Below are 72,089 nucleotides of genomic sequence, written 5' to 3'. Positions count from 1 at the left end.
TATACTAGGATATGATAGTATATATATCACCTAATCAATTATTTATTCATGAATTGAGTATGTAAGACATGATTTGGGGTTTTACTATGATTTATGATACCAATTGGAGATTTATTCCCAATGCCACTTAAACATGCAATTGAATGTACCTATATGCAATTGAGTATTATTATTAAGTGTATGTATGAACAAACCCAGAAAAGAATGTAGGTACCCTAGAGAACTAAGATTGGGCAAACCATTTTACCTAGGGCATACCTTTGGTTGTTTTTATTTTATGACCTTTATGAGCTAAGCATATAGTAGGTTAGGTTGCTAGCTTGTGTGAAGTTGTATGTGGTTAAATGATGCTTTGAGGTTGTTTGTATATGATATTGTATTGCTTGACTTTGTGAAATCTTATGAGACATGAGTACTACATGAATGTATTCATGTATGAGTAATAATGCAATTAGTGATATGCTTTGGAAAGTTAAATGCTATGCATCAGGTACGCTTACTTAACTCTCTATATGGTGATGATTAATAATGGGAAATGATTGAATTGAATTCAATTATCATGCTTGAGTTGTTTATCAAATTGAAATGAGATTGATACTTATATACTTTGTGTGTCCCATTAATGTATAGCACAACTTAAGAGGGGGAGTGAATTGGGTTTTCTAAAAATTTAACTCTCAAAAACAAAATCAGAAGTCTGTTACAGCGGAATTAGAAAGCGTTCGTGAGAGTTAGTTATCAAGTTTAGAGCTTTCTCACAAAACTTATTGCAAGTCTAGAAACTCTATGAAGAACAGTTATTGTGTTTAGAATTGCTTCACAAAGCTTAATCAAATTTAGAAAGACTCCGTGAAGAATAGTTATTAAGTTTAGAACTACTTCACAAAGCTTTAGCAAATTTAGAAGACTCTATGAAGAATCAGTTATTGCATTTAGAACTAATTCACAAAGCTTATTCCAAGTTTAGAAAGATTCTGTGAAGAACAGTTATTGCGTTTAGAACTACTTTACAAAGCTTTAAGCAAAATTAGAAAACTGATTATAATTCAGATTGTAATTTACACTGAATGTAGAAGGACAGATTAGAACTTAGTATGATTACAATACAGAAATCCAGAGTTCTAATGTTCCATAAAGATAAAGTTTATTCACATTTAGAAACATAAATTCATTAATAACATTGCATTTCTGAAAAGATTAAAAGTTGTGTAAACAGAATATAATCAAGCAGAACTTCAGAAAATAAAAGAAGATAAACACAGAGATTTATAGTGGTTTGGCACTAACTTGCCTACATCCACTCTCCAAGACTCATCTTGAGATCCTCCACTATATATGTTATCTCTTTTCAAAGGTGAGAGACAAACCAACTTTACAAGGAAATAGATCAACACCTAGTCTAACTTTTGTCCCACTAGATTTTCCAAAGGTTATAATCAACCTCAACTCTTTCTGTTTTTGCAGAGAACAAAAACTCACATCAGGACATTAGAATCTCACACAAGGAGAAGGTTGCTTGATAATCTATTAACCATAGCTTTTCACCTAAGCTATTAAACAAAAGTTTTATATTTAAAAATCTCTAGTCTACAACAGATTACAAAAATCTATATAGACAGAGAGAAATGCAATTATAAGCATATTAAGAATAGGAAACATATTTTGAAAACAGAAATAAAGTTCAAAACTGTTCTTCATAAAATGTTGTTATCAAATTTTCTTTTCTCTATGAAAAAAAAAAATATCTCTTGAAGCAAATAGATGAAAAGAAATAAGGGGGTTTGAAGAGAGAAATTTGAGAGATATGAAACTTTTAATCAATGGACTCTTACTCTTGCAAAAACCAAATTCTCAAAAGAAGAAGCAGCATTTTTATAAGAGGAATAAAAATCCCATTATAAAAGACATTGATCCTTTGCTTTAAAGAATATCTTTGACTTTCCCAAAATAAAAAGATATGTGAATCTTTTACAAATACTTGATTCTTTGTTGCCAAAAATAATTAAGCCAAAATCTTTTTCAATTAGGTAAGTGGAATTAAAAGAGCAAAGATTTGACTTTTCTTTTTAAGGCACTTTTCGAAAATATCTTAAAAATGATTTTGAGAGAGAGAAAAATAGATTTTGTGCTTATAAAAGAATATTCTCTCTATCCTACAATATATCCTAAGATACTAACCACTAGATAGATCTTCAATAATCTTCATGGTCTTCAATGAATCTTGGATTGTAGGAACTTGCCTTCTTTAGCAATTTCCATATTAAAAATCTGGATAAAAATAACTTTAGCACATACAAGAATATTTAATTTAATTGGTTTGCATAGTCATCAAAATTTCAAAATAAAATTGACCCTTGAGCCAACAATCTCTCCCTTTTTGATGATGACAAAACCAATAAATTTATCAAATACAAAAACAAGTGCTCCCCCTAAGTTTATGCATATCAACAAAATACAAGTTCTAAACATAACAGATTTATCATGAATCAAGATTAGAACTTATATAAAACTCTCCCTGAATAAGTGCAATATAATATCTGTGGGGATTAGAATAGAATAAATATTTAGAAACTGACATAGAACTAAAACTGAGTTCTAAGGTCTAACAATCAGAGCATATATTAGAATTAAAACTTAGTTAGAGCATACAAAGCATATTCTGTTCACATAGAAACGAAACATTAGAACAAAAATACCACAGATTAGAACATGATAAGCAAAGAGATTAAGTACTTAAATAAATATACTGTTGTGTTCTCCTCCAAGTACTCAAGCATCAAATGTACTGTGTTCTCCCCCTTCTTGTCATCATAAAAGAGGGTTAGTGAATCAGAGCAAAATAAAAAGAAAAAATAAATAGAGCTAGAAAATTTTAAATAGAATACAATAAAACAAACCTCAAACATAAATAGAAAACAGCGCAAATAAAAAAAATGTTCACAAAACAAAATAAAAACACAAAATTTGAATAGGTTGGGAAGGTGTCATCGGGCTTCTGATTCAGTTCTTGTCCTTTTAGAACTTCTGAGGTTCTGAGAAGGTGAGTTCTCAATTGGATTCTCAGATCTTTTAGAAGAAGGATGCAGAGGAGGTTTTCTTCCATGAACTCTATCCCTCCTAGCTATGTGCTTAACTCTTTTAGGCTTCTCAAAAGTAGGAATGTAGGGCGTAACATTAACTTTGAGAGTAACAAGTCTTCTCTCATTGACATTTTTCACTTTTTCCATAGACTCAATGAGAGACTAAGTGTGTGTTACCACAGCCTTGCCATGCTTGATGGCCTCATCAAGTTCCCTGTTGTGCTATTCAATGAGATCTCTTTCCATTTTGTTCAACATTGCCTCTCTACTTTTCTATGCTGAAATGTATTCTGGAGTTTTCTTGACTTCAGTTTCAGGCTCCTTTTCCTCTCCATCACTTATTTCTAATTTCTTAGTTTCAGCATCACCAGCATCTTCAACTACTACTTCTTCATCCTTTCTAGTTGTCTCAGGTTCATTGCTTCTAAGATCCACGAATTCCTTTTTATCTTAAGGCGCTTCAGTTTCAATCTCAGCTTCCTTTCCTTTCTCTTTTTCTTGTTCTTTTTATGGTTCTATTTCTGATTCATCTTCTTCCCCTTTTTCTTTTTCTATTTCTTCCCCTTTCTCTTTTTCTGCTTCTTCTAATTTCCCTTTTTCTTCTTACCCTCAGCTTCCTCTTTTTCTAAACTCAATTTCTTCTTTTCTGTTCTTTCTTTCTCAACTCTTTCTTTTTCAAAAAAATCTTCTTTTTCTTTTTCTTCCTCATCTTCTTCATCTTTCAATTTCAAAGAGTTGCTATCTAATTTTGAAACATTATGGCACTTCTTCTTTTCGAAATCTACTCCTAGAAACTCAAAAATAGGAGTCAACACCATACCATAGGGTAGGTTTTTGGGATCGCTCTGCATCTTATCACGGATAGCATGACATAAATTAAAAGGCTTCTTTCAACTATGTGCCACATTATGCACAATTCAACCTGATTAACATAAGTGAGAGAGTCGCTCTTAGGATAGACATAGTGCACAACTAATTTGTACAACCACTTCATATTTTCATTTAAGATTAGAGCATTCAATCACACTCTGTTTTTCTGCAGACCCCTTTCTAGTAATTTTTCTTATAAACTCATCCTTTTTGTACTCATCAACCCTACTGGTTTCCTTAATTTTAGTTACCCTAGACCCACTGTTTGGAATTTTATAAATGTCGCTTAGGTCTGTGTAGGATAACACTCTAGTTTCTCCATCAATTTTCATAAAGAACACTTTTGGACCAGTGGCTCAAAGAGAGCCATAGAATTCTTTCACCACACTCTCATAGCAAGGCTTATTCACAAATAACAACTCCATCCACCCTTAAACCTTAAACAACTCCCTAAAATTGAACTATGGTTTCCCAAAGAACTTCCAATCAATCACATAAGAGCGCATAAGAGGATTTAGGGAAAGGATAGATTTACCTTTGCCACGAGAAGCCGAAATCTTTTCTTTCGCTTTTTCTTTTCCTTTCGATTTCTCTGGTTTGCTTTTCAATTTTTCTTTTTCTGAACTCGATTCCATTATCAATTGCTCCATCTCTTGCTTTTTGTACTTCTTAGTTAACTTCTTGAGAAGTTTTAATTCTTTATCAATCATAGAATCAAAGGAGGAGGTGGTGGAACTGGATTTGGTCATGTTTCGGGTTTTGGAATAGAGATGGATTAGGGTTTCGTTGTTAGAGAGAGATAGAGAAGAGCAAATAGTGTTTTGATAGAAGAAAGGGAAAGTACTTAAGTGAAGTTATGATTTTAGGAGAGAGAGAAACAACTTAAAAGAGAAGTTATGACAGAGGCGTGGGAGAGACAAGAAAACAAAAAGAATATAACGATTTAAAAGAAAACTGAACCGACTAATGAAACATTTAAATAAAAGAACTAACACATAATAAAAAAATAATGTCGAAAAAAAATAAAACGAAGGTAAAATAAAATAAAATAAAATAAAGAAGCAGAACAAATAAAATAAATAAAATAGAATAAAAACTTATTATTTTCATTTGTCTAAAAAGAGAATCTGATGTAGATGGTGACATTAGAATTCCACATCAGAACCTTATATAGCTCTTTTAGACACAGAAACATTTTTCGAAGAAAATCACACAGAATAGAATTTTAAAACATAACACAGAACATGTTTTTCAATCTCAAATATCAAAAGCATTTAGAACGTACACATAGAGTTCTAAAGTTAAGAGTTTAGAACTAACATACCTAGTTCTCTTCTAATTAAATAGAATTGGCTTTCATTTAAAGGTTTAGTAAAAATATCTGCAATTGCTTTTCTGTAGGAATGAACTCAATCACTATATCACCTTTTTGAACATGATTACGTATGAAGTGATGTCTGAGTTCTATATGCTTGGTTCCAGAGTGCTGGACTGGATTCTTAGATAAGTTGATAGTGCTTGTATTGTCACATCTGATTAGAACTGTTTATAATTTTAGACCATATTCTACCAATTGTTGTTTAATCCATAGAACTTTTGCAACGCAGCTTCTAGCAGCAATATATTCTGCTTTTGTAGTAGAAAGAGCAACAGAAGTCTGTTTCTTACTACACTATGATAGAAGGGCGCTACCTAGAAACTGGCAAGTTCCAGACGTACTCTTTCTATCTATTCTGCTTCCTGCAAAATCAAAATCACTATACCTAACAAGATCAAATGTGTCATTTTAGAATACCACAGACCCAAATTAAAAGTTCCATAAAGATATCTTAGAATTATTTTTGTAATTAAATGAGATTCTTCAGGACATGATTGAAATTTAGCACATAAATAAACACTAAAGTGAATGTCAAGTCTGCTTGTAGTTAGATATAGTACAGAACCAATTATACTTCTAAACAATTTAATATCCACATCCTTTCCATTTTCATCTTTTTCTAATTTTGAGGATGGGCTCATTGGTGCACTATATACCTTGACATTCTCCATTTTGAACCTTTTTAACAATTCTCGAGTTTACTTTCCTTTGTTTATAAAGATTCCATTGTCACATTGTTTAATTTGAAGTCCAAGGAAGAAGTTTAATTCTCCCATTATAATCATTTCAAACTCACCCTGCATAATCTTAGAAAATTCCTTATAAAGAAGGTCATTAGTAGAACCAAAGATTACGTCATCAACATAGATTTGCACAACTAGAGTATTAGGTGCTTTGTTCTTAATAAATAGTGTAGTATCCACCTTTCCTCTAGAAAAACCATTTTCTAACAAAAACTTACTTAATCTTTCATATCAAGCTCTAGAAGCTTGTTTTAAACCATAATGTGCTTTAGTAAGTTTATAGACATTTTTTGATTTATTATAAACTTCAAAACCGGGTGGTTATTCTACATGCACTTCTTCATTTAGAAAACCATTTAGAAAAGGACTTTTCACATCCATTTGATACAATATGAAGTTTTTAAAGCATGCAAATGCACAAAGCATTCTAATGGCCTCAAGTCTAGCAATCGAAGCAAAGGTCTCATCAAAATCAATGCCCTCTTCTTGGCTGTAAACTTGAGCCACTTACCATGCTTTATTTCTCACAACATCACCATGTTCATCAAGCTTATTTCTGAACACCCATTTTGTTCTAATAATAGAATGGTTTTTAGGTCTAGAAACCAGTTTCCAAACTTGGTTTATCTCAAACTGATTTAGTTCTTCTTGCATAGCAAGAATCCAACTTTCATCATTTTGAGCATCTTCTAAATTCTTAGGTTCTAATTGAGAAATGAAAGCAACATTACCAAAATATCTCTTAAGTCGAGCTCTAGTCATCATCCTTTTTGAAGGGTTGTCCATGATATCCTCTTGAGGATGATATTTGTGGAAAGCCACTCTTTGGTAATTCAGAAATCTCATTTTCTATTTCTGGCATTTGATTTTCAGTTACGCTCTGATCTTCATGTTCATCTTTTGGTTCAGCCTGATTATCAATATTCTGCTCATTTTCTAGTTGTTCTAGTTATTCTGACTGTGCATTTTGCCTTTCTTGATTAAAATCTATAACATCATCATTTTCTAAAATTCTAGAAGTAGAATCAAATTGATCAAAAACAATAAGGATAAATTCTTCTACAACTAAAGTTTTCTTATTAAACACCATATTGCTTTACTATTACTAGAATATCCTAGAAAAATTTCATTCATAAGATTTAGCATCAAATTTAGCAAGGTGATTTTTCTTATTATCTAGAATAAAACATTTACACCCAAAAATGTGAAAATAACCAATGTTTGGCTTTCTACCTTTGTATAACTCATATGGAGTCTTTTTCAGTTTAGATCTTACCAAAGCCCTTTTTAGTATATAACAGCTAGTGTTAATAGCTTCTACCTAAAAATACTTTGGTAGCTTAGAATCACTCAGCATGGTTCTGGCCATCTCCTGAAGTGTTCTATTCTTACATTCAACTACTCCATTCTGCTGGAGTGTTCTAGGTGCTAAGAAGTTATGGAAGATTATTGATTCTTTGCAAAAAGCATCAAATTTTTTATTTTCAAATTCTCTTCCATGGTCACTTTTAATTGCAGAAATGCTGTATCCTTTCTCATTTTGTATTCTTTTGCAAAGATGAACAAACATGTCATATGACTCATCCTTATTTCTAAGGAAGAGTGTAAAGATGAATCTAGAATAATCATCAATAATAACAAGTGCATAAGATTTACCTCCAAGACTAGAAGGAGTAACAGGTCCAAATAAATCAAGGTGTAATAATTTTAAAGGTCTAAAAGCAAAAACCATGCCCTTAGATTTGAAAGATGTTCAGGTTTGTTTACCTAATTGACAAGCATCACAAATGTGATCCTTTTCAAACTTTAGCTTTGGCAAACCATGAACCAAGTCTTTCTTTGACAGTTTAGAAATAAGGTGCATGCTTGCATGTCCAAGTCTTCTATGCCATAACCAACTAGAATTGTCAATAGAAACTAAGCATATGTCTAGGTTATGCATATCAGAAAGATCTACTAGGTATATGTTCCTAAACCTTCTTCCAATAAATAAAGTTTTGTTATCATGCATGTTCTGAACTTCACAATAAAATGGTTCAAAGATCACTCTTCTATTTTTATCATAAATCTGACTTACACTTAACAAGTTATAATTAATCCTTCAACTAAGCATACATCTTCTATTGAAGGATTAGAACTTACCACACTAATACCAACAGTTTACCTTTTGCGTTATCTCCAAAGCTCACTGTACCTCCCTTTTTCTTTTCTAATTTGGTGAAGTTCTTTCTATCACCAGTCGTATGCCTAGATCAAGCGCTGTCCATGTACCACATTTCTATTTCAACTCACTTCTTAGGCATACTTGAAAAGATCACACAGATTTAGGTATCTAACTTGTATTGGGTCCTAGAGGGTTAGTGGTAACAGGTGTATATCCTTTTCCATTTGTCTTACTATGATTTTTCTTTTTGTTGACACTACTAGATTTTTCGAAGTGCTTTTGATGTTCTAAAGTCAGAACATTAGAAGTAGCTTTTTTCTTAATAGAAACATGATATTGTCTTGAAATGCTATCATAGCTAGAACTTGTCTTTTCTTTAGGAAATGATTTTGAAATTAACTTTAGAATTCTAATCTCAGTTTTCAAAGATTCATTCTCAGAATTCAGACTTTTGCATTTTTCTTCAAAGCGTTTCAGATTTTTAGAAAAATTTTTCATTACAATCTTTAAGATCTTTGATCTCTATAATAAGATCTTTGCATGTAACTTCTTGATAAAAAGCATCTTTCGAATGATTACATGTAGTTTTAACTTTCTATAATCCTTCTTTAGAGCTTTATGCTTTTTAGCAAGCTTTTCAAATTCTGTGCAAAGGTTGTTATAAGTATCTAGAAGATCACTTTCAGATTCAAGTTCAGAGATACTTACATTGCTTTCATCATGTTTTTGGCCTGTTGCATCTGCTTTACTACTTTCAGATTTCTGTGTTGAAGTTAGAGTGCTAATTTCTTTGGAGTCAGAATCGATAGTGGCCATCAGACAGATATTTGCAATTTTCTCCTGGTCACTTTGACTTTCAGAATTAGAATTGTTTGAGTCACTCCAAGTGGCTACAAATGCCTGCTTCAGCTTTTCTTTCTTTGACTTCTTTTTCAGCTTAGGACAATTAGGCTTGATATGACCGGACTTGTTGCACTCATAACAAACTGCTTCAGAAGGTTCTTTCTTAGGCAAGTTGCTATTTTTAGATGAAAAGTTCTTTTTGATAAACTTTTTCTGTGGCCTTCCACCTTTCTTATAGAACTTCTTGAATTTCTTAGCAACAAGTGCTAAATCATCATTATCAAGATCAGAAGAACTTTCTTCACTAGAAACTGCTTTCAAAGCCAGTCCTTTCTTTTTCTTATCTTCTCTAGTCAAAAAAGATTTCATCTCTTCTGAAATAAGATCTCCCATCAAATAATCATAGGTTGCTGGAGTCTCCTCGTGGTTCATGACAGTTCCTATAGAATCCCATTTTTTAGGTAGAATTCTAAGAATTTTCTTAATAAGCTCATCTTCTAAAATTTTCTTCCCAAGAGTTCTTAAAGGATTAACTATATTTGTGAATCTGGAATTTAGTTCAGCTATAGTCTCTCCTTCTTTCATACTAAACATTTCATATTCTCTCTGAAGGATATTGATTCTGAATTCCTTCACTCGATCAGTACCTTCATAGGTAACTCTGAGTTTTTCCCAGACTTTCATTGCAGATTTACATCCAGATACTTTGTTGTATTCTGTTGGATCTAATGCACAGTGAAGAATTTTGATGGCTTTTGCATTTATAGATATGTCATTCAAATCAGCATCAGTATATTCTTCTTCTGTCTTTCGGACTCTTACATTTTCTACAGTTTTCATAGGGATGCGAGGACCAGTAATAATGTCCTCCAATAGTTTATATCAACTGATTTTATGAAGTTTTCCATTCTGGTTTTCTAGTAAGAGCAATTAGAACCATTGAACAGAGGTGGTCTAGAAATAGATTGACCTTCTAAAGATGTAAAAGGAAGTGGGACTGCCATGTGATCTTTTCTCTTAAGTGATTAAGCCTCGGTAAGTCAAGAGCCAAAGCTCTGATACCAGAGTGTGGGTCCCGTTTATGTATGACACAACTCAAGAGGGGGGGTGATTAGGCTTTCTAAAAAATTTGACTTTCAAAAATAAAATCAGAATTCTATTGCAGTGGAATTAGAAAGCCTTTGTGAGAGTTAGTTATCAAGTTTAGAACTTCCTCACAAACCTTATTGCAAGTCTAGAAAAACTCTGTGAAGAACAGTTATTGTGTTTAGAATTGCTTCACAAAGCTTAAGTAAATTTAGAAAACTCTGTGAAGAATAGTTATTATGTTTAGAACTACTTCACAAAGCTTAAGCAAATTTAGAAAGACTCTGTAAAGAATCAGTTATTGCATTTAGAACTGCTTCACAAAGCTTATTGCAAGTTTAGAAAGACTCTGTGAAGAACAGTTATTGCGTTTAGAACCACTTCACAAAGCTTTAAGCAAAATTATAAAACTGATTATAATTCATATTGTGATTTACGCGAAATGTAGAAGGACAGATTAGAACTTTAGTATGATCACAATACAGAAATCTAGAGTTCTAATGTTCCACTGAGATAAAGCTTATTCACATTTAGAAATAGAAATTCATTAACAACTTTGCATTTCTGAAAAGATTAACAGTTGTGTAAACAGAATATAATCAAGCAAAACTTCAGAAAATAAAAAAAGATAAACACAGAGATTTATAGTGGCTCGGCACTAACTCGCCTACATCCACTCCCCAAGACTCATCTTGAGATCCTCCACTATGTTATCTCTTTTCAAGGGTAAGAAACAAACAACTTTACAAGGAAATAAATCAACACCTAGATCTAACCTTTTTCCCAATAGATTTTCCAAAGGTTCTAGTCAACCTCAACCCTTTCTGTTTTTGCAGAGAATAGAAACTCACATCAAGGCATTAGGATCTCATACAAGGAGAAGGTCGCTTGATAACCTATTACACCATAGTTTTTCACCTAAGCTATTATACAAAAGTTTTTCATTTAAAAACCTCTAGTCTACAATAGATTACAAAAATCTATATGGACAGAGAGAAACGCAATTATAAACACAGGAAGAATAGAAAACATATTTTGAAAACAGAAATAAAGTTCAGAACTGTTCTTCAGAAAATGTTGTGATCAAATTTTCTTTTCTCTTTGAAAAAAAAAATCTCTTGAATCAAATAGATGAAAAGAAATAAGGGGGTTTGAAAAGAGAGCTTTAAGAGAATTGAAACTTTTAATCAATGGATTCTTACTCTTGCAAAAAACCAAATTCTCAAAAGAAGAAGTAACGTTTTTATAAGAGGAAGAAAAATCTCATTATAAAAGACATTGATTCGTTGCTTTAAAGAATATCTTTGGCTTTCCAAAAATAAAAAGATATGTTAATCTTTTGCAAATACTTGATTATTTGTTGCCAAAAATAATTAAGCCAAAATCTTTTTATTTAGGTAAGTGGAAGTAAAAGAGCAAAGATTTGACTTTTCTTTTTAAGGAACTTTTCGAAAATATCTTAAAAATGTTTTTGAGAGAGAGAAAAATAGATTTTGTGCTTATAAAAGAATATTCTCTCTATCCTACAATATATCCTAAGATACTAACCACTAGATAGATCTTCAATAATTTTCATGGTCTTCAATGAATCTTGGATTGTAGGAACTTGCCTTCTTTAGCAATTTTCATATTAAAAATCTGGATAAAAATAACTTTAGCACATACAAGAATATTTAATTTATTTGGTTTACATAATCATCAAAATCTTAAGATAGAATTGACCCTTGAGCCAACATACTTATACGAATATGCATAATTGGGTTTATATGAGGCCTGTGAGCTTCTATAAATCATAAGCAGATACAACTAGGTACGCTTAATTATTTCAATATTGATTGATGTTGGATAATATGATTTAGAAATGTAAATAAACTAAATTGATTAAAATGTAACTACTAGGCTCTTACTGTGATCTTGGTCAAGTAGTTGCAAGAATAAGATTATCTATTTCTGAAAATAAAGCATGCTATAAAATTGGATTTGGATTGCACTATGATCATATGCCAGACACATGGGTGTCTTCAGGACGAGTGGACGCACTCCACTGACTCTTTATCTGAAAGACTTTTAAGTCTATTGTTAAAAGGCTAACTAGCCATTACTAGTGTAACTGTTATTAAACATTATTCTGTTACATGTTCTGCTTCTGTTTCTTCTGAGTCACTGTTAAGGCCCAAACTGTCTAGACTAATGGATAAGATATTGCTAATACAATTGAAATCACTGATTACTTGCAATACATGTTACCAACAAATTGTGATATATGATAACTTATTATGCAAGTTAATATTGGATTTTGATATATGATTTCTTGAGAAGCAAGTCACTTGTAACAATATTATTATATGCTTACTTGTACAACAAGTTACTAAATGGATACTATACTTGTATCGCTTGTGCTACACGTTGCCTTAATTAATACATATATGAGATTACTTTCATTGCAAGTTAATTGGATATAATATCTAAATGTGAGATTGCTTGAGTTGGATTCTTGGAATGTAAGCAGTGGTGGATATGATTTGTATTGAGTATGAAGATGTTGGTATGATGTATAAATATGGTATGTTAGTTTATTGTTAACTGGATGTGAATAGTATGGTTTGAATGGACTATATTTCTAGAGGAGGAGATGGGTATTGTTTCCCGCTTCAGGTAATGGCGTTGATTTCCTCAAGTACGTCATTCAGGTCTATGACGTAGCATGAGTTGTCTAGGACAGGGTGGATCAGAGAGACCAAGTCAAAATTTGGCTCTTGATGAATCATGTGCATATTATTTTAGTGATAAGGGAGAGCGTTGGTGTTTATGTTCGGTCGAGGTTGAATAGGAAGTATTTGGCCACTTTCTACCAAGTCTTGGATATTGTGCCTTAAAGTTTTGCACTCATCAGTCTTTTGTCCAGGCCCTTGATGGAAAGAGCAGAAGGAGTAGAGGTTGAGGTTCTTTGGAATCGAGTTAGGTAGGGGTCTTGGCACAAGGGGCTATATCAACTTATAATCCACAGCCTTTTGGAAAATGAAAGAAAGAGGAAGCCCAAAGTCTGTAAAGTTGTGCCTGTCTGCTCAATCAACAGGTCTTAGAGGTGGTGGAGGAGGAAGTTATCTTTGGCCGGTCAGGTTGGCCACCTCACAGCCTTTCTGAGTGACGGGAGGAACTATATGATAGCTGACTTAGAGCTTCTTATATCTGGAGGAAGAAGCTTGATCCTTTTTAATTTGGCTGACCGAATCAGGTCATCAATTTTTGTGGCAGTAGCAATGAGGGCTCGAAAGTCTAGGAGGTATGAGAGTACTTTTTGCAAGTGTACGAAACTGCAACAAGTAATATAGAGTGAAAGAGTATCGTATCCATAGGGATTGTATATCAAGTACCAAAATTGTGTTAACCTATTATTATTTAAACGAAAATAAAAGAGATTTGTTATAAGAAAAATAATTTTCAAAGGTAAAACAGAAAGAAATCAAGCAAACAAGATTTAGATGAAAAGAAATCAAGGATTTAAAACTACTAGAGATATTGATTTCACTTAATTCTATCCGATTTATTCTATTAGTTTGTTAATCAATTTTAATTGTTCAAGTAGGGGAAACAACCCTAAAATCACTAACAAGCTCTCCCGATGTATTGTTAGCTATTCTAATCCGGTCTAATTGCCTATCTTCCAATAGCACAATCAAACATGAATTAAATCATTAAGTTTTATGGTTTGTTTTGTGAATTCATAACCTAAGGTCATTAACTTATGAAAACCCCCCATGAGTCAAACCATATAGCTTCCGCATCAAGTTATTATTCTCATGTAATTTATTACCTTTTTCGTATCAAAAACCCTTCTTCCGATAGTGATTAATGACATAAATCAATCTAGGGGATAACTCTGCCTGGAAGGTTTAAGTTCAATAATAAATTATAGCAAGAATAAGGAAAAGCAAATCTAATATTATAAATTGGAATCGAATTAAGCTCCATCAAATCCATAGTATAAGAGTTTTAGCTCGACATAGTAATTAAACAAAACTCAGCAATACTTGAATAAAACTTCATAATCAATAATGAATAATGAAAAGAAAGACAAGATTAAGAGTTCAGAAATAAAAACTAGATAGCAGCTTATATGGATGGCTTCCTTGAATCTTGGCACAAATCTTGGACACTTGAAATCTTTGAGAGAGAGAGAATTATGTAGAAAATTACTACAATTCGAGATATCTTAACAATGAAAAGCTCCCCTCTTTATATAGACCTCCTGGAGGAAAATCTGACTCCGTTTAGGAAATAGAATCCTTATTAAGTACAAAATCTTCTTTAGGAGATCATTACTGTTTAGGCCTTGAATTTCTTTCTTAGTTAGGACTCTTTTCTCTTCCTAAATAGGTTTAGATCTTGTTTAGCACGTTTAGGAAAATATCCAAGGCGGGCCCATATGAGAAAAAGATTGGCTTGCGCTTTTAGTTCAAATCAGCTCTGCCTTCGAAGCACGGGCGTGCCATTTAGCACGGCTTGGGCATGCTAGAGTTTGGAACTATGAATGGTTGAGCACGGGTCGTGCTATGCAACATGCTCAGAGGAGTATTTGTGGCACGGGCGTGCGCCTTAGCACGGCTAAGGTGTGCTAGGCTCTGTCCTTCCAAGATAGATTTCATCATGGGCGTGCTAAGCAAACACGCCCTGAGGTTCTTTTGGGCACGGGCGTGCCATGTAGCACGGGCTAGCCGTGCTAGCCCCTGACTCTCCACTTGATTTTCTTTGTTTTAGCACGGGCATGCTAAAGTGCACGAGCCGGGCGTGCTCGAGCCTGAGTATTTTGCTTTGTAATGCTCTTTTCTGTGCCAAAACCCTGCAAATTTCTTTCAGATCAAGTGGATTATGATTCAAGGAAGCTTTGAACAAAAATTATACTAAAAATGAAGTAAAAATAAATCAAAGTGATAAAATTTACTAAAATTCTAATTAAAAACTATACTAAAAGTACTGTAAAACTGACACCTATCAAAATTCCCCAAACTTAAACCATTGCTTGTCCTCAAGCAACAAAACAAAAAAATAAGAGACTGAAATAGACTAACAAACTAGTTTACTATGGTTGGAGATAATTATTCATAAACTCAAAATATATCACAATCATAAATATGTGAATAAATCAATTATTTTCCATGCTAATTATATTTAAGCGAAAATTAAAAATTTGTTTTTTGAAAAAGCATATTCCTTGATTTAAATATAAGTTCAAAAGATTTTCAACACTAATAAATATTTGACTTATGACAAATAGGATACTGTTGACGCGTGTTTTTATGCTCCCGCCTAACCTGATGAGGATACAAGGATGCGGAATAAGGAATTAGGGTCAACCAGAAGTCTTTAAACCAAGAATTGATTTAAACCAGTTCAAGGAAGTCTGATCTGCGCTAGGGTTGCGTCACGCAGCTATAAGTTGCGTGATGGCACTAATAGTTACGTCACGCAACTCTAACTAGGATGACGTTACCTTGAAAAACCCATATAACGATTTCTGCTTTTTATGTGGATACGTGGCAACGGTCCAAAAAGTGAGCTGTGTCACGTAGCTCTCGGGTCCATCACGCAACTGTTAGTTGCGTGATGCAGCTATGTTCTGTTGCCCTACCCATATAAATACTGCATTTTTATTTTTCAAACGGGACTTTTTGAGAAAACTTGAGAGGAATTTTTGAGAGAACACAGAAAACAACTGCGGCTAGCGTTTCTACAAGAACTCCTTTGAGTTTTCTTGAAGAAAAACAAGCCTTAGAGATTAACTAGGTTGAAAACAAAATCACAAAAAAGGGGAAAAGGAGAGAAAAGAAAAGAAAAAGAGTTTTTTTGTTAAAACTTGGTAAAAAGGACTTTTGGGATCTCGAAACTTTACCCCTAAGACATTCAAATCGTGTGCAATCCTCAAATCTGAGGGTTAGGTAATCATCTAAACTCTTCTTGGTATTTTCTTAGTCATTAATTTATTTATATCTATTTTGTTGATATTTGGGTAGTTTGATATTGGTTAAATAATATTCTGCCTATTATTGGACGTTTCTGAGGTATATTAAACAAATTTTGATAAAAAGAAAACGTAAAAAAGGTAGTTTGAATGGTTGTTGCGGACCAGAGCAGTTGCGTCACGCAGCTTGACGGAACTGTTCGTGTTTATATTTTTTATCTCGTTTTTATGTTTTTATTTAATATTATGATTTAAATAAACGATTGATGAATATCAAAGTTTTGCCAAAGTCACGAACAGCTGCGTCACGCAGCTATGAGCTCCGTCACGCAACTGTTTTTCCATAGAACAGCTGCGTGACGCGACTGTTCTAGGGTTCCAGAATAATTTCATATTTTGTTTTATTTTGTACAATTAAATAAATGTTCAATTTTTTTTATAATTCAAGAAACAACCAATAACGAGCAGATTATAGTTTAATCAAATCAAGTAGGTTAATTTATTATCATGTATGATTTTGGGTTGTTAGGGTTTATTGAATTTAAATTCAGTAGAATGTATTTTAAATCCGGTTTGTGGCCCGCCTTTAACCATAAGGCAAGAGCGGGTCTTTTAATTATTTTAATTGCTATGGGTTGAATGATTGATGTGGTTTGAACGACTATGAATGCAATGAATGGATTTATTTGGGACGATTAAATAATTTTCCACATAGGAATTCGGTTCGATTTATTCGGGTTGGGTTTAAATAAATAAATTGGCTTTTCTAAATTAAAATAAATTAGAAATTGTAGGTTAAAAGAGGCCGATTTTCCGGGCGTCGGCTTCCAACGAGCCGTCGTACCTAATTCCCTTATCCAGAATCATACTTGGTACGCCTGACCAGTCTTTTAAAATAATTGGCCTTAAATAAAATCGGGTTAAATGAAGTCACTTTTAATTGGAAACGGTCCCATTGCCGAAATAATGGGTGCCAACTCAAAATGTTTTATAAGACCGATTTATTGGCATCGTATCCAATAAAATGTTTTGTCACCACTTTTTAATAAAGACCACCTTTTCCAAAAATAAAATACTAAAATCGAGCGTTCTTCTTGTCACTCGGGGGTGGGGCGAAAACAGATTGGCGACTTCACTGGGGAATCTGCATCCACTAATCCCCGGTTGTTTTTAATGACTAGATGGTTGCAATTAGGAATTGACTCTAAAAGCCTACATTTTCTAAATAAAATTGATTAGAAAGCCAATGGAAAATTCTTTAATCGTCGATATGTGTTTATTTGCTTTCCTTTATCTTTTTAGGATCTTGCATTCATACCGCATTTCTCTCTTCTCATCACTTTCTACCCATATTACCCTTCGGTACTGTTGTTAACTTTGACGGTGGATCCAGCCTAAACCTCGCGTTTTAGGTACATCCATCCGAGTATTAGCAAAACTATCAACCGCAAGCCTAGTACCTTAAAGGTGCGTCAAAAGGAGTAGGCCCATAAAAAGCCCGAATCCTATTTGCGGAACCCAGACCTTGTAAAGCCCAATGGACTAAAGCCAATGCATATAGTCGAAAAACCTTAGTTACTTCCCCTGAGGAACACCTGATTCTATTTGCTGTTATTATGCCGCATTCATTTCCGAGAGTTTGTATCGTCAATCTCAAAACCCCCTGTTGGTTGTCGAGATTAGACCAAATCCTAGGAAACAGATGTCGGAATTTATACCAACGGAATCCGTGTGTGGGAGAAATAAGGTTGGAAGGCATACATGTCCTAACTCCCGTTCCCCTGTATGTTATAAACTGTACATATGTTGTGACATTCATGCATCACGTAATATTTTTCTTTTCAGCCATGCACTAATACGAGCTAATTTTCGGTATGGACGTTTGACCTTGGTTTTGAGACTGGACCTTAAATTCGCTTTGAATAAGATAATGCAATCACTTATAGCGAATTTATACCCAAAAGAAAAGGGAGATATAGGGGGTTACGATTCCTTTGTATTTTCACATTTCTCGCATTATCTAAAAATAAGTGAGAGATTACAGAATTTGTAACAAAACAAAATGAGATCCTGCTTGGGACCATATGTTCCAAGGTAAAAATTAAGGATACAAAAAAAAAAAATAAAAATAAACAAGTAAAATCCCGCTTGGAAATTCTTTCATTCCAAGGCAAAAATTAGGGACTTGAGAGAAATAGTCGACCATAAAATCCAAAAGGAACGGTCGACGACAGATAATGCCAGAAATGTTTGAATACAAAATAAGTTATTGCCATATTATTCACACCGAATTTTGGGTCCAGTCGTTGAAATCGAGATCTTATTTCCATACCGGTCATTAGCACATTAGAACTGCATTCCTCATCCTATATGTTGTTATTTCTCATGCATACATGCAGGACCTACTTTAACTCAGGTATTTCTATCTATCAGTCAGAATTGATCCTTCCCGGGAAATCGCTTCGAGAGCTTGGCACCGACGCCCTAGTCAACGTTTGGTCAGAGTGTCCCCAATCCTCGAGCCTACTCCAGTTAGTTCTGTGATTCGTTCAAGTTCATCGGATTCTGTTTTTGATTCAGGCTTGGTAGAAATGGCTGACAATACTGTGGATGAGACCGGGTTCTCTCCAGCCCAGATAAGGACCATCACCGAGATAATAGCTGCTGCCTTCGCCCAAGAGAGGGCACAAAATCAAACTCCTCCTGCATCAAGCAACCAGCCTGTGGTTGAGGAAAGGGAAATCCCGGAGCCCACTTCAGATAATCAAGCTTCCACTCGTAACGCTGTCCCAGTTGAGAATGATCTAATCAAGCAACTTGTTGAGCTGAAAGATAAAGTAGAGAAAATGTCTATTGCAAAGGAGAAGGACCCAGTCACCAACTTCCATGTAACTGAATATGTCTTGCATCCTTCAAGTTCCACTTCATTCAAGACTTTCAAGCATACTGTGTTTGAAGGAGACAACGACCCGCGATCCCACCTGTCCGAATTCCTTCGGTCTCCCAAATGAACCGATATAATGAGGAAGATGTTTGTTATCGGAGGTGGTATGATGGCTTGGACATGGAAACACAAAGGAATTGGGTTAAGCTACAGACCGCTTTTCTTAAGCACTTTAAGACGAATGACAGTGATGAGTTCGGCCTGCGTGACTTGGAGAGTTTGAGGCAGGAAGAGGATGAAAATTTCTCAGATTATTATAGGAGGTGGAGGACAAAGCTATTCATGGTCCAGACAAGGCCAAAGGACCAAGAACTGATCAAGATTTTCTGTAGAAGCCTGTTACCCATCTTCAAGGAGAGAATGCTGGCCCAACCTCTCACTGATTTTGCTTTAGTTCAAAGGGCTGGCTTGAATATCGAAGAGCTATATAAGGATGAGAAGAAGAAGAGTCGAGGGTTTGGCAACTATCAGACCACCTACACTGATAGAAATGCCGGAAGTAGTACCCCGAACCAGTCAGGGAATAGTAACACGGTCGGAGCTGTCAATGAGAAAGTAAGAAGGGAGTTCACTGACTTGGGCAGACCCTTGAGCACGGTAATGAGATCCTGCATTAAGAATGGAGTGTTTTCAAAGCTGCTAGTTAATCCAACTAAACCTGTTCGGGGTAGGTTTGTGGATCGAAACTGCGACTACCACCAGTGTAAGGGGCATTCTACTGACGATTGCTTCAAGTTATGGAACGACATTCAGGATCTGATAGACAGTGGAAAGATTACCAAACCTTTCGAGAGGAACAAGCCGAGCACAAAGAACAATCCATTGCCACAATACCAGTACAACTATCCACCCCACAAAGCTCAATCGGGTGCATCGGTTAATGCAATCGGGAGTGGTCTACCGGAAGAGCTAGTGTTGGCAGAGGTTGAATGGGAGGAAAGGATGTGTGCCATGCTGAACATCTGGGATGATTGCAGCAGTGAGGAGGAAGAAGAGAAGATGCCAGTAAAGATTAAAATTGAGAAAAGCATCACAGTTAAGGTGGGTGAAGTACTAGAAAGTGAAGACGAGCAGATTCAGCTTGCGATCCAAAAAAGTTTGGCTGATCAGGAAGATCAATGGTACTATAGCAGTGAGGAGGATGTGAATGAAGTGGGCATCCAGAGCTTAACCCGAAGTGGTCGTGTGTATAATCCCGATAGCAGTGCTCAGTCTAAAGGAAAAGGAGTTACCACTGATGGGATGGGAAAGAAAGCATCAAACAAGGGTGAAGAACAGCCTAAAGAAAGGAAGAAAGAAGATGAAGTGGGGAAAGTGCAAAAGAAGACTACTGAAGTGGGTGAGAGTAGTTAAAACAAAACACCTAGCGGTGTAACAGCAAATTCAGTATTGAGCCAGTTACAGAGGACCAAGGCTGATATCTCACTGTGGGATTTACTGATAGCTTCAAAGGAACATAGAGAGTCTTTGTTAGAAGCTATGACATTTGTTAGACTGCCTGCCAGAATCCAGAGTGTGGACATGATCAATGTATTATAGCGCAGAATTGGTGAGATCACCTTCTTTGACTCTGACCTCCCTTCGGAAGGAAGAAATCACTTCAAGCCTCTGTACATCCAGATTGCTGTTAATGGGCATGAAACCCGCAATGTGATGGTGGACAATGGGTCGGCCTTGTGTGTATGCCCACTAAAAATGTTGTCCAAATTCAAGATTGAGGAATCAGAACTTGAACCATCCAACATGGTGGTCAAAGCCTATGACAATACTATGCGTAATGCGAAAGGAACTTTCAGGGCAAAGATCTCAACGGGGACTATAGAGAGTTGGGTAGATGTAGTCGTCCTGGATATTCTGGCCAACTATGCTCTACTCTAGGTGCAATCCCTTCCACATTGTATAGGAAAGTTAAGGTTCCTTGGGGGACTGAGGTGGTAACCATCAATGCACAAGAAGATTTGAATGTGGCAGCTGTAGAAAGTTTGGAGGCGGCAGTCCCTTTATCTGGTTTTCAGGTGGCCATGATTAGTGATGCTGCAATTAAAAAAAACAAAAGTGCAGTCAATAGGATGAGCCCTTTTTCTCGTAAAATGATGAAAAAGATGCAATGGCAATATGGCAAAGGGCTAGGCCGGGAGTTACAAGGAATATTTGAACCTCTGTCGTCAGCACATGGACAGCAAGATCGACGTGGGCTAGGGTATTCAGAATGCAGAAAGAAGGAGAAATATGAAATCCAGTCTCCGGTTAGAGAGCCAGTCTGAATCAGATTTTCTTTGTCCTAGAGGCTTCAGGGGAATTTCAGAGTAGAGGAAAGACCTATCCTAGCCTAAAGATCTTCATGACAGACTTTGATGAGCAGTTGATCAAGTCTCCTGAACCTTCCTTCAAACAGTTATTTGAAGGCACACAGTTCATGGTCGGTATGGTCCAGACAGGCAGTGGCACTGAATGGGTACAGAAAATATCTGAGTTTGAAGATTTCCTGGGGATTGGGGATGAAGCTTCCAGAATGGTGCAAGAGCAAAAGGCTAAGGCAAGGATCCTCCAGTCAATTCTAGCAGCTGAAGATGTTGAAGAAGCAGAGAGGAAGGTGATGAAGATGACAGAGCATGGAGAGGCAAAAGGAGAAGCTACCCCAGAAGCAAAGGAAGCACCAGATGCTGATGAAGTGATTCAAGCTATAAAAGACAGTTGTGATGAATGTATCGAACAGGCTATTAATCTTGTCTTTTGTTTTTCTGATTATTGTTTTGAGAACAATTTGGATGATATCCCTTTATTATTTTAATCAATGGAAGTGAATTTTGACTACTTATTTTCTTGTTTTTCTGATTGTCACGTTCATGGCATTGATTATACCACGCGCATATTTGACATAAATGCATTGCATCATTTTGCATTTAACCTAAGCACCACCGAAGATCCTAAAATAATCGAAATCGGATTGGACTTCAAACCTGAACTTAGATAGGATCTCCAAGAATGTCTTAAGAGAAATTCAGAGGTATTTGCCTGGAGCTATGCTGACATGCCAGGAATCAACAGATCAATCGCAGAACACTTCATTCCTACTGACCCAGGTATTAAGCCAGTGAAGCAAAAGAGGAGACGAGTCAGACCAGAGTGGCAAGATAAGATTAAGGCTGAGGTCCAGAAACAGTTGGATGCAGGATTCTTAGAAGTAGTACACTATCCTGAGTGGCTGGCTAACATAGTCCATGTGCTGAAGAAAGATGGGAGGATAAGAGTTTGTGTTGACTACAGGGACCTAAACAAAGCCTCGCCTAAAGATGACTTTCTACTTCTGCACATAGAAGTTTTGATTGACAGTGCTGCCGGAATGGGGTGTTATTCCATCATGGACGGATTCTCTAGATACAACCAAATATTGATGGCCTTAGTTGACAAGCACAAGACTGCCTTCACCACGGACTTTGGGACTTTCTGCTATAGAGTGATGCCATTTGGACTAAAGAACGCCGGGGCGACATATCAGAGAATGGCTACAACATTATTCCATGATATGATCCATAAAAGGTTGGAAGTATATGTGGATGATATGGTGATCATGACAAGAACACAGGAAGAACACACGGAGATGCTAGAAAAGTTCTTTGCATGAGTTAAGCAGTACAACTAAAGATTCAATCCCAAAAAGTGCGTGTTCGGAGTAACAAAAGGGAAATTGTTAGGTTTTGTTGTAGGACCTAACGGGATTGAGGTTGACCCCGACAAAATAAAAGCCATTTAGGATATGGAACCGCCAAGAACAGAACGTCAGATGAGAAGCTTCTTGGGAAAAATTCAGTATATCAGCAGGTTTATTTCTAGGCTATCCATCACTTGTGCTCCGATTTTCAAGCTACTTAAGAAGAATCAGCCAGTTAAATGGAATGAGGACTACCAGAAAGCCTTTGATCACATAAAGAAGTATTTGATGAATCCACCAGTGCTGAGTTCGCCTAGACCAGGAGAACCTCTGATCCTGTATTTGTCTATAGAGGATGTAGGAGTTTGAGCTATCTTGGCACAGCCGGACGCTGCTGGAGTAGAAAAGGCCATCTATTACATCAATAAGAAACTACTGCCTATCGAGGAGAAGTACAATTTGGTAGAGAAAACGTGTATGGCAATGGTATGGTTGATAAAGAAATTGAGGCCTTACTTTGATTCCTTCAGGGTCACTTTCGTTTCAAAATTTGATCCTATGAAGTATCTGCAGAGAACGCCTACTCTAGAAGGGCGGCTGTCCAAACGGTCAAAGGTCGAGTTGTGGCAGAATTCCTGGCAGAGAATCCCATTGTAGATGACGAATCATGGGAATTGGAGTTTCCAGATGAACACTTGCTGTGTGTTGAAACAGGGGCTTAGAAATTATACTTTGATGGATCAGCCAATAAAAACGGAGCCGGTATTGTAATAGAAGCACCTAATGGCGATGTTACAATAATATGCAAAAGATTATTGTTTCTGGTTACCAACAATATGGCTGAATATGAAGCATGCATCATGGGAATGGAAGCTCTTCTTGCATCAGGCGCTAAGGAAGTCGAGGTGATAGGAGATTCGTTATTGGTTATCGAACATGCCAACAAGAGATGGAAAATGGAAGAAGAAAGGTTGAAGCCCTATGTCGAGAACTTGTTGAAGAAGGCAGCACTCTTTGATAAGATCACCTTCACTCACATAGGAAGAATCTATAACAGAATTTCGGATGCCTTGGCAAACTTAGCATCAGCTTGGCAGGATTTAAGTAAAGTCCCAAAGAAGCCATTTATCATTATTGCGGCAAATATCCCGTGCCATGAAGAACATTTTGTGAATCAGATGGAGTCAGAGGAAGAACCCTGGTTTACGGATATTCTGCGGTACATGAAAGACGGAACCTTTTCTGATGACGCGACAAAGGAAGACCATTCGGTCCTAAGAAAAATGGCTCTGCATTATGTCCTGGCTGATGGTGAGCTATATAGGAGAGCTTGGGATGAGATGCTGCTAAGATGCGTAAGTAAAAAGGAAGGGGAAGAAATAATGAAGAAAATTCATGAGGGAGTCTGCGGTACTCATTTGAGCGGCAGGAGCTTAGCCAGAAAAATCATGAGACAGGGTTATTTTTGGATGCAGATGGAAGGTGACTGTGTTAATTATGTACATCATTGTAAAGCCTGTCAATACCATGATAATAAAAGCCATTTGCCTGTTGTTGAACTCCATCCGACAGCTCCTTCTTGGCCTTTTTCCACAGGGGGTATAGATATTATCGGCAAGATCACGCCAGCAGCATCGAATGGTCATCAGTATATCTTGGTTGTAGTGGACTACTTTTCTCGGTGGATCGAGGCTCAATCCTACAAAACTTTGACCGCCAAACATGTGGCTAGATTCATTGAACAGAACATTTTTTGTCGCTATGGTGTTCCGCATCACATAGTTACAGACAACGGTTCTCATTTTCAAGCAGATGTTGGTTAGTTGCTATCTAGATATAAGGTTGAGCATCACCATTCTTCTCCTTATCGCCATCAGGCTAATGGTGCAGTAGAAGCCGCGAATAAGGAGATTAAAAGAATCCTGTCTAAGATGTGCGAAAAGTATAGAAGCTGGGCTGAGAAACTTCCTTTCGCGCTCTGGGGGCATCGCACTACCTTCAAGTTAGTGAATGGAGCTTCTCCCTTTGAACTTGTATATGGGATGGAGGCAGTGTTACCGGTAGAGCTCGAAAAGAAGTCTCTCAGGGTTCTTGTAGAAGCTGGTCTGACCGAGGAAGCATGGGTCAAGAAAAGGTATGAAGATCTGGCGCTTTTAGATGGAAGAAGATTGAACGCTCGATTCCAGGATCAGATGAGAAAGAGAAGGATTGCTCGTTTCTACAACAAACGGGTACATCTAAGGGCTTTAAAGAATGGAGATTTGGTATTGATCAGATTGTTGGATCATGAAGCCCAGAATCATCCTAGTGGGAAATTCAAACCCAACTGGCATGGACCATTCAGAATTCAGAAGCTATTAGCTAAAGGTGCCGCTGAATTAATTACCATGGAAGGGAAGCCTGTCAATCGGATTGTCAATCAGGACCAAATGAAAAGATTGTATGTCTGAAATGATGATTTCGATTAAAAAAAAAAGAAGCTAGGTCGAAAACCCGAAAGGGCGGCTTAGGCAAGAAATAAGCTCGCTAGGTTGAAAACCCGTAAAGGGCGGCCTAGGCAAAAGTTAGAGCATATAAAAAATAAAAAAATAATAAAAATAATAAAAACACAATTGGCGGGATTAACGCGTGGTGCTTAGTTTAAATGCGAAATCTATGCCATGCGTTCATGACAGATTTGTGATTAGTTGCTAAATGCCATCAACTTGACCAGAAGGAGAATAAGTAAGTGAATAGTTAGAATAAATGACCATTGTATTAAATAGTTTTCTTTACTTCTGTATAATGCTGAAAGAAGTAAGATTAATAAAGGGTTTGGATTTCAAAATTTTTCTTCCTTTTTTTTCGGGGGTATGGTTAAAGAATGCAAGACCTTCCTCTCTGCTTATCTGATCAAGATTGACTCATCTATTCCGAAAATGTTCTGGCTGCTGATCCTGCCTAAGTGATGAATTCTTTTTAAAAAAAAATTGATCAGGAGAATAAATGCCATTTTCTCAGTGATTTCCTTGGAAAGATCAATAAAAAACCATGGATAAAACCTTAGTACTCAGTAGGTTCATGCATACATAAAGGAGTTACATATGTTGTTTTTGTTTGATCTATGCAGGCAATAAAAATAGTCACCCCATCTTTTTTATTTCCAAATGTAAGCTTCTGTCTTTAAATCAAATAATTCTTTTTTATGAGCTTTTATTTATTGACCCAAGGGCAGGGGGCCCAAATAACTAACACAACAAAAAATTTCGAAGGAAAAGATTTGTTGTCTTTTGTTGTCCATGTGTGCAGAAAGCAGAAATTAATAAAGACAAAACCATCGGAGTCATTTACTAAAAAAAAGAGAACACATTAACTAGGAGCTCATGGCTCGGGAATACAAGGAACTGAAAAAAAAAAAAAGAAAAGCAAGGAACAACAACATTTATTCCAGTAGGGGCTATCATCAGACTCCAATCTTTGCAGAACCTAATATCATCATAAGGTATAAAACCAGTTGACGTACTCGAGTGTCACAGTGTCCTGCATCACTCCTTGACCCAGGTACCTGGTGTTTCGGTTTCGCCAGCGGTCAGCCAAATTGGTCAAAAGACTCGACGTCATGGGACCACTCTCGAAGTCATGAATTCTGGGAACGCGTTGTATCATTCCGTATTGACGGCTGATCCTGTCTGGGAAATATGCCATGGAACGGTCTAGACTGGCGTATAACATGTAGTTAAGATTCATGCTTCCAGCAGTGACCAGTCTGATCCTCCACCAAGGACAAGTCCATCGAATTGTCGGGTTATCCCCAAAATCGAAGTGTCCTCAGGACCGAGATCGAAAATGGGCAGGGTCATAGGTTGGAATCAAACGAGCTAGGACTAGAAGAATCAGGCTTAATTTGTCTAAAGCCCAGGCTTGCAATAACATCGGACAACCTCGATGGTGAACGTTGAAGTTGGTGATATGAAGGGCGATATCCCTGACCCAACACATCATTTCCCCCATGATCATCATGAAGACAATACGATGATACATTTGCATGTCACGAACAACTGACAGTAATCGAAAATCTCCAATTCCAGGTTGGCGGTTCTTCATGGCATATATATTCAATAGTAGAAAACAACAAGCTTGAATCCAAGAAGGATCTATATCCATGGACAGAACCCTATTCAGAAAAGGCTCTAAAGGAAGACCTTGATCCGTGTTTATGCTGTCAGGAAGGTAAACCGGGCACAGGGCTGCAATCTCGGCTCAATCATGCCTAGGGCCTGGGGGCAAAGCTGGAGTTTCATCTTGTTCAGGGTGATGACCCATCACGGCACACATTTCCTCATAGGTCGGAGTTACTTCAGAATCTTCAAACTGGAAAACCATGGTGTTGGGATTGAAGTACGTGACGAGCCAAGACAAGAAACTATGATCGGGTTTTAAGTCTTTGAAATATTTCAGCCAGGCGAGTTGGTTCATAGGGGGAATTTGCCATAGGTCGTCAGGAATGGATTGAACGAAGAACGAAATTTGGTTTCTGAAAGCCATGAAAAATGGTTATTCAAACAATGGAGTTGTTTTGAATGCTGGGAATGAAGGAGATGCAGAGGAAAGCCTCTAATTATAGAAGTGGAAATAAGTCAGTGAACGGGATGTCATCATCATAATATTTACTGTCGATGGTGATTGTATGAACATTTATGCATAGATCGCTCCGGTAGTTAGACATTTATGCCGGCGTTAATAAGAAGGACAGCTTTTACAGTAGGGAGGTTGAGCCTTTATGATCACATTAACCGAGAAAGGGTGGTTGAGCCTTTATCTCCGCATTAATCAAGTGGACCGCCCTGTCAGGTAAGTACTACGATCCATTTCTGTTTCCGATTGATTTTTAACATTATTTTATTTTAAGTTCCTTATTTCATTTCATTTCATTTACTTATTTATAATAAATTGGTTCGTTGATCACTAACGAGGCGGGCCACTCTCGCAAGTAAGTGGGACGCTTTTATGTTGCGTTTTTGTGTGTTTGTGTTTTTCTTATGCAGGAATCAAATTTTACACAGTGTAAGTAATAAACATGTAAATGACATTGTAATAAAAGCAAAAATACTGTAAAAAGTGTAAATAATGTTGTAAAATTAATAAAACTGTACATGTAATCCTAAAAACTACAAAAATGTTCCAAAAAGTGATCAAAAACAGAAGGCGGGCTAGCGTCGCCTCCGGCTGGGACCAGCTGCCGCCTGAGGGGGTGAAGATGGTGGTGCATCATCAGATGAGGAGCCATCGTCATCCTCCTCGTCCTCGGAGAAGTCCAACGGAATCCCCTCCACCTCTAGCCTCGTCCGGAGTTGATCCACCTCCATCTGGAGTCGGGCAACAGCGCCGGACTGGCAGGACTGGTGCCTCTACAGTCTCCCAATCTCCAAATCCTGTAAAAGCAGAAAGATGTAAGAGAGGTAAGCAGAAAAAAAAGAAGAAAAAAAATATATGAGACTCATACCCTCTCATGGCGCTCGGAGTAGAGTCGGGCGATGTAAGACCGGGCGAACCCAAATCTCCGGCACAGTTCCTGGTATCTCTGAGCTGGCACCTGCGAGCACAGCAAGATCTTCAATAAGGAATTATCCAGGTAAAGTATTCCTTCACTTAGTGAATTCATTTTATTACTCACATGTGTGGCATGCTCATGATCCAGCTACAGTGGTGGAGGAGCCTGCCTGAGGTCAGCAGGAATGATGATAGCCGACCCGAGACCCAGAGCAGGATCCAGTGCCACCTCCATACCCGGAGGGAATGGGACATCGCCCAGCACAGCTCCTACTGGTCCAGCCGGAGCAGTCGCCTCCGCCTCTGCCTCCGCCTCTGCTCTATATGTAACACCCACCGACCAATCCCGGAGAACCAGACGGTGGATGCCACAATCGGTGCCGAAGCACCATCTTATGTCACTATAAAAGCTAGATCACAAATTAGAAGTGGTTAAATTTTCATAAGGAGGCAAGTAATTAACATTTTGTTTTTTTTTTTTTCACAAAAATAATGTTTAAGGAAATTCTTACGAAAATTTCGCAAGAGTTTCCCCTAAAAATTAACTTGCCACACAAAGAAAATATACACACTTCCAATTTTCTCCAAACCCCCAAAACTCCAATTCAACACAACATACCACAAGCACTTCTAAATATCCATCAACATACGCATAATATTCGAAACACATTCTTTTCAAGGAATCTATAATCATCATACACCAAAAATATAATAAGATGTTATTTCTTAAATAATCATAACTCTTAATACATGACAAACTTATTATATCCAACCTTCACAACACAATATTTATATACATGCCAAATGTGTGGCTAAGATCACGTCCTAAATAATCTTATCCAATGGCTCTAAATATTCCTCAAATAATTCTCTTCTACTTATTATTTAACTCCACCAATTAATTAAATTAACTCCACTAAAATAATTTCTCTAGTATACCACACTAGAAATATTATGCATTTAATACATAAACTCTCCAAAAATATTCATTAAATATTTTCTACCCACCTAAATCATGCAAACATGCTCCAAAAATAGTAAATAAAATATTAACTATGCATAGTAATTTTTCCGGACTAAAATAATACCAAGTCCGGGACTGATGGTACTATTCAGAGACCGGTAAATCACTATTACCGACACTAAAAGAAAAATCAGTCTGTTACACTATAGTAGGCAGCCGTCCTATGCTTCTTCCTCTCCTGCAACAAGTCAAAGATGAATATATTTAGTCACTTGGCCAAACAGTTAAAAAAATCATCATAATTGAAGATAGAAGGGTTACATGGATATACTCCTAGACCTCTGGCAGCCTAGCCTGCAAACGGGTGGAGAAGTACGTGGCGTAATCACCAGCTGACAATGGAATATCAGCCAGAGAGCCAAAAAACTCCTCCTCCCAGTCCTCTGCAGTCATGCCCTCTAGCAAGCACATATGGTGAGTAGGAGCATGGGGCACTCGCCGATGTGTCGTGGCCACTTGGAGCTCGTAGATCCTCTCCCCTAGGAAGTACCGGTCAAGCCAGTACCCCCGCAGTAGGAATCTCGACTGGGTGTAGGCCTCCGCCACGCCACGAGCAGGGTAAGCCTGCCAGGCATCCCCCTCCCAGGGAGTCAAAAGCAGCTGCAAAACAGAAGAGTTAGTGAATGCACGGTGAAAAAGAAAAGAAAAGGATATGTTGTTCAGAAGATTTTTGTACTTACATCAGATAAAGCCCGATCGTTCAGGAAGCACCTCCAGTAGTGGGGATCCTCGGTACTAGAGAAGGTATGATGGCAGTACGCTAGATACCGAGGAATCCGTCGGGAGTCAGCCGAGGCATCACCACCCGGACCACCGGGGTAAATCCGGTACTCGTAGGCCCACACCTGCAGTAAGATCACAACAAGTTCAATATACATTTGAGCAGTGAAAAAAGATAAGATGATAAAAGAAGAGGGTGAAGAGAATAAAGGTCTTACCTCAAGTGGCCAGTCCATACATCAAGACCATGGTAGAGGTGAGCCAAAGCAAGAAAACTCCAGCTGTAAGAGCCCACCCGGCTCAAATCTCTCAGGCATACTAGCACCACCGGGTCTCCCTTATTCTGGGAGGTGCATAGCAGCTGTGAAGAGATGATGTAAAAGAGGAAGGACCAGGCATCCTGATCCCTCTCCTACCGAGTATATGCGGGGGCAGCCGGTCTAGCATCTGCAGGAAGCTCTCTCCACGCAGCCAGTCGCGTCCGGATCTGCTAGGCCCAGAAGCGGTATACTACCTCGTAAGATACGCACCCCTGCGCGATGTACCTGGTCTGAGTGGTCACACCGAGCAGGGTGCGGACCAACTCAGCTCCTAGAGCAGCAGTCTGGTACCGAGCGTCCAGAGGAGCAGATGGACCATCAAATCCAAGCCCGGTGATGGCGGAGTAGTCAACAGGCATGAGAGTCATCTCCTCGAAGCCGAAAATGAAGGTGTGGGTGCAGTCGTTCCACCGCTCCATCAGCGCATAGCGCATGGCTGGTGGAAATCGAGGTTGAGTACGGCGGAGCCCCGCGGCGTAGTCGCCAAAACCAGCAGCAACAACCCTAGCGCGTATGGGAGGGTCCAGTAGATGCCAGAACGCAGAAGCATCAGTGGAGGATCCACTAGCACAGGCCTTGCCCAGATCAACCTGCGTAAGAAAAATTTCAATTTAAATAATAATTAAGCTAACAATTATTTATTTTGTTTCATGGCAGGAAAAATAAAAAAAATTCAAGCCTTGGGCCAAACACAGCTGCGTCACGCAGCGTGCCCAAGTTGCGCCACGCATCTCAATAGCTGCGCCACGCATCTCAATAGTTGCGCTTCAAAACATTACATCCTGAAGAACAGCTGCGCCACGTAATTGTTCAAGGCATATCATCCTTGACGAACAGTCACGTCACGCACCTCAACAGCTGCACCACGCAACTGTTCAAGGCATATCATCCCTGACGAACAGTCGCGTCACGGAACTGTTCTTCACAGAACAGCTGCGTGACGCAACTGTTGAAGGTACGCAGAAACTAACCTATGTTCAATTTCTTTGTGTTTATGTTGTTTCTATGCATTTTCAGGGCAAAAATAGGTCACATGGGAGATAGTATCAATTCTCAATCAACAAATAAAGCCTTAAACACATGCAAAGGGTGAAATCACAATGTTCAGAAATGCTAGGGTTCATGGCGCTTCGAACAGTTGCGTCACGCAACTGTTCACGCAGGAACAGCTGCGTCACGCAACTCCTTCCTGCGTGATGCGACTGCCGACGCACATACAGACAACAAATTCAATAAAAAATCTACAACGCGCAATTGAAAGCAAGAAATTCGAAAGCAAAATCACTTACCTCAGTCTGGAAACCGCGCATAGCGATGGTCTCGTGGCGGACCGGGAACTTGGTGCCCGGCAATGGGAGGAGCTGCAGCGGTCGTGTCCTGGGAGTCAAGGCGTTACGGCTGACCGGCACCCGCTCACCCTCGAAAGTCGTGATATCCGAGATCGCCCCCAATGTGTTCATCTCCGGTGTATAGGCAGAGGCGGGGATCTCGGGAAGTTGAGACATTTTTGGTTGGAGTTCAGAGTGTTTGCAGCAAGCTTAGGGTTTTAGAAAGTGAAAATGAAATGATTAAGAATCTTTCTTATAGTAAGCGATGGCCCAAGCCCATTTCCTATCTCTTCAAGCCCAAAGGAGGGGCCCATCAACCTCTTCAAGCCCACAAGGACCAAATGGCCCGTTCAAGCCCATGATGGCCCACTTAAACAATTTGACGTCGGTATGCGGCTCGTATACTTCAGTAATTTTGTCTACTCACCGCACAAGGGGCAGGAGCATCAAATTGCCCAAATTACCCCCAGGTAAGTTTTCTTTCAAACACTGCATCAGGAAAGGTATACCTGAAAATTCAGGCTCAAAATTTTTCTGGCCTAAATTTTTGCTAAATTTTTGCAACACTTTTTAAACCAAATTTTGGCACTAAACATCGAAAAGTATGCCTAAAAAGCTAATATTTTTGGTCCTAGGTCGGAATTCCAGACTGGGGGCAAAAGTATAATCTTTTGCCCTGATGCAAATTTTTTAACTTATGATTAATGCATGGGGGCATGTGACGTCCCAACATTTTTTTTTCTAACAAAAAGGCAAGGTCTGTTTGTACACAGATATGGCTCTTTTTCTCTTGAACAATTTTTCAGGCCAACCGGTGGTGATTTCTCGAAGCCGATACGGCCCATCAAGCAGTGATGGTGTATTACAAAGCTGTTTGAATCATTTTTCTCGATTAGTGATGGTGCATTGCGAAGCTGATCGAGTCAATCCTCTTACTGATTAGTGATGGTGTATTGCGAAGCTGATCAGGACAATTTCAACCTCCAAGCAGTGATGGTGTATTACGAAGCTGTTTGGACTCTCTTCCCGGTTAATGATGGTGAATTGCGAAGTTGACCAGGGTAATTAAAACCCTTCGAGCCAATCAAACCAAGCCTCGAAGGTATCTTCATATCCAATCAGACCGAATTTTGGATTTTGTTACTGATCCGACTGGAGCCGACGAAAGCCGATCAAACCGAGCTGAGGAGGTGGTCAGATGATCAAATTAATCCAACATCTTTCAAACCAATCAAACCGAGCTTTGAGGATGATTGCCAGATTGAAGGCGCATCAATGGACCACTTTAACATTAATCGTTTATACAATTAATGATAAAGTGGGGGGGCAAACTGTTGACGCGTGTTTTTATGCCCCCGCCTAACCCGATGAGGATACAAGGATGCGGAATAAGGAATCAGGGTCAACCAGAAATCTTTAAACCAAGAATTGATTTAAACCAATTCAAGGAAGTCTGATCTGCGCTAGGGTTGCGTCACGCAGCTATAAGTTGCGTGACGGCACTAATAGTTGCGTCACGCAACTCTAACCAGGATGACATCACCTTGAAAAACCCATATAACGGTTTCTGCTTTTTGTGTGGATACGTGGCAATGGTCCAAAAAGTGAGCTGCGTCACGCAGCTATGTTCTGTTGCCCTACCCATATAAATACTGCATTTTTATTTTTCAAACGGGACTTTTTGAGAAAACTTGAGAGGAATTTTTGAGAGAACACAGAAAACAACTGCGGCTAGCGTTTCTACAAGAAATCCTTTGAGTTTTCTTGAAGAAAAACAAGCCTTAGAGATTAACTAGGTTGAAAACAAAATCACAAAAAAGGGGAAAATGAGAGAAAAGAAAAGAAAAAGAGTTTTTTTTAAAAAACTTGGTAAAAAGGACTTCTGGGATCTCGAAAATTTACCCCTAAGACATTCAAATCGTGTGCAATCCTCAAATCTGAGGGTTAGGTAATCATCTAAACTCTTCTTAGTATTTTCTTAGTCATTAATTTATTTATATCTATTTTGTTGATATTTGGGTAGTTTGATATTGGTTAAATAATATGCTGCCTATTATTGGATGTTTCTGAGGTATATTAAACAAATTTTGATAAAAAGAACACGTAAAAAAGGTAGTTTGAAAGGTAGTTGCGGACCAGAGCAGTTGCGCCACGCAGCTACAAGCTGCGTGACGGAACTGTTCGTGTTTATATTTTTTATCTCGTTTTTATGTTTTTATTTAATATTATGATTTAAATAAACGATTCATGAATATGAAAGTTTTGCCAAAGTCACAAACAGCTGCGTCACGCAGCTATGAGCTCCGTCACGCAACTGTTTTTCCATAGAACAGCTGCGTGACGCGATGTTCTAGGGTTCCAGAATAATTTCATATTTTGTTTTATTTTGTACAATTAAATAAATGTTCAATTTTTTTTATAATTTAAGAAACAACCAATAATGGGCAGATTGTAGTTTAATCAAATCAAGTAGGTTAATTTATTATCATGTATGATTTTGGGTTGTTAGGGTTTATTGAATTTAAATTGAGTAGAATGTATTTTAAATCCGGTTTGTGGCCCGCCTTTAACCAAAAGGCAAGAGCGGGTCTTTTAATTATTTTAATTGCTATGGGTTGAATGATTAATGTGGTTTGAATGATTATGAATGCAATGAATGGATTTATTTGGGACGATTAAATAATTTTCCACATAGGAACTCGGTTCGATTTATTCGGGTTGGGTTTAAATAAATAAATTGGCTTTTCTAAATTAAAAAAATTAGAAATTGTAGGTTAAAAGAGGCCGATTTTCCCGGCGTCGGCTTCCAACGGGCCGACGTACCCAATTCCCTTATCCAGAATCGTACTTGGTACACCTGACCAGTCTTTTAAAATAATTGGCCTTAAATAAAATCGGGTTAAATGAAGTCACTTTTAATTGGAAATGGTCTCATTGCCGAAATAATGGGTGGCGACTCAAAATGTTTTATAAGACTGATTTATCGGCATCGTATCCAATAAAATGTTTTGTCACCACTTTTTAAAAAAGACCACCTTTTCCAAAAATAAAATGGGGGCGAGGCGAAAACAAGCTGCAATGTCACACAAAATGCAATCAAGCAACACAAAATCGTGAAATGCAACTAATGTTATATTCTGTCATAGCCCAATCAAGATTGTTTAAAATGAAGACTAAAGGAAACTTTTAAGAACTGGAAAAATCAAAACGTGCCTCATTTTGTAGCCAAACATTTGCAATGTCTCTTTTCTTTATTTTCTTATATCCCTTTCTTTTCGCCTCAAACAAAGTTTGAGTAGGGTCTTTTATTTACATACAGTTGAGATTTTTCTTTTTCCTTTTTTTCTTCTTTTCTCTTTCTAAGGACATTAGAAATATTTGGCTCAAAATAGATAGCTTCTTATATTGCTCCAAAAGTTGACTTCTTATGATGATTTTAGGTCCCATCTAAATATATACAATGCTTTAAGACTCAAGGCCTAAGACTTTTGATATGGTCTAGCATCCTCTAAAGTAAAGTGCCATATTTCCACAAGGCAGTAGGCGATGTTGCGCATAAGAGTGAAATGCTCTTCCACACCTTGGAAGAGGGTCATGGCTTTAAGTTATGCTTGCTTAATTTCTGGCAAGAGTTTATGGGTCTTCATGCGTTGATGATTGAACTTGAGGAGCTTTCTTTTTTGGCTCTTGAATTTTGGCCTCGATGGGAATGTCAACAGTGGAGAGAGCTCTTTTGGCTCGCTTTGATTCAAACACTTCTCTTATGACTCTCCCTTTTTGACGTTTCGAATAATAGTACCAAGACATGAAAGAATACTCCTATATGGCTTAAAAGAAAATATGCATGTGATGTATGAAGAAAACACAGAACAATACATGTATATACAAACAAAGGGACGGGAGATGAGAAATGCATGACCTCCACCCTTATATCTCTCACGCTCGGTTCATGGTCAAAAGCCTATCTAACCCTAAGATAAAGTGGTTGGGCCCATAAATCATCATGGGGTTTTGGACCGATGACTCTCGTATTTATTAGATGAATGCACAATATTAATTTTATTATGGTATCCCTAAGGGAAGGAACTAGTGTAACACCCCTTCCCGGTCCACCCGTTAACCCGAATGAACCGAGTCGAGATGTTACAAAACTGGTTGACTGTATGGTCTGACATGCTGAAAACATACTGTATATTGAATATAATAACATGCTGGTACTGTTTCCAAAAATAATGTAATTTATATATTTACAAGACATGATACAAGTTTACAAAATGAAATGGGCCCAACTGTGTGCCCTGTACATGCCATAAAAAGAAAAACAAAATGAGTTTCTACCCTGAAGACCGAGTCTTCTACAGATGAATTGCAGCAGTTGTACGCGGACTCTCTATGGACCAGTCTCAAAACCTGCGAGTTAAACAGGTAACTCGCTGAGCAAATAATGCTCAGTGGATATCTCAACAAATAAAGAAACAATTAAACACATACATATATAGAAAGAACCATGGAAACATATATGGCACATATAAGCTCACACATTATGATACCTTCATGATATCTTGATTATCTTTTGTACTGTTTATAATCCTGTATAATTCATGAAATGTTATGTCAAAATATCTGAATGGCTCCATAAGGTTATAGTGAAACCGAAGTGATAAGATAAACTGTATGAAACTGGGTGAAACTGTATGCTATAGGCCCCGAACCGGATTCGCCTATGCCAATATTGTCCGTTTTGGTGCCCCTAACCGGATTCGCACCGCACGGTTTAATCATATCCACTCAACGGCCTGTAGCCGGAGTCCCAAACTGTATGGGGCGCAGATCTGCTATTCTATGTCGCGACATAGCCTTATCTACATGGTTTCTGCCTAACCTCAATGGAGCTTAAGATTAGCATGTCAACAATGTAACACAATAGCACATAAATGGTTCCACAACGTCATAGTTCATCATATTGATTTGATTTCACATCATATGAATGCTTGTATGTTGTTTTAATCCATGTTCTTATGTTGTATTTTTGTTGTAAAATGATTGGATGCATGCATGTTGAGCAAAGGAATGTGATTACATAGCAAATGAAAGGCAAAAGAGGGTCACAGCACAAGTCGCGACCGCGTATGTGAAAGTCGCGAGCGCGACTTGTGCATCTTGAGAGTCAGTGTGTTTCTGGCTGAAGTCGCGACCGCGCAGCACAAGTCGCGAGCGCGAGATGAAGTCGCGAGCGCGCTTGTGTGATTCGCGAGCGCGAGATGCGCACACTGAGAGTCAGAGAGCTTCTGGCCAAACTCGCGACCGCGCATGTGAAAGTCGCGAGCGCGAGTTGTGCCATTTGAGAGTCAGAGAGTTTTTGGCCAAAGTCGCGACCGCGCATGTGATCCTCGCGAGCGCGAGTTGTGCAATTGAGAGTCAGAGAGCTACCTGACTCAAGTCGCGAGCGCGCAATAGGCAATCGCGAGCGCGACTTGCTTTCCAGTATGCGCGAGCGCGCGACGTGATTCCAGATTGTGCAGTCTGTGTTCTTTTGGCCATAACTCTCAATATACAACTTCAAATTGAATGATTCAAAAGCCCATGTAAAGCTAACACAGAAAGGAACAAATAACTCTTCTATGACAATTCCTAATTCCATCATTATATGAGTTCAAAATCAAGATGAAGTTGCTGGTAACATTTCCAGCAAACTCTGTTTCCGCTTCATATGTTCATCCCCTGTTTTCACATCATTTCCAGTACTTCCACCCAACAACAAGCAACATATCATCTCATAAGCAACACTCCATACAATTTACATGCAAAGAAAATAGTAGACAATATGAGATATCAAACCTGTCTTGCCACAAAGCTGGGGCTCTGTTTTAACTTCTCTTTTCTGCAACTTTGGAACTTTCTTCCCCTATACACAAGAATTCTCATAACTCATCTCCAATATAACTCAATAAAAGAGTGAATAACATCACACTTCAAGGAATTCTACTTACTTGGAGTGGACTTAGTGCTTAACGTGCATGAAACTTGCAAGGAAACGAGAGGGAAAGCAAGAAGAGAATATGAAAATGGGAAAGTGAGCTGATAAGAACGGGTAGTCTCTAGAAGAAATGACTTGGCTGTGTAACATATCTACTTGGTACCTCAAGTATACAAAGGCACAACTTAATACCCACACTATATGTTTGGCTGCAATCAAGGCCTAAACTTTTTCATGCAAATAAGTCCACTTATCATCCATTCTACCCCAACCAGGTTTGGTTCAACCCGACTCAACTCAAGAGGATGTTACAACTAGGGTCATTAAATGAGCTTTGGTTAGATTAAATAAGTCTTAGGTTCCATAAGCAAGAACTGGTTGTTTCCTCCCATTTAGCTTTGCGTTTAAGCCAATAATGATATCGGATTATGCCAATTCTTTTTATATACTAAAGGTACAAGGCTTATGGGTGGTGTTAATGGCAGATCCCAATAGTCGAGTAGAGTGAAAGGACCACATCCCCAAATATCATCTTTAAGATTTCGGGTAGAAAAGAAATTAAGAAGAGAATAATGCATGATGCCATTTATATATATACAAAAAATGTAAACTCAATTTTAAGTTAATGATATTATCAACAAGTTTGAATAATACATTAGAGTCAACTCCTTACTTAAACCCAAAAATCGAAAACTAGAGATTTTGGGTTCGTTCCCCAGCAAAGTCGCTAGACTGAGGATGGGGGATTTTTCGAGGGCTTAAAAGCCAAAAAAACGGAGTTGGTTCATTTTAATTTATTAAATCTGTTGTCTCTTATTAGACCCGTTTATTGGTCCTTAGAAAAGGCGATCCTTTTGAAAAAGGAATTTTGAAAATGGCTCTTACATTGGTAAGAGTTTTGATTTGGAGTCGCCACCCTCTTTAGGGAAAACATCATGAATTAATCAATTCTTTGGAAATGATTAATTCGGTTTTAAACAGAGAGTGGGTAAGGGAATTAGGTATGATCTCGAGAAGGTGTTAGGCACCCGGACCGCCCAGTTAGAAACCGACCTCCTTCGTTGTCCATTTATTCACAATATTGATAATCTGATTAACTTTAATTGAAATGGAAAATATTTTTAATGCATATTTGAAATCATGGCAACATGCATATTATCAAATACATAAAGCATAAAATAAAGTCATCCGAAGAAAAACAAGAAGAATAGAGTACAACTAATGACGTAATTATACAATCTACCTTTAATCTCCATATAATTTCCCAAAAACCCAATTATTACAAATAAGCAATTAATAGGCCTCTTAAGGTCCTTTACATCATGCTTAATAATAAAGATAATAAAAGCTCAAAGAAAAAAAAAACATAAATAATATTCAATCATCCACAGAAAATTAAGCTCAACCACATTCAATCACAACAAGCAATATGATGAGATTATGAATATTAGGATGGTCTAATCTAAGGTTAGATGGGTTAGCACAATAGTAATTAAAGAGCATAGATGTAAAGTGCATAAAATGTAAAGGACGAAAATTTAAAGTGCCTATAAAGTAAAGACAAAATGTTAAAAGTATTAATTAAAGATTGAAACAAGATTTAAGTTCAAGACTTTGATGTTCATTATAGGTGATGAACAAATATGCCTATCACTACCTATTTCTTGTTATTTATTTTTTTGTTTGGGCCATAATGAGTCGTTGTCGCGATTCAGAGCAAGATTGCTCAATGTTAAACTCAAACGACCATCGAATCGGGACTGTTTTATTCATTTGCACGTTCTAAGCTTTTGAAATGAAGGTCCATGCACCACTCGTAGTGACGCGCAGACCTTACCCGGATAAGAAATTTTAGAATAGAGCTACAAAGCTTTCTAACATGAGTTGAAGTGGCGTGTGCCACTTCTGACACGGCCAGAAGTTTCTGGTTGTTCTCTGGTTTCTCTCACAACTAGTATAAAGGCGATGTTTTTAATAACTAAAGGAAAGAAAAAAAGAAGAAAAGAATAGGACTCTTAGGAGTTACCTTATTTTAAAAAGATTCCAAAGATTTTGAGAAAATGGATCAAGAAACCCAAAATCTTTGATCTTGAATCAACAAATCCGAGTTTAAGTTTGGTGAATGTGTTTATGGGTCTTTGATCACAAGGTCAGGGGCATTTTTCTCAAAAATGAATGAATAAAATCTACGATCTAAGTTAAAAACACAAGTTTTAACCGTTAAAAGTTGAGTTTTAAAAATACAAGAGTTTCCCCTTAGTAATCAAAAACCTCTCCCTCTCCCTTAAACCTTTGCCCTATTTATAGGCAAATGGGGGGATGAGGTGGCCCTATTTTAGGGCTTAGGTGGCAAGTTCCACTGGTGGACCCCAAAATCGAGTTGGGTTCGTTTTTTCCAAATCGGTTCGGATGGCATGTAAAACGAAACGGTGCATTGGGATGTGCGCCAGATGGACCCGAAACGCTTTTCAAACCCGGTTTCGCTACGAAACCCCCTAGAAACCCAAAAAAGTGAAAAAGATCAAACAACTTAATTTTCTTAAACACGAACCATCGATCTAAGAATCATGGCAATCGGATGTCCCGATTCTATTTTAATAAAAATGGTTATCATCACTGAGCCTTTTGTAAGGCAAAAATTGAGCGTCTACACTCGATGCAAGTAAAATTACAAGAAAAAGGTGTGAGAGTAAGGAGGGAGTGCTGCTACTGTGGTATCAATGAAACTTTGGACCATTGTTTTTGGACTCATGATAAGGCTCCGGGTATATGGGGAAGGCAAGGGATTATTGTGGCTCAACATGAAGACTCATTTGTTAATTTTCTAATACAGGTGCTCCAATCTGTCAATGCACAACAGCTCCAGGTCGTTGCGTGTACAACATGGGCCTTGTGGTTGGCTAAAAATAGTTTTCTGTGGGAGCAAGTTGAGCACAATAGAGACCAAATCGTGCGTGCGTCTTCTCGTCTAGTTCAGGATTGGAGGGGCGTGGTGCATGGGCTAACTCGATTGACGCTAGCTCGAGTGCATGAGGCATGCAGGGTACCGAAATGGGCCCCTACGCGTCGTAATGGGTGGTAGGCTTTTGTAGATGGTGCGGTGTTTGAAGAGCTGAGGTTGGCTTGTTATGGGGTGGTATATAGAGGACTCAAAAGGAGGTTTTATTAATGCAATTTCTGGCCTTCTAGACAACTATGCTGATCCAACAATGGTGGAGGCCCTTGCAATCCGTGCATGCCTGGGATGGACTAGCAATAAATATCCTTTGGAGGGTTGCATTTTGTAAAATTCCCAACAACTCATTTATACTTTAAAATCCCCTCTATGTAATTTTTCTGAACTTTGGTATTGATGTTTGTGACTCTAAAACTTTATTATTAGCTAGGCATAATATTTCAGTTAGGTGGTGCAGAAGACAAGCGAATGTAGGTGCACATATTCTTGTTAGGACATCCTATCATAATACTCAGTTTTAAAGAATGGAATGTCATTCCATCATTTTTGTTACCCGTCTTTCAGTATTAATGCAATAGTTTTATCTTTGCCTTAAAAAAAATAAAAAATAAAAACATCAAGTAAAATATTTTACACATAAATTTTAAAAACACAAAAAAATGTTAATGGATAATATGGAGAGGGTTACAATAATATCAAAATTTATAACTTCATGGCATAAATAAGTCAACTGTAAAGTTTAAGAGGCCACAAAATTTTTTTTTTATATAATACATAGATGAATTTGTGCATTTGACTATTAATTAAATTTTGAAACCAATAAAGTAATTACTATCGCTACATATATTAGCTAATTTTACAATTTTAAAATATGAATAATTAATGTAAAAGTAAGTAAAAATTATGATTTAATCAAATTTTCTATATTTTCTTAGTCTGTACAAAACTCAAATTAGACCTATTATTATTATTAAGGATGGAGGGTGCATATGTTACAATTGAAAAATGATAAAGAATTCTTGAATCTTTTGGTAATTAAACCAATTTTTATAATTGAATCTTTTTTTTTCTCATGTTTGTAGCTATTTTCTTATTATTATTTTCATGGTGACATGAAAGGTTTTTTTTTTTTTTTTTGAAATAAAGATTGATGAATTAAAAAATTAAAAATTTTTGCATGTTTTATACTTTTTATTTTTCATTTTATTTCAATTTCTAGATATAGCTTTAATTTTTTATACATGAAATAAGTTTATCAATAAATTTTAAACAAAAAAAATTTTATCTTATTTATAGTTGAAATAAAAAAAAAAAACAATTTTCTATTTATTAATCGGTTCACCTCACCCACTTAAATATAGGGGGGAAAGCGAATACAAAAAGTTTGTTTGTGGCCACCGGAACTAATTAAAACATTTGGAAAAAGAAAAGGAAAAAAAAAAACAAAAACACTAAAGAATAGAAAATGTCAAATTCAGCTAAAGAAAAGACACAGTCGTCATATTTTCTTTGCAAGAATTGAAGGGCGGTTTGGTCGGTCGCCACTGGCCGCCACTTTGAGACCAAAAAAGCAGAACATTTTTCATTCCCGTCCAATGACCAAATTAACCTTACTTCTTTCTTTTTTTGCTGTTTTGAACGATCTTGTGAGACATAAATTACTCCATAAGGACATTACAATATGCTCAAAACAAATTTGAATATTAGTTAAAAGAATTTGGGATGAGCATGGCCCTCGGCGTCGGAGAGACCCCACCCGGGGCGTCTTCCAAGCCAGTTCTATAAACAACTATAAAGGCCTTGTAAGCCCTTGCCATAGATATTAAATTTATTGTCTATCTAACTCGGGTATGAATTGTACAATAAAATATAGCCTAATGATAAATGTATATATAATCTGATAATAAATTTAGATTTGAATCTCTCATCATCAATATTAAAAAAAATCTCGGGTATGAATTTAAGATTTTAGTTATTGATTACCTGAAATGGAATATGTGAAAATTATTATATTGAATTTTTAATTTATGTGTGAATATTTTTAAGATGGACTAAAATTTTTAATTATTAAGTTTATTTATGACTTTATTATTATAGATTTTAGATTTATTTTAAATTTTTTCTAAAATTTTCATTATTTTTATTTTATATTAAACAAACTTAGGAAAATTTTAAGTTTAGGACGCACAAAAATAGTGAAAGAAATATTCTAAATTAATTTGGGATAAGTATAGATAATAAAAAATTCACATTATGATATAGTAACCTATCAATTAAGGGATATTTAAAAAGGTCTTCAACAAGTATAGGGAGCAAATTATTAATTGACTAGTCAAGTATAAATTTAAATTTTAAAGGATTTTGAGATTTTTTTTTTAGAAGAAATCAAACTACAAATTTCATTGGAGGAAACTATATACAGATACGATATACATATTAATATGTTTTTATATTTTTATATAGGAAGTCTAATAATAAACAATTTATATAAAAAATAAAAAAAAAAAACACAATCTTGATTTGAAGTATCTGATTGAATTGACAAATCATAATATTTGAGGTTGATAGTACACTTTCATCCTTAATTCAAATAGATAATAATTAAAGCTTGATATTTCATCAAAATTTCAAATTCAAATGGAATAGAAGAATGTGAACATAAGAGAGCTATAGCTATATTTTATAATTTATTTCAATTTAGACAAAAAAATCATAATTAATTTTTTTTATTTTGATAAATGACTAAAAATTTAAAGTATAAAGTTTTATCTTTTAGTGATAAAAAGATTGGATAGCCAAGAATTAGTATTTATTTATTTTATATACAAAATCTACCCAAAAATTATATATTTTTAGTACCACCTGAGCTGGCAACATTTTTTATGGAACATGAGGACATGAACAAAGGTTCAAAATTCAAAATACAGCAAGGGTTGTCATATCCTGGACTTCAATCTAAATCCAATCAATCTTTAAATCAATTTATTGGATGTGGTAGAGATGTTAGGATGCAAATATCCAAAAATAATAAGGATATATTGATCCACTTTATTTAAAAAATCAAATCTGAATATATTTAATTCAATTTACTGTTTGATCCTTATCTTGATCTCAAGATGTTAATGAATTCAAATTTTATTAAATAATATGTTTTATGTTTCAAATTAATTTCAATTATATATTGTTTTTTATGCTTTGGGGCTAACATATATGATTCTAGGAGGCTAGAATTGATACAGAAACCTAAGTACATAGTATTGATCGATAAAATTAAAAAAAAAACTGGCTAAAATTGATAAAAAAGTCAAATGTTCAAAATTTTTTTTTTGTCATTAAGCAAATTAATTGCGTTGGATTTACGCATTGATTTACATTCTATTTTTTGAGTAAAGAGAGATTTTCTTAGATAGATAGATAAAAAGGTAGAACGTGAGAAATAGATGTACGAGCTGACAATAGATTTAGGTTCGAATTCCCGCCAATAATAAAAAAAGACAAGAATTTGAAATTGATGCATGTTTAAATTTAAACATATATTAACATTCATTTTATAGTTTTTCACTTTATATATATATATATATATATATATATATATATATAAAAGTTCATAGCACATTTAGTTTGAAAATACCATGATCTAATTGGACCTTTAATTCATTAATGAATTATTTATACATCAAATATATTTAAAGAAAAATATAAATATTATCAAAATTAGACTAACTGTTCAAACACAATTTTTAAATCAAATAGTTTTATCTGTTAAAATGATTAAAAATTATTATTTTATCCTTATTAGGAAAAAAAATCAAGTATTTTTATTCATCCGTTATATAAAGTGATAAATAATAATTTTTTTTTTAAATTTTGTAGATTTTATATCATGAACAAGTTCAGTAGGTACATAATTGATACTAAATTACTTGCTAATTTAATGAAATTTAAAAAAATTTTAAAATTGAAAGAGATTCAACGTTCAAAATAAAAGAAAACATTCAACGTTCTAGTAAGGAAACAATAGAGGGGTAGGAATTGCCGAGTTGCGGGATTCTAGAAAACAAATCAAACATTCAATTCAATTGCTAGATCTCCCAATATTTTAAAAAGCAGTAAACCTAATGTCAAGATCTATGTTGAATGATACTCCTATTTTTCTTTTCCTTTATTTTCCACCATGAAGACTTATTAATTTTAGTTAAAATATTTTCTTATATATATAAAGATATATAAGATACTAAGAATCTCTTTAAACTACACTAAAAGATAAGATGGAATAATAAAAATTTATTTGAGGTCTCGAATTCAAATTTTAAATATGAAATTTTTTCGGAAGGAGTGCTTTGGCATCGGTATAGAAACTTCGTTGGCTCAAATTCAAAGCTGCAGAATGTTTTTTTTTTTTTTTTATGTCACAAAAATAAGGAAACGAAAATTCTAATTTGTACCATTTTATTATGTGGTATTCTTTTGATGTTATTGAAAATTCTTTTCAATTAATAATTCTGTAATATGATTTATTTGAAAATTATTTTTAGATTTTTTTTTATATTTACAATATTTAGAAAAATCAGTCAAAAAAATTATTTCCAAGGAAAAATTACATCAAAGGAAAATAAATTATTATTTTCGAAGAGAAAATACACATTGAGATAATAAACTTATTAAAATATTATAAATACGTATTTATTAATCTACTAGCTTACTCAACAGGATAGACATAGATCATCGGTTACCATCACCACTCATCTATTACCATCAGTCATTAACAACCACTATATTTTATTATTTCAATATATTTTTCTTATATTTAATAATAAATTTTACAAATATAAATTTTCTATAATTATGAATATTTTTAAAGTGTTAAGTTAAAAATTTTAATATTTTTTTTTAAGCAGTTCTCAATTTTGCAATCAAATGAATAAATAAAATAAGTTACTTGAAAAATGTGTTCCATGAAAAATGTTCTTTTTTTTTTTAAGGGAAAAATATTTTAGAATCCTTAGATTATATCGCAAATAATACATAGTTCTTACTATTTTCAACTAACTTTGAGGTCCTTAGAGGATGTGTGACTGGCTCCAGCAACTCTTTATCATTTTTAATTCCATCCATAAATTAAGCTTTTTTTCTAACAATTACCATGAAAAAATGTAAACAGATCCTTCAATTATATCGAATTTAGCACTTAAATTCACCATTTAAAAAAAAAAAAACTATCTCATCCCTAAATGTTTTATTGGTGAATAAAAATAACTACCTAAAATCTTCGAAAATCCCAAAAAATGGGTTAGAAATAGTGAAGAACGGTAAATGGTCATATAATAAATCCTTAAAATCTAGAATATTCTATGAAGAACATACTTTAATAAAAGATTAGGGTTGTGATAGTAATTTTATTTGGATGTAGTATGGTTTAAGTGTTAATTTTGATATTATTCAGGAACTTATTTATATATATATATTTTTTTATATTTTGATAGAAAAAAACTTTATTTTTAGATGGAAACACCTGAAATTGAGATGGAAGCAAAAATTAACGACTTTAAAATTAATTTCTATAAAAATGTAGCAGAATTTGTTAATTTAATTATATGTAGGTGCTTCAAATTATTTTTTCTTTTTTAAAAAGTGTTTTTCAAAATTTTTCTAAAACAGATAGCTTCTAAATTAAAGATAATAATATAATTTGATTTCGCTTAATTTAATTAGTAACACTGACAGTCTGACACAACTTAATCTGAAATAAAATTAACAAAATCTGTGTGGTGACTTTATAGGATAAAATTGTAAATAAAGAGAAATGCAAGGGCAAAAGGTGAGAGAAAAACAAAGCGCCAGCGTTCGAACAGAACTATCGTATGATTGGCTCATAAAGGGACCCACCTACTATGATGTGGACTCCACACTCTCCTTCTTTGTCTTCCTTTATATGCTAAAGATTCTCTCTGTGTTCTCTCACAATTTTCAATTTCTTCATCATCATATATCAGAAAACTCCATTTCCCTTCGTTTTTCATAAATTAAAAGGAAAAGGAAAAGCTCGTCTTCAAACCAAAGGAAAAACAACTTTCGATCGATCTCTCAGGTAAGTAAGCAGTCTTTCTCTGTATAATTTTTCTTGTCGTTTTGATTCTTTTCTTTCCTCTGCATCTTCTTCAGTTTCTAATTTTCGTTTTTGGTTTGATCGTCTTCTTGCATGATAATTATTAGATATCAAGTTGGGTTATGATTAATCCCTTCCTTTCTGTTTCTCGCTTCCTGTGCTTACTTGTTCAAACTCAGTTTAATATCATGATCAACTCTTGGCAATTATGTGTTTGTGATTTTTTTTTATTTCTTTTAATTTTGTGATTGATGCTTTTACTTTTTTGTGATCTTTCAATCTGATGAGGATCAATTTCATATTCAAATGCATATATTTAATTGGAAAAAGCCAATTAAAAGGGAGAAAATCGAAAAATAATTGAGTAGTTATTGAGGTGGAGTTAATATTTCACTGCAGATAATTGACTTGTTTTGTTTGAAGGAAGAAAATGGATTCATCGGTTTTTCTTTTTCCACCGCTTTGTTTGCTGCGGGTTAGGTGGAGATTTAAAATTAGGAAGTCAATTTAGAATTTTAGATTATTCTAAAATTATCTTTTTCTCCAGAAAAAATAAAAAATTAACTCCTTGATCCTTGATTGATTTGTTCAAACACGATGTCGTTTCATGGCCTAGGAGTCTCTCTACTCTCTATTTATTTATTTACTCAGTAGATCTAATCTTGTTATTGAGGTTGCATTTGATGAGCAGTAACAGAATCTAATATAAATTATATTTATTTACATTAAATTTATCACTAAATAAAGTTTTAAGTCATTTGTTAATTTTGGAAATAGGAAAAAACTTTTGGTAAATTTCTTAATTAATTTCGAAGAAGGAAAAAAAAAAAGAAGGCCATAATATAAGTTATTCCTAATTTTTATTTTACTAAATATATAATAATTTCTATTTTTTAATTAATTGTCACCAGTTTAGGAAATTGCTGGGGCAAATAATTCAAATGCTGAACAAAGAGGAATTCTTATTAAGTGTCACCATTTCAATGCTGACCAGCACTTACTAAATATATCAAGTTTGGCCCCACTTATTGTTGCAAATTGTACCCATAGCCCACTTGATATATATATATATTTTTTGCTTATTTCTTATATTATTTATTGAAATTCAGCCTGGATAAAATAAAGTCAATTTTTTTTTATAGAAATAGCAAGTGATTTATTATTTTATGGAATGCGTTAGCAATTGGGATGCTACTGTTATACTTTTCTTTTTCGGCTTATCACAGCACAATAATTTTTTTTTAACAACCACTCTCCAATGTAAAAGAAATATTTTTTTTTTTGTCCGTAGGAAAATTAGTATGTTTTATGTTTTGGTAATATTTAAAATAAAACTTATTAAAATATGATGAAGAATATTATTATAATGTTTTAAATTTAATACTCTGTTCGTTTGTATCTAGTTTGACTTTCATAAATTTAATAAAAATCCTAATTTTACTTTTTTTTTTCTCTCTAATATACCCTTTTAATGATCCATATTTCAAAATTATAGAATTAACTAATATAGGATGCAATAACAATTACCTTGTTTGTTTTCCGGGTTTAATAAGTTTTTCTTGAATTTTATAATTTAATAAAAAAAAAAGTAGGAGTTGCTGATAAAAAAAATTTTGATTGTTTTAAAATTTGACTAATGCTAATAGTAATGTATTTCTGATAAAGATTCACATTGAACAGTAGAATAAAACTTAAAAGTTTTTTTTTTTTTTTGAAAACAAATAGAACTATAATTTAAGATAGTTGAAAAAGGAAAGTAGATATATTATTGTGGAAGCAAAGGATTAATGTCAATGTTCTGTGTTTTATTGTATCTTTTTTATTTTTATTTATTTATTATGTGTTGCTTTATATATCATATGGATTAAATTTGCTTAAAAATCTACTTTATAGGCCAAGTGCGAACTAAATAAATGAAAATAAAAGATTTTAAATATTATTTTCACTTTATCATTTTTTTTTCTTTCGCGTATGATTAAAAATTAAAAATACTTTTATTTTAATAACTATTTATTTTTATCAGTTTATCCACCGTCGATAGATCTAATCTAGGCAATCCATCCATTGTTCCTTCCGTTGTCATTAACACATTTGACCATGCCAAAATTAATTTATGTAAAAATAAAATTCTTGAAGAAAAATTATTGGAAAACTGATCCAGACAACACGTTAGAGAAAGAGCACAGTTGTTTAGGATAAAAAATGATTTTTATGTCCAGCTTAGCGTAGATGTCAGCTTTTCAACGGAACTTATTTAAGAATCTAGTGAAGGTGCTTTTATAACGGCATAATTTGATATTGAGTAATGTTTACGTTACAAATTGAGGTTTAAAAACAATAAATTGGTCACTGTTAAATTCGGAAACGATGGGTAAAAAGCAGCCGATATGCATGTATTTTGTCATAAGCTTATTGTTAAGGTGCATTATTGGATTTTGTTAAAGCATCACTTACATTTGATTTTTTGTTTTTCTTTTTTTTTTTTAATTATTAAAATCGACAAAGGATGAACCCTTTTTTTCCCCTGCATTCTTTGCTTCTCTTGCCATCATATATTACTCTCCTTTTTTACACTTAATACGATATGTAGTGTATGTAGGCAAAACCAGCTACCATAAATAACAGTAATTTCGATGTGATTATGTAATTAATAAAAGAAAGAATTGACCATAATCTCCAAAGTTTTGGATTTTCTTTTCATCATTATACCACAAATGAGTAAATAGGTAAAATTAGAAAAAGGGTGGTTGCTTGAAATGTAAGAAGTGTACGTTCTATAGGTTTCAGAAAACAAACCATCATTTTACTCATTTTTTTTCAAAATAGTAATAAGTAAAAAATAGTATGCGTTTGTCTTTATAGTTATAACGGAGTTAAAGTTCATTTGTAAAACAGGAACTTGATAGCCAATTAGCTATAATGAAAATAGAAATGGGTTCAGTAGATTGAGCTGTCACGCGTTTTAAACTGGAAAAAGAAATAAAACAAAATAAGCAAAAAGGGGACAGAGATGGGTATGGATTGCCTAACTTTAGTTGGATCCCTCCATTATGGTTCTTTTTGGTTCTTCTATATTATTGATATTGGAAAAAAAAAAAAAATAGAAAGAACGAAAGAAAATTAAAAAAGAAAGCTAAACTGGAATTAAGCAGTCTCTTTTGGTTATGGTGTAAATGTTTGATTGGTGCATCTTATCTTCATCTTCGTCAGAATTATAAGGGAAGTTTTTGTTTAGTTGGGTGAGATTTGAAGGGCCATTGTGTGGGTTTGTATTGTGGACAGACATCAAAGAAGGAATTATTTGGGACCCATAAAATTAATGGTGTCACATGATAAGATCACACTATAAATCAGAGCAACAATTCTGGTTTTTGGATTTTATATGGCTCCTAGCTACTGAAAAAAAAAAAAAAAAAAAAAACAAATCTGAGTCGGATAATTATCTATTAAAAAAATTCCCATAAAAATAATAATTATTCAATTCAATCTACTGTCTTGAAAAATTGAAATTGAAAGTTTAGTTTTTGATTATGGAAAAGGCATGCTAGATTTGTGACATTAACAACATAGTTTTCGATGTTTGTTCCTCTCTTTTCCTCTTTTAAAGCCCAAATAATTTACTGTTTCAAGCTCTTAAGAAACCTTGTATGATATAATTTTTTTACTCGTAAAATAATTCTTTTACTAGACTACATTTTTAGATAATTCTAGGAACCTTAAAAAAATGAAATAAAAAAAACCTTACATCTTATTGAAATATGGTGTTGAATAAAGTTATTGGCAGAAAAAAAAAATGAGTTAGTTAAGATGGGAGAGTTTGGGCAAAAATGACAATGTGCATAATTTTCAATGGGCGGCAGATGCTTAGGACTTATGAGCGCATAGAAACAGCTTTTAGCCTGTACATGTGGGTTCTTGAAATTTTATTCCTATTAGCTTAGCTAATTCACTTGGCATGTATCTGGATTTGTTCTATTTATTTTTCTGTTTGAAGTTGAAATTTAGAAAAAAACAAAACATCTTCTTGTCCCTCAATTTGCTTTTTCTTTTTGAATTTCGGAATTAAGTTTTATTTATGTACCTGGGCATGTGCTGCATGTCTGTCTTTGACAGCCGAGTGCTAGAGTTTTTGTTTTTTATTTATAAAAATTTATTTTGTTCTTTCTTGTAGTTCTTAATTCTGGATCAACAAATTCACAATATGAATTCATTTTTAAAGACAATGAACAAGAAATCCTTGTTTGTCCATTATAAAATCATCTAGTCATTGGAAAATAGTAAAGCTATTGTTGGTTATTAACTTACTATAGCCAGTCATATCGGAACTGGTTTACTGGTAGGTGTCCATTTTGGATATGGAATTACATTTCTAATGTAAAATTTCAGATCTAATCTGTCTTCTGAGCTTGTGATATGTGATACAGAACAACATTCTTCAATGTTTTTTATACGCCAATATTATTTTATTTGTCTTGCCAAAAAATTTACGTAAACAAGCACATGTAAAATGTTCTGCTTTATCTCTGCTTAAGTTGGCTCAAAGTTAACTGTCAACTTGTGACAATTTCAGAGGTACAAATCTAAGTATGGAAGACGAGACTCAAGTTATCTCAGAGATACCTGTTGTGAAAGTTCAATCTGAGGAAATAACAGATATTATCAAGGTATGTTATAGACTTCTTTCTATTTTTTTAGAAGTGCTTTTATTGCCATTATGAAAATATTTGATGTTTTTCCATACTTATGATGTGGAAAGTCCTTTTAATTTGACTGTCAATGATACTCGCCTGAATCTTTATTTTAGTTGCTTAATTTTTTTTTATGCTTTTTAATTTGAATTGATTAATAATCTTTATTTTTACATACACCAAACCAGTAACAGATTGTTACCTAAAAATACTATCACAATTTGGTGCTATTTTATCCTTCCCCTTAGTGAATTGATACAAATACCATCCTTTGAATCAAAAAATTTTATTGGATTTGTTTGGTGTATAGGCCTACTATATACTGGGAGTAGGCAACTCCTATTAAAACAATTATTTCAAGTATCATTCTCTCTGCAATTCTGCGACCACTGGCAATCATTATATTGATCCTGTTGACGTTACAGGCAACAAATGGAGATTTGCTAAAAGTAGCTAAAGAGGGGAAGAAAGAAGATGACGAGACTGATGGAGAATTCATAAAAGTAGAGAAGGAGTTGCTTGATGTGAAGGATACCTCTCATGCAGCCGAGGCAGCGACTGCTGATGATGAGAAGCCATTGTCGATAGAAAGAAACTTAAGTAGTTCAACCAGAGAATTATTGGAAGCACAGGAGAAGGTTAAGGAACTTGAACTTGGATTGGGAAACATAGCTGGAAAACTTAAACATTCTGAATCAGAAAATACACAGATGAAAGAGGAGATCTTGCTTGCAAAAGAGAAGTTGGAAACAAGTGAAAAGAAGTATGAGGAGCTTGAACTCGATCATAAGAAATTGCAACAGCAGATGATTGAGGCTGAGGAGAAATATAGTGCACAGCTCCAAACTTTGCATGAGGCACTGCAAGCACAAGACTCTAAGCACAAGGAATTGATTGAGGTGAAGGAAGCATTTGATGGCCTCAGCCTCGATCTTGAGAACTCGAGAAAGAAGATGCAACAGTTGGAACAAGAGTTGCAATTTTCTGAAGGTGAGGCAAGGAGGTTCGAGGAGTTGCACAAACAAAGTGGTTTACATGCCGAATCTGAGACACAAAAGGTTTTGGAGTTTGAGAGGCTTCTTGAAGAGGCAAAATCAAATGCAAAAGCAGTGGAAGATCAGATGACTACCCTTCAGGAGGAAGTCAAGGGCTTGTATGAGAAGCTTGCGGGAAACCAGAAAGTTGACGAAGCCCTTAAGAGCACAACAGCAGAACTTTCAGCAGTTAATGAAGAATTGGCACTTTCAAAATCACAACTGCTGGATGTGGAGCAAAGACTCTCTTCAAAGGAGGTTCTTGTTACTGAATTGACCCAAGAATTGGACCTGAAGAAAGCTTCAGAATTTCAGATGAAGGAAGATGTCTTGGCATTGGAAACTTTGCTTGGAGCAACAAAAGAAGATCTCCAAGCAAAGGTTTCTGAGTTGGAAGGCATCAAGTTGAAGCTGCAGGAGGAAGTTGATGCAAGGGAATTGGTTGAAGCCCAGTTGCAAGACCAGAAGGCACAGGTCTCAAATATACATGAAGAACTGGCTAAGGTAATGAAAGAAAAAGAAGCTCTTGAAACAACTGTGACAGATCTCACTAGTAATGCAGCAGAAATGAAGATATTATGCAATGAGCTCGAAGACAAGTTGAAGATTTCAGATGAGAATTTCTCTAAAGCAGATTCTCTTTTGACCCAAGCTTTGTCAAATAATGCAGAGCTTGAACAGAAAGTGAAGTCTCTGGAAGATCTTCATAATGAATCTGGAGCTGTTGCAGCATCTGCTACTCAGAAGAATCTGGAGCTTGAGGATCTAATCGAAGCTTCAAATCAAGCAGCAGAAAATGCAAAATCACAACTGAGAGAGCTTGAGGGACGCTTTATTGCAGCAGAACAAAGGAGTTTGGAGCTTGAACAACAATTGAATTTAGTTGAATTGAAAAGCAGTGATGCTGAAAGAGAAGCGAGAGAATTCTCTGTGAAATTATCTGAACTCAGTGGTGCACTGAAAGAATTGGAGGAAGAAAAAGAACAGTTGAGTCAGCAGAATCAAGAACACCAGGCAAAAATAACTCACCTTGAATCCTCTCTAAATGAATCATCATCAAGGAGTGCAGAGCTTGAGGAGGAGTTGAGGATTGCTAAAGGGAAGGGTGCTGAACATGAGGACCGAGCAAATATGAACCATCAGCGCAGCATTGAACTTGAAGAGTTATTCCAGACATCTCATTCCAAAGTAGAAGATGCTAGCAAAAAGGTAAATGAGTTGGAGTTGTTGCTTGAAGCAGAGAAGTACAGAATCCAGGAACTCGAAGAGCAGATTAGCACATTGGAAAAGAAATGTGGAGATGCAGAATCTGAGTCCAACAAACACTTGGACAAGGTATCTGAACTTTCATCTGAGCTTGAGGCATACCAAGCAAGGGCATCAAGCCTGGAGATTGCACTGAAAACAGCTGACGAAAAGGAGAGAGAGCTGACAGAAATCCTGAATTCAATAACTGATGAAAAGAAAATGTTAGAAGATGCATCAAGCAATTCCGACAAGAAGCTGGCTGAAGCTGAGAATCTTGTTGCAGTCTTGCGCAATGAATTAAATGTGGTACAAGAGAAGTTAGAGGGCATTGAAAATGATCTAAAAGCTGCTGGATTGAGAGAAAGTGATATTCTGGTGAAACTCAAGTCTGCTGAGGAGCAATTAGAGCAACAAGAAAAACTAATAGAGGAAGCTACTGCAAGAAAGTCGGAGCTTGAATCATTAAATGAATCACTAGCAAAGGATTCAGAAATCAAACTTCAAGAAGCTATCACAAACATCACTAACAAGGATTCTGAGGCAAAACTCCTGGTTGACAAACTGAAGATTCTTGAAGACCAGGTAAAGTTATATGAAGAGCAGCTAGCTGAAGCAGCTGGGAAATCTGCATCTTTGAAGGATGAGTTGGATTTGTGCTTGCTAAAAGTGTCTTCTTTAGAAACATCCAATGAAGAACTTAAAAAACAGATCCTTGAAGCAGAAAATAAAGCTTCCAACTCTTCCTCAGAAAATGAACTCTTAGTAGAGACAAATAATCAGCTCAAAAGCAAGGTTGATGAACTTCAGGAATTGCTGAATGCTGCTGTATCTGAGAAGGAAGTATCAGCTCAACAACTTGCGTCTCACATGAGCACTATTACAGAAATATCAGACAAGCATTCAAGGGCTCTAGAACTTCATTCTGCAACTGAGACCAGAATCGTTCAAGCAGAAAAAGATTTGCAAGAAGCCATTCAGAGATTGACTCAAAGAGACGCAGAAACAAAAGATTTAAGTGAGAAGCTAAACGCTGTTGAAGGCCAAATAAAATTGTATGAGCAACAGGCTCATGAAGCATCTGCAGTTGCAGACACTAGAAAACTTGAGCTGGAAGAGACTCACCTGAAATTAAAGCATTTGGAGAGTATAGTTGAGGAACTACAAACCAGGTCAAGTCACTTTGAAAAAGAGAGTGGAGGGCTTGCTGAGGCAAATTTGAAGCTCACTCAGGAACTGGCCTTGTATGAGTCGAAATTGGATGATTTAGAGGCAAAACTATCTGGGGCACATGCTGAGAAGAATGAAACTGTAGCACAGCTTCACGCTTCAAAGAAAGCCATAGAAGATTTAACTCAGCAGCTTGCAGATGGACAGAGACTGCAGGCTCAGGTTTGCTACAATCCCTTGTTATGTCTTGGTAAATCGTGGGTGATTTAGTTGCATAAAATCTGACTTAATAATTATCAAATTGCAGATATCTTCAGTTATGGAAGAGAATAATATGCTTAATGAAACATATCAAAATGCAAAGGAAGAACTTCAATCAGTGATCACTGAGCTTGAAGAGCAACTAAAAGAGCAGAAGGCAAGTGAAGACGCCCTAAAGTCTGAAATAAACAATCTCAAGGCGGTGACAGCTGAGAAAGCAGCTTTGGTTACCAGTCTAGAGGATTTGGAAAAGAAATTGACAACAGCAGAGGCTCGACTGAAAGAAGAGGTATCTAATATGAAACTTTTTATGACTTGAGATAAGACCAAAAATAAGCTTTTGATGTTCAATTGAAGTTAATTGACCAAAATTTGATACTGTTGCTGCTTATAGGTTGAAAGGGTTCAGGCAGCAGCTACTGCAAGAGAAGCAGAGTTAACTTTGAAACTAGAGGACCATGCACATAAAATCCATGATAGAGATATATTAAATGATCAAGTACTACAACTTCAGAAAGACTTGCAACTTGCTCAGAGCATTGTCACTGAACAGGTTAGCACTAATTTTATCCTTCATTTTGCTTTTTGTTACTTCGAAATATCTGATCTTTAATTGAGAATTTGGAATAAGAAACAGCTGTTATCTTGGTATTATTTAGCACTTGGAAGTCATAGATCATGAGGTATTCAAAATGACCGTTGTATAATTTCTCTTTGATGTCCTACCAAACAGAAGGAAGCAAATTTGCAAAATGATTTAGAGAGAGAAACAGCTTTGAAGAAATCCCTTGAAGACCTTGAATCTAAGAATAAGCAAATCGTACTTCTAGAGAAGCAAGTTAAGGAGCTTGAGCAGAAATTGGAACTTGCAGATGCAAAATTATTAGAAAAGGTCAGTTTGTGCTCATATACATGCTAAATTATTTCTGATCGGTCACATTCACGTACACACAAGTGTGCTGGCGCACATAAATGTAGTATACTGTATCATGTAGTGGTCGGAAGTAAACGGCCATGACACACTTGATTCATCTCCATTGTGCATGGAAATAGGTATACAAGAATACAGCCGAGCAGTAGCATCAGAATAAGCTATATCTTCCAGCATAAATCAGACAGTTATTTACATTTTCACATGTTGCAGGGTGAAGCAGCTTCTCACAAGGATGGAACGGAGATCAAATCCAGAGACATCGGATTAGCCTTTTCCACTCCCACAAAAAGGAAGAGTAAGAAAAAGTTAGAGACTACCTCTGCCGAAGCCTTGACCTCTTCCGAAACACATGCTCAAACTGCAGAAGCTTCTCCTGTCATCAACTTAAAGTTTATTTTAGCAGTGGCATTTGTATCTATCATCATTGGCGTAGTTCTCGGGAAGAGGTATTAGTTTTGGTTCTGAATTTTGACTTGCTATATATTCAGCTTCTTCTTTCCTTTCTTTTTTTTTTTTTTTTTTTTTCTATTTTTTATTATTTATTTTTATCTTTATCAATGTTCCTTTCTTTTTATGGATGCATAGTTCTGCCATGCATAGCCATACTGGAAGCTTGTTTTGTGTACTGTGTAGCTTTTACAGGTCTTTGATGTTGTTAAGGGAGTTTGTTTTTCAATATCATCCCTTACCTGAATGCATAGTTAAAAATGTTTGATTTGTGTAATTCCAAGTTTGTATTTAGTTTATTTGATTGTGTTGCAAGTTTCTTATCACTTTGTCAACTCGGAATTGCTACCCTGTAATTACCAGTTCACCACCAATAGCAAGGGTCCAATCTCTTTAACCGGAAGTTTGGTAGGAAAAGCTTTTTTCCTGTGTATACGACCTGGCGCAAATCCAGATTAATTAGGCAATGGACTTTGAATACCATATGATTTCCACAAAAACAAAAAAAAAATGGCATTAACTGCTAACACAAGGCGGTACTGTCCAGTTTAAGCATATAGTGATTTTTACCTTGACTAGATTATTTATCACGGCACTTCTTAAAAAAATATATTTTTTTTATTATTATTTCAAAAAAATATTAATAACAATATTTATTGAAAAAAACCGAAAATATTAATGATATTACAATTTTATTTTATTTTTTGAAATGAATATTAGAATTGTATTTGTTACTTCAAAATAAACTAAAACGGTTTATTACTTTGATTATATTAAAATTTATTAATTATTAGAAAAACTGAAAAATATCATTAAGTAATATTAATTTCAGCTCCATCCGAATTAAAAAGGTTAAATTATAAAGAAATCAAAAAATAAAAACAGATTATAAAATATTAATGGTAGATATAAATGATATTATTATTTAATTTATTTTTTTGAAATAATATTCATAATTAATGATATTAATTTTAATTCTACCAATGTCTATCAATGATATTTAAAAAATAATTTCCATTAAATCACAGCTTGCATTTTACACAGGAACTGCAAAGGAACTATACCTGATCTGCACGAACTTCCCAATAATATCCGTAAATTACAAAAATGTTTTTGGCAAGAGACAGACATTACTATATGTAAATTCAGGTACATCCGAACTGGTGGGAGAGACAGATAAGATATCTTGGCACCACCAAGAACGGTAAAAACAGATTATAAGGAATCAAATGAATACCAAGCTTCGCTTGGGATTAACATGATCAAGCAAAACCAACAACAAATAAAAATACCAAATCGTAAGTCTGCGGTTTGGAAAGTTTTTGAGCAGTTTGAGCATATACTTGCTTGGTCCAAAATTTAAAATTTTAAAATATCAATTCATCATCCACAACAAATACAAAAACATATCAAATACAACATCTAAGCTATAAACATGCAAACATAAAAAAATGACGCAGTCTTTACCAGTGTTTAATCATTAAACATGATTTTTCATCAAACCAACAGCCGGTTTGCAGTTTAATTGATTCGACTGGCTGTCCAAACCGATATTAAGAAAACTGATTTTTTTTTTTTTTTTTTTTTTTTTTTTTTTTTTTGGGTGAAGAAAAGAATTCTCCCATTAATCAAATTCGAATTTTGGTAATCAAAATTGCACATTTTATGGACTCCATTATTGGTGTATGTAAAGAGATACAAAAATACAAGCAGGCAAAGTAGAATGGAGACTTGCAAAGCAATTCATGTTGAGAAAGCCAAACTTAAAATGAACCAAAACTGAATCGAACCAGTTCAATCCAGTTAGAATTCTTAACTATTTTTGGAAAATTAGAATTTATTTTTGGAGTTTAATAAAAGCCAAACTCAACTGAAAAATATTCTCTATCGAAACTAAATAAAACTGATTTTTTAAAAGTCAAATCAACCCAACCGGGTTGGTTTGCAGTTCGGTTTTCCCGAACTGAGCTTTGCCCTAAGAGAAGGCTGAGAGAGCATCATGAGAACGGTTTTGCTGCTATCTCGTTTTGTTGTTTCACAACTACCTCCTGTTTGTGAGATAATAATAATAATAATAATAATAATAATAATAAAATAACAAAAGCTGGGAATTTCCTCTGTCACAGATGAAATATCCACTTCTCCTGAAGATAAAACTGTGTTTCCAAAATCACAGCACTGAAATGTGTAATATTTTGCATCATCCCACCAATTCAGTTGCTTTCTAAGCAACACAGAATGGAATGGCCCTTACAAAAAAAATAAAATAATAATAATAATAATAAAATAGAGGAAAAGGATAAACTGCAGGAGTACTTAACCAGGTTGTCTGAATTCACAATCTTAAACACTAGTATCCACATGATAGTTAGATGAACCCTTCAAACTTCAAGCGAGACTAATTCATAGGTTCTAATCAACTAAAGCAACAATATTTAACTTAAAACTATAATATTTTCTAAGTTGATATAGGAGCATAAACAACAGAGCATCATACTTGGTCAGAGCTGTACAATAGCTTCAAACATAAACATTTACTACAATACCTTTCTGCAGTTTATAGCGAAGCAAGAGTTCTCCAGGAACACCGATGATGCTTTGGTTATTACATCAATTTTCATTTTCCTTTTTACTTAAATTCCTTCAGTCCATCAAAAATCTCGAAATCATCAAACCCTGCAAATTTAACCATGCTTTTAATTTTATTATGAAAAGGCAGTTAAGGGATTATTTTTTAAATCTAACAACTGATATTACCAGCACCCCAGTCTTCAACAACATCAACAGGCGATCCTGTGTTAGCAGAAGGAGGGGGAACTAGAGACATCCAATCTCTGTTGTCATTGTCTTCTAAATAAAGCTCACTTTGCATGATCCAGTCTTCAACGAGACTAATATTGTCAAATGATATAGGGTCCAAAGGAAGCTGGTTTTTGTTTTCATCAACCCTACAGAAAAGTCAGTTAAGAAAGGAGCAAGATTTTATTTTCAAACCAACTGTCAAAATACCAACTATAGATCTGGTTACAGGCCATTGTCTTGCTACTTACTTTTCCTTGAGACGCAAATTGTACTGTACAAAGATAAGATCACTCAGCCTTTGACGCTCTAGGCAGTTTTTGGTGGCATGTACCTTTTCAAAAGGAATATGATTGTGCTTGCACCCAATTGAACTACAAGTTTGACTGAGAATACGAAGGGCCAAACGGGCCAAATTTGGACAGGCACCACCATATGTAGACCACCATTCAGCTAAAAAAAGGTATGTCAAAGAAATCAGCTAAACATAAATACTAAAGGAACTAAATTTGCAAGTCTGAACTCTGATACAAATTGAAAGATGTTTTGAAGGGTAGATGCCATATTCTAATTGCAAGCGTGAAATATGAGAGACAGCCTTAGAGGCATACCCTGAAAGAAACTACCATATTTATCAAAAACCATTGAAAAAAAAAAAAAAAAAGAAAAAAAAAAAGAAAAAGAAAAGAAATAAAAACATGTTATTGCTCCCATAATACTATAATTATAGTTGATAATAATAAACAATCTAAAAAAAAGCTCCTCACCGGGAAGCAGAGTTTCTCTTGCTCTAATTGCCATCTTCCTCCCAAGATCTCCCACAGCATTCTTGTATGAGTTTAATTCTTTCCCAGTCTTATCTTGGACATCCACATCGGGTACCAATCTCTCTATGCAATCAAACACTCTTGACAAAATCTCATTATGCACTTCTCCTTCAATGCTATAAAAGAACTTCGGGTTAAGGAAGAAACCTGCAGCATGAAGAGGAGGATGCTTTTGTTGATCCCACCTCTTATCTATGATATTCCAATAGGTCATGTAATCCTCTCTCTTAACTAGTTCTCTCTTAATTGTTTCTTTCGCTAGATACATGCCTGCAAAAACATATCCCATTGCAGCTTTCTTTTTACTACTAACTATTCCTAAAACCCGCAAGAGCGGACTCGTTAAACGGATGATCGAAATGCATGAAGACCAAAATGACCTATTACTAATAATATCTAACATTGCTAATCCTCCCGGTTGCTTCGCATGTGGGCAATCCATCCATTCCTGTGAAGTAACCATATTTTGCAAGTTGAGTTTAAAATCAGCCATCCTTTGCAACATGGTGAAGTTAGTAGCAGAACGAGTTAATCCCTGTTGAACGATGTCTTTTCCACCTGTAAACTTTCTCATCATATTCAAAACTGCACCATGATTGTAGACAAATCTTGTGACAGATCTAGCCTGTTCAATTACTCCCTTTATCCAATCGAGTTTTCGAAAATCCTCTAGTATTAGATCAATACAACGAGCTGCACAAGGAGCCCAATATAGAGAAGGAAAAGTATCCATAAGTTTCTTGCCAGCAACATTATAATGTTCATCACCATTAGTAATCACCTGCAAAACATAATTGGCACCAACTTCTTCCACTATCTGTTTAAGCAATGCATGCAGATCATTTGTAGAGTATATGGCTTGTGATGCATCCACAGATTTCAAGAATACAGTTCCTTGACAACAATCCACCAGAAAATTTAGTATGGTTTTACCACTTTCTGAATTCAATTCTTCAACCAAGATGGTACAACCTGTCCTAGCCCATACTTTCTTATATTGATCAATGTCATTTTTTATTTCTTCCACTAAATTTTTCAATATCCAACCACGGAGATCATGATGTGAAGGTGCCACTACCCCTGACACTCCAGAAGAAATCATATCAATCAACCGTTGGAAATAGATTGAGTCCAGTGCATCTAAATTTGCTCCTATATCATAAAGGAATCGACCCATTGTCATGTGAATAGGCTTCTCAACAATTTTCAAATTCACTGCATTCAAAGGATCAACCTGAGCAACAAGTGCAGAAGTTTTACCTCTTCCCCTCTTCCTTTTGTCCAAATTTCCACGATTTATCCTAACTTCTTCATCTAATGAGACATTGGAATTCAGTTCAACAGAACCTGGAGCTTCAGTATATTCGTAATCATCATCAACATCATCATCATCATCATCATCATCATCATCATCATCATCCCCATCCCCATCACCATCACCATCACCATCACCAAATGTATCTCCATCACCGTTAGGAGCTGGAGGTGTCCCAACATTGTTCACATTTTCCATGATAACTTTCTGTTTCTTCTTTTGCCTCTCTACAACCTCCTTTAAACTCTCTTGCATCAAAAGGCGAACATCCGGTGGAACTTGGACACAAACAGGCGCAGCGCCTTTTCGACCAGCAAGATGCTCCTTTAATCTATGAATGCCACCACCTTTAAACACTTTACCGCAATATTTACACTTAAGTTGCACCTTGTCACCCTGTTTCAACATTTGGCAATATTTCCAAGCCAAGTCCTTTTTTTGGCGGGTAGTACGTACGGTTAATGGAGTATCAAAGTCAACTGCCAAAGGTATTGCTTCTTGAGTGACCAAAGCCTTATTCTGTCTTTGGATCTGTTTTGCAGAATGGGCATCAAGCACTTGTTGCATCAAAATGCGAACTTCAGGAGGAACCCTCAGACACATTGGTCCTCCACCCTTACGACCTGCAAGATGCTCCTTAAACCTGAAAACCCCACCACCCTTGAAGACTTTACCACAATACATGCATTTTAAGTGCACCTTTCCCCCTTCGTTCAGCGTTTCACAATGTTTCCAACCCACATCTTGTTTATGGCCTGAACTTGTTGACGCCATCCAACTTAAGACCTTAACAATAACAAAAATAACGGCTACATAAGGAAATGGAAAACTATTTCTTGAAATCACAATCATCAAAAGAAATTCAGAAGAACTAAGACCCCATAAAATGTTTATCATAATTGAGAACTAAGAACCCACAAATGTTTATCATAATTCCAGAAATTCAGAAACAAAACAAGCTCAAACAGTCTAAAAAATGTCATGCCTGGGGTTTTGCAGAGAAGAAAGAAAGGTTTATAAAAATAAATAAAAGATAAAAAGTGGGCAGACCGGTTAAACAGCAGCGACTCGTTTGTAATCGACCCAATTGGTTTCTGGTTTCACAATCACCGGTGATCTGCTCGTGGATTAGTCTTGCGAGAGGATAAATCGAAGCTTTTTGCAGGTCTGGTCGCCGTATAAACCAGCAGCTGACGGGAGCTTTTGGGTGAACCGATAATTGGTCTGGTTCTTAATCTAGGTTAGGTTTTGATATTTCCGAAGGGGGATGGAGTCGATGGTTGGTTTCTTCTTTTTCTAATTAGTCTTACTACCACAAAATTTAATTTGACTGCCTAAACTTTATCAAAATTTCAGTTTAATCCCCTATGTTGTTACTCTAACTGCAGCCTTCAATTTTTAGTCAATTTCCTTCAAGAATTACAATTTTTCTTGAATTGAGAATTTGTGACACCAATCCTTTAAATATTAAAATTATTTATTTTAATACCTCTGAACTTTAAGATAATTTACCTTTTGTCTTAATGCAAGCCAAGATTATTTAAAATTCTTTAGATGACATTGAATTATTGTTATATGATTTTTGGTGTACAAATTTTTATATTACTAAGAATCGACCCTAGGCATATTGGTGACTATACTTAGAAAAATTGAATACAGTAATTTGTTTGATTAAGCTTCAAAGCATGATTACTCTTTTAGCGATTGATTTTGTAGATTTGTTCTAGAACTTGATTTTGTTGGGTTAGACCTAGGTTTTATAAGTGACTTTGCTCCATATTATAATGCTATGAAATCCATCATACACTAAAATATAAATATATTCTTACAGTTTTATTAATAATTATATAAAAAATTATTGGAGGAATTAAAATCTCAAATTTCATTATGTCAAGTAATAAATTTAACAACTATAAATTATAAATATAGGTCTTTGAACCCTAAATATCGTTGGAACTACAATATGGACTTTTCCATTTTGATCAAAATGATAAATATAATATTTAATGACCAATCAAAAATATAAGAAAGGTTAGAAAAGTGTCTCCCTCAAACACATATATTTAAATAATTATACAATTTAATTAATTAAGGACATATAGGTTTTTCAATCCTAGCTTAGGATGCATCTGAATGTTATCTTCCTAACAATTAGTGAATTATTATAAAAATAGAGAATTAAATCCATATAATTCTTACACTCTATTTGGATGGGAAAAAAAGAAAATAAGAGAAAATTTAGGAGGAAAAAAAATTTGCAGCCTTTTCTTTCCGAGTTCATCGTTTCTCAATTTCATCAAATAAGAGAGAAAATGATGAAAGATAAGAGTGAAAATTTCACGGTTTGTGAGAAATCACAAAAATAACCAATGCTACCATTTATAGATTCACTTTCTCAAATTCATTTTAGAAAAATTTTTTTCTTCTTATTCAAAAATTCACAATTTAAACTAAAAAGATTTAGTAAAAGATTTGCTAAAATCAAACTATCAAGGTTTCAAATCTAACTAAAAACAAATAAATTAAGATATGTGGGATGAACTCATGTTTAACAAATAAAAGAGGTAATTAAAAAATAAAAATAATTATAGAGATGATGGGCAAAGAAGAATATAAGCTTCCAAACATTCATGAAGAGTACCTCGTCTCTAAGTAAACTTAGGGCCTTTAAAACCCAGGTCCAGAAGGTTTTAGTTCCAAACCAGGAAACGAAACTTCTACAAATACCAACTCTCGAATGAGAGTCCCCTTGACGCTCTTCTGCTAACAAAATAGAATTAAAATCCTATGCTAGGATCCAAGGAGCCGCCATTCCTTCATTAATAGCTTGTAGGGAGTCCCATAAAGGTGCCTGCCTACTTTCAACCAGACTCCTATAAACAGCAGTAAAAAAATATAGAAACAATTTTGTTACATAAAAGTTGACGGTGAATGAATTGTTTATGACTCATCAAAATGTTAGTAGTCCAGGATTCCTGCCACAAGATCCATGCCACCAGAAAGCCTATTTGGCTCCACTCTATGAGAAGAATGAAAACTCAATTTCTTAATCACTTTATCTGCCCTCACCCCACCAATTCTTAGTTCCAGAAGTACCAAAATAGAAGGACGATGGACCTACAATTGGAGCTTCAAGAAACGCAGAAAAGCGGTGCTACCTGCACGGTAACAGTTCCATACAAAAATGAACATGGATATGAGCACAAAAATCAGTCCCTCAAGTAGGGAAAAAATTATTCTGAGCAGAGGATAAAGGCTTTGTAAAGCAATCACAAGCTGCAAATGAGAAGACAAATGTGAAGGAATGATAAAGCCTTGTTTGAACTGGTCATGTACTATGTGGCAATCAATACCCAAATATTTAGTCCGCTTATGAAACACAGGCTTTGTAATAATGTGTATCGCAGGTAAATAAAGCGAAAGTTGAAAATCTTTCAACAAGGAATCCATAAAAGCTCACATACTGTAGAGGACATACTCCAATACTCAGCCTCCGCAGGAGACCTAGAAACTGTAGCTTATTTTTAGTCTTCCAAGAAACCAAAGCATCTCTCAAAAATATACAAAAACCCGTTAAAGATAGTCGAGAGAAAACACAGGAAGCCCAATCCACATCACAAAATGCCTTTAATTGAAAAGAATTTACAGTAGGATAAAACAAACACTTAGATGGAGAAGACTTAAGATATCTCATAACATGCAAAGCAGCATCTAAATGGGGCTGTCTAGGAGTAGACATAAATTAACTCAGATGTTGCATAACGTAGCTAATATTTGGTCTGTAAAATTGATGTACAATAGTTTATTAATGAGTTGTCTGTACTAATCAGGATCAGATAATAGAGAACCATCATCCATAGAAAGTTTAAGTCCTTTAGACAAAGGAAAAGAGGCTGGCTTAGCATTAGATAGACCACACTCAGTAAGAATATCAAGGATAAATTTCCTTTGACTAATAAAAGTTCCAGAATCAGACCTGGCTACTTCTAAACCCAAGAAGTATTTAAGATAACCAAGGTCCTTAATAGTGAATTTAACATCAAGAGCAAGTTTAACTGCAGAAATAGCTTCAAAATCGGTACCAGTAATCAAAACATCATCACATAGACCAATAAAGCCAAAAAAAGATCACCAGAAGTTTTAATAAAGAGACGATGATCATTAACAAATTGAGTGAAGCCTAAAGTAAGCAAAAAGGAAGTGAATTCTAGATTCCACTGTCTAGATGCTTGTTTCAAACCATAGAGATATTTTCTAAGAAGATAAACCTGACCAGGTTTAGCCTTGGGATAACCAGCAGGTGGCTTCATGTAGACCTCTTCATCCAAGAACCCATGAAGGAAGGCCTTATTTATATCTAATTGAAAGATACGCCATGCTTTAGCAGTTGCAATAGCAATAAAGAGCCTAACAGTGACTAATTTGGCCACAGGGGAAAACCTATCTTTATAGTCTATGCCTTCTATTTGATTATAACGTTTGGCTAAAAGTCTAGCCTTAATCTATCAACTTCACCAGAAGGCTTAAAGTTGACCTTATACACTCATTTAGAGCCAATAGCATTTTTACCCTTAGGAAGATTAGTAAGTTGCCAAGTGTCAGTCTTTTCCAAAGCTAAAATTTCTTGATTCATAGCTTGAACCCAATTAGAATCTTTAGAAGCAATATGATATGAAGTAGGTTTAGAATAGAAGAAACATTATTAATGAATGAAGTATAACAGAAAAAAAAAAGAAAGATTAGAAGAAGAAAAAGAATCACTTGAAATGAAATGCTTATTACTGTTGGAAACACTAGAGCCAGCAAAAATAACAAAGTCTTGAAGCCAAGGAGGTTTATAAACTATTCTAGTACTTTTCCTTAGAGGTTGAACAGGTGAGGAAGCTGTAATTTTTGTAGCTGGTTGTAAAGGAACAACTATAGGAGGATGTAATGAGTTTGAAACAGCAGGTAATGGGGATAATGAAGGTGTAGGATTATCTGGTTGAGGTACTATCTCAGAAGAAGGAGAAGAATGTGGTAAATGATTAACAGGATGTGAATTAGGAATAGCAGAAGAAAGAAAATCACAATCACAATCAGAAGAAATAACAAGTATAAGGGGGTAAAGAAGGAGAAGGAGAGACACAAGATTAAGATTTAAAAGGAAATATGTCTTCAAAAAAGGTGACATCTCTACTAGTGAAGATTTGCTTAGTTTCAAGATTATAGAGTTTATAACCCTTTATAGAAGAGACATAACCTAAGAAAAGAGACCTAATAGCTCTAGGAGAAAATTTGTCTTTGTGAGGAAAAATATTTGTAGCAAAACAAAGACAACCAAAGGTTCTAAGAAAGCTACAATCAGTTTGTTTATCATATAGTTTTGCAAAAGGAGAAACCCAACCAAGACAAGACATAGGTAACCTATTTATTATGTAAGTAGCAGTAAGAATACATTTAGACAAAAATGTAAAGGAACAGAAGAGTAATGTTGTAAAGCTCTAGCTATTTCTAGAAGATGTCTATGCTTACTTTCAACAACTCCATTTTGTTGAGGAGTGTGAACACAAGTGGTTTGATGAATAAGACCTTTAGAATGAAAAAATTGAGAACATTGGAAATTGACAACTTCAGAACCATTATCAGTTCTGATAGTTTGAATAATAGCATGAAATTGAGTTTGAACCATATCAAAGAAGGAAGTGATTACAAAAAAACATTGACTCTTTTGTTGAAGCTTAAAGGTCCAAGTAGCTCTACTAAAATCATCTACTATAGGAAGAAAGTATCTAGCTCCTGTTATACAAGTGACATAATAAGGTCCCCAAATATTAAATTAGTTAAAAAGAATGAGTAGACTTAATAGAGCTTAAGGAAAAAGGAAGCCTTGTTTGCTTAATAATAGGATACGTTTGACAAGTAACATGCTTAATGACTTAAGGAAAGGAATATGATCTAGTCTAATATGTGATGGATGGCCTAATCTAGCATGCCACAATAAAGAATTAGAATCAGCTTTTAAAGTAACAACAGGTTTAGAAGTGACAGAGAAAGAATTACCCAAGGCAGTTTTATTTAGGGACAAAGGCTTAGGCACATGTAAAGAAAGAAATTGTTTCAGTTTAACAAGCATAGTACTAATAACAGAAGCATCAAATCTTGACTTATGCAACTTGTGCAGTCCTCCCTCTAGTAAAACAACGACAATAATTATGTCATTCTTCAGGTCTTGAAAGAAACAACTAAACGAATAGAAGTCAATTTTGATTAAGTGAGTTTTTAGAAGCTTACTCACGGACAAGAGATTGAATTGAAAAGAGGGAACAAAAGAACATCATGAAACTGAAGAGATTGAAAAGAAGTGGAACCTACTTGAGTAACTATATTGACTTCTCCATTGGGCAAAAAAAATAGAGATAGGATAGACAAGAGCAGTAAAAGAAGTAAACCAGCTATGATCATGTGACATATGGTCTGTTGCACCAATGTCAATGATCCAAGTTTTAGCACAAGGAATTTGAACACAACAAAATCTGATAAAACTAAAATTACCAGCTAAATCAGTTGAATTGGGATTATAGGCAACGACAACAACACTTTTCTTTTTTAAAGAGCTTTAATATCTCTTGGTGTAGGGTATTAGCCAAGGTAGAACCCCATTCCTCATATTATGAAGTAGAAGGCGAAGTAAAATTATCCAAAGGTGTGAAATTCTCCTTATTGGTGCTATTGACAGCAGCCACCAATTTCTGAGAATCAGAGTATGAGTTCCCTTTGTTGCCTTTGTACCAATCAGGAAAACCAATGACCTTAAAGCAGTGATCCTTAGTGTGACCAGATCTATTACAAACTTCATAATGATTAGTGAGTTTAAAACAATTTTCCTTCAAATGACCTGCTTTATGACAATAGTCAGAAAATCCTTTCTTTGTAGTAAATCTAGAGGAATCAAACTTGAAGGATAAGTGATGTTTAGCTAGTAAAGCTGTTGAAGAAATAGGTTTTGCAAAATTGGATACCACAAGCCTCTGTGACTCAACTCGAAGTATCATAGAATAAGTCTTGTTTATAGTAGGAAAAGGATCAAGTAAAAGCAACTGATTTCTAACTTGATTGTATCCATCATGTAATCCCATGAGAAATTGCACCAGCCGACTTCTATTTGTGATATCAGTTATAGCCTTAGAAGCTCCACATGTACAAGCAGGCAAAGGATTAACAGAAGCTAATTCATCTAAAAGCTCCTTCAACTTCATGTAATAAACTGAAACAGAATCATTCTCCTGAGAAATAGATGCTATTTTCCTCTGAATTTGATAAATCAAAGCTCGTTACTTCCCCAAATCTCTTTTTGATTTCACTCCACAGCTCATGTGCAGTAGTGGTATACAAGAAGGCTTCAACTAAATCTTTAGAAATAACATTTAGAATCCATGAAGTGACCATATAATCACAATGTTGCCACTAATCAAATTGATCTGAATCTTCATCAGACATCTTAACTTTCCCATCTATAAGCCCTAATTTACACTCAGCCCCAATCTTCATAGCTTTACTCCAAGTGCAAAAATTAGATCTATTCAAAGGTGCAATGACTAGGATCATACCTGGATGATCAGAAGATTGAAGATACAAAGGATCTCCATTATCGTAATTTGAGCTTTTGTTCAACACCGAATCTCTTTTTCTAGAACTTTCAGGTGTATACTCATTAGCTTCTTCCAACGCCATGTTTATGCTCGAAATCAATAGTCAATCAAAATCCAAAACGAATTTCAAGAAGAAACCCTAACAAAATTGATCGATTGCAAGCTCTGATACCATGATAATGGAACTTGTTAGAAGAGAATAAAAAGCAATCGAGAGAGAAAGGGAGAGAATGAAATGTGATCTGTATCTCATTAATTGTGTGTATTGTATCAGTTAGGAGAATAAGCTAACATTCCTATTTATAGTTTATACACGTAAGCAATAATAAAATATAATAAATTATACAATACTTCCACATGCTTAAAATTAAAAAATTTGCCATTGAAACACTCAGTAGAATTAGAAGGTATTGAGATCGTAGAGTGAGAGGTTGTTTCCTCTTCATTCCTTTTGATAATTGCATTGATTTTTCCTTAAAATTTTTATGAGCATGAATATTTGTTCCAACAATTGGTTCCTTATTAGGAGTTACGGAGCCATAATTTTTTATTAGGGGGCAAAAATATCATTTCATACGAGTAAATATATATTATATGGTCAAAATTTTTTTAATGAAAATATTATAAATAACCACAAAATAATATAGATATTTAATATAAGTAATAACTTTCAATAGGAAAAAAACGATAACATTCTAAAACTTTTATACTAGAAATTACAATGAAAATAATTACTATTGTTTAAAATTTTAAATATATTATTGTAATTTTAAAGTTCAATGTTCTTTAAAGTATTTTAATGAGCCGAGGTAGAATTAGTTCATATATTTTATTTTGATTGCATTTCGTGTTTTATAATTTTTACTTCAAAATGAATGATTTAATATTGAAACATATACACAATTTGATGTTGACGCACCATTATAGAAAAAATATAATTTGTCATAAAACTAGATGAAATTATAATTTACCATAATCTTAAAAATATTAATTTTAATTATATATTGGAATTTGTTTGATAAATTTATGTAAATTATTACTAAAACAACTATTTCTTTAATTTTCAAAAATTAAAAATTTTGTTTTTAAAATATTTACTCAAGAAAATGAAATTATGAAAATACAATATAGCCTATCATTACAGTAAAAAAAAATCAACTTTGAATAAGTTTGAAATTTTATCAATTTGATTTCATATTATTTTTAAAATATTAAAATTTGATCATAAGTTATAATGTTAAATCAATTTATTTAAATAAATTAAATATCATGTGTTTATTCAATGAATTTATAATTTTAAAATTTCTACAAGTTGTTAAGTTTTAATTAAATAACAAATAATGAACAATTAAATTATAAATAAATATTTACTTTTCTTTAATAATTTTTATAGATAAACTGTTCAGAAAGAAAATACGATTGTAAAAAGGAAAATAGCGCTAATTTTTATTATAATTTATAAAGACCTAAGTAAAATTAAGATATACTTTGAAAAAGGAAATAAAAATAAAAGTTTGCTAAGGTTATCACTTAAATTCAGGTCCAATAGCTTGAGTGAAAATGGAAAATGCCACTAAGCTACTAAGATGTCAATGACAAAATGAAGCACTAAGTGTTTTTATTGAGGCTGGGGGTGGTCGTCCCCCTAGAACCCCTCTACCTCTGTCACTGCCTAGTAGTTTCCTTCATAGTCTCAGCCGTCTCCTTATGAATCTCCTCCTCTATCTCGGTTAAAACTGTAAACCTGTTGCTTCTACCCTCACTACCGGTCTCCTTTTGGGCAAGTGGCGTCCTCCCCCTATGTGCAACGACCATCCAGAGTCACATTTTGTGGCTTGCTCTGCGCAGTTCACAGGCTCAGAACGTGGGTTCTCATTCTCCTGCTCCAAAATCTCAGTAGACTTGAATGGGCAGTAATTAACATGGTGACCTAATGTCCCGCATTCAAAACATAACTCAAGCAAACTTTAATATTCCACCTTTTGCACTTTGCCATTCAATTTAAATTGTGCAATAAGAGGCTTCTTGTTGGTTTGGTGGCTCAATCCCACATCGGGATTTTAGCAAGGGAGAGGGTGGCCTCTCCTCTATATAAGGACCGTACCTCCTTCAATTTTAGATGTCCCAACTTGTCTTTCAATACCTAGTGGGTTAGACAAGTTTCTCTTCTCTCTCAATTTGTATATTTCTTCAGTGAAATATAAATTTGATAGTGTCTGAGGACGTAAGAAAAATTGGCTGAACCTCATTAAAATTCTGGTGTTCTCTCTTATTTATTGCTTTGTTTTTATTTATTTAATAGCTATTGTTGGGAAAAAAATATTTTGGTGGTTATTGTCTAATTAATTGCATGTCTAGGTAAATTCTGTCAAACGACACGAATTTAGTCCAAGGCAAGTGAATTTTAAGTGAGACCGTTTGTGACTCCTCCACTTATCTGAGAATTTACCTGGTGTAGTTACTCAGTACAGTAATTCATAAATTTTTTTTAATTTGGTGGAAAAAGCTCAATTTCCACAACAATTGGTCTCAGAGCTAAGGTTATTAAGTATTCACTGTGGTTGCAGCATAGTCTGATCTGCCACATAAAAAAGGTTCTTTGGTTGTGTTCCGCATTTTGAAAACTGATTTTATAGCTATTAAATATTTAAAGCAGAAATGACAGATGGAAAGAAAAATACCACACTTGCTACAGCATCAACCTTAGTAAGAAATGTTGTATCAAATGCAAGATTTACAGTGGAGATTTTCGATGGCACTGGTCATTTCGGCATGTGGCAGAGTGAACTTCTAGACGCTCTCTTTCAACAAGGTTTAGATGTTGCTATTGAAGAAGAGAAACCAAATGAGATGGAGGAGAGTGAATGGAGGACCATCAATCGTCTGGCATGTGGTACAATTCGGTCGTGTCTTTCTAGAGAGCAAAAATATGCTTTCTCGAAAGAAACTTCTGCAAACAAATTATGGAAGGCATTGGAGGAGAAATTTTTGAAGAAAAACAATCAGAACAATCATGAAGAAGAAATTGTATCGCTTCAATTATGTTCCTGGTACCACTA

At 35.1% G+C, this 72,089-nt stretch overlaps 2 protein-coding genes and 1 long non-coding RNA gene across 4 annotated transcripts; 1 reads left to right on the top strand and 2 right to left on the bottom strand.

Annotated features, from left to right (window-relative positions):
• The first annotated feature begins 46,506 nt into the window (after window positions 1–46,506).
• LOC105641158 (early endosome antigen) lies at window positions 46,507–56,735 on the top strand. 2 transcript variants are annotated; one of them, XM_012225647.4, is made up of 7 exons: window positions 46,507–46,661; window positions 51,250–51,343; window positions 51,793–55,038; window positions 55,124–55,366; window positions 55,472–55,630; window positions 55,811–55,969; window positions 56,222–56,735. In XM_012225647.4, exons 2-7 carry the CDS (start codon window positions 51,266–51,268, stop codon window positions 56,462–56,464), a joined length of 4,128 nt encoding a protein of 1,375 aa, XP_012081037.1. In that variant the 5' UTR covers window positions 46,507–46,661; window positions 51,250–51,265; the 3' UTR covers window positions 56,465–56,735. The 2 variants fall into 2 exon arrangements, with proteins under 2 accessions (XP_012081037.1, XP_012081038.1); XM_012225648.4 differs by having other exon boundaries at window positions 46,551–46,665.
• A 2,036-nt stretch (window positions 56,736–58,771) lies between these two features.
• LOC105641159 (hAT transposon superfamily) lies at window positions 58,772–62,684 on the bottom strand. Its single transcript, XM_037636070.2, has 5 exons — window positions 62,450–62,684; window positions 60,025–62,185; window positions 59,509–59,710; window positions 59,216–59,406; window positions 58,772–59,134 (listed from the first exon to the last, which is right to left on the bottom strand). The coding sequence occupies exons 2-5, from the start codon at window positions 62,171–62,173 to the stop codon at window positions 59,088–59,090; spliced, it is 2,589 nt and encodes an 862-aa protein (XP_037491998.2). The 5' UTR covers window positions 62,174–62,185; window positions 62,450–62,684; the 3' UTR covers window positions 58,772–59,087.
• Window positions 62,685–63,967: 1,283 nt separating this feature from the next.
• Window positions 63,968–69,354, bottom strand: LOC105641160 (uncharacterized). Its single transcript, XR_016319677.1, has 2 exons — window positions 67,934–69,354; window positions 63,968–64,557 (listed from the first exon to the last, which is right to left on the bottom strand). It is a non-coding gene; the product is annotated as an uncharacterized LOC105641160 (long non-coding RNA).
• Window positions 69,355–72,089: the final 2,735 nt, after the last annotated feature.

This window comes from Jatropha curcas, chromosome 2, assembly GCF_041381405.1.
Source record: "Jatropha curcas cultivar XTBG-Jc1 chromosome 2, XTBG_Jcur_1.0, whole genome shotgun sequence".
NCBI lineage: Eukaryota > Viridiplantae > Streptophyta > Magnoliopsida > Malpighiales > Euphorbiaceae > Jatropha > Jatropha curcas.
This window is presented reverse-complemented; position numbering and strand designations above follow the sequence as displayed.

What these genes read in the sequence shown, in the direction of transcription:
- LOC105641158 (XM_012225647.4), top strand. Translation starts at nt 51,266, where the DNA reads ATGGAAGACGAGACTCAAGTTATCTCAGAGATACCTGTTGTGAAAGTT. An exon ending in AGAGCATTGTCACTGAACAG is followed by an intron (nt 55,631 to 55,810) that starts GTTAGCACTAAT and finishes CCTACCAAACAG; the next exon opens with AAGGAAGCAAATTTGCAAAA. An exon ending in ATGCAAAATTATTAGAAAAG is followed by an intron (nt 55,970 to 56,221) that starts GTCAGTTTGTGC and finishes CACATGTTGCAG; the next exon opens with GGTGAAGCAGCTTCTCACAA.
- LOC105641159 (XM_037636070.2), bottom strand. Translation starts at nt 62,173, where the DNA reads ATGGCGTCAACAAGTTCAGGCCATAAACAAGATGTGGGTTGGAAACAT. An exon ending in AAGAGAAACTCTGCTTCCCG is followed by an intron (nt 59,711 to 60,024) that starts GTGAGGAGCTTT and finishes ACCTTTTTTTAG; the next exon opens with CTGAATGGTGGTCTACATAT. An exon ending in AATTTGCGTCTCAAGGAAAA is followed by an intron (nt 59,407 to 59,508) that starts GTAAGTAGCAAG and finishes ACTTTTCTGTAG; the next exon opens with GGTTGATGAAAACAAAAACC.